Source organism: Nasonia vitripennis, chromosome 5 (genome assembly GCF_009193385.2).
Source record: "Nasonia vitripennis strain AsymCx chromosome 5, Nvit_psr_1.1, whole genome shotgun sequence".
In the NCBI taxonomy this organism is placed as follows: Eukaryota; Metazoa; Arthropoda; class Insecta; order Hymenoptera; family Pteromalidae; genus Nasonia; species Nasonia vitripennis.
In genome coordinates this window covers 28,180,981-28,246,327 of record NC_045761.1, presented here as the reverse complement: position 1 = coordinate 28,246,327, position 65,347 = coordinate 28,180,981, and the positions used below count along the sequence as shown (strand labels likewise).

General features: G+C 48.3%; 10 protein-coding genes across 33 annotated transcripts in view; 2 read left to right on the top strand and 8 right to left on the bottom strand.

The window, feature by feature from the left end:
* LOC100115629 (cation-transporting ATPase 13A2) overlaps window positions 1-5,784 on the bottom strand; it is an 11,389-nt gene extending 5,605 nt beyond the window's left edge. The window contains exons 1-3 of one of the 2 annotated variants that reach the window (XM_008208564.4): window positions 5,669-5,784; window positions 4,852-5,302; window positions 1-81 (exon numbers count right to left, since the gene is read on the bottom strand). The exon at window positions 1-81 is cut by the window's left edge and continues 4 nt beyond it. In XM_008208564.4, coding sequence (XP_008206786.1) covers window positions 1-81; window positions 4,852-4,867 — 97 coding nt within the window. In that variant the 5' untranslated portion in view covers window positions 4,868-5,302; window positions 5,669-5,784. Of the gene's footprint in view, window positions 82-256; window positions 958-1,243; window positions 2,891-4,851; window positions 5,303-5,668 lie in introns of those variants that run through there. The other variant, XM_008208563.4, reaches the window with a different exon arrangement.
* Window positions 5,785-6,112: 328 nt separating this feature from the next.
* LOC100115714 lies at window positions 6,113-14,055 on the bottom strand. Its single transcript, XM_031931392.2, has 10 exons — window positions 13,770-14,055; window positions 13,206-13,426; window positions 12,562-12,988; window positions 12,214-12,421; window positions 11,833-12,003; window positions 9,439-9,911; window positions 8,518-8,626; window positions 8,224-8,448; window positions 7,531-8,158; window positions 6,113-7,468 (listed from the first exon to the last, which is right to left on the bottom strand). The coding sequence occupies exons 1-10, from the start codon at window positions 13,868-13,870 to the stop codon at window positions 7,059-7,061; spliced, it is 2,973 nt and encodes a 990-aa protein (XP_031787252.1). The 5' UTR covers window positions 13,871-14,055; the 3' UTR covers window positions 6,113-7,058.
* Window positions 14,056-15,505: 1,450 nt separating this feature from the next.
* Window positions 15,506-18,965, bottom strand: LOC100115755 (glycylpeptide N-tetradecanoyltransferase 2). The gene is made up of 7 exons (XM_031930970.2): window positions 18,631-18,965; window positions 17,804-18,063; window positions 17,499-17,709; window positions 17,283-17,399; window positions 16,824-17,175; window positions 16,468-16,737; window positions 15,506-16,347 (listed from the first exon to the last, which is right to left on the bottom strand). The coding sequence occupies exons 1-7, from the start codon at window positions 18,741-18,743 to the stop codon at window positions 16,189-16,191; spliced, it is 1,482 nt and encodes a 493-aa protein (XP_031786830.1). The 5' UTR covers window positions 18,744-18,965; the 3' UTR covers window positions 15,506-16,188.
* A 2,305-nt stretch (window positions 18,966-21,270) lies between these two features.
* Window positions 21,271-26,866, bottom strand: LOC100678701. 8 transcript variants are annotated; one of them, XM_008208574.4, is made up of 7 exons: window positions 24,713-25,255; window positions 23,894-24,425; window positions 23,767-23,807; window positions 23,604-23,702; window positions 23,397-23,471; window positions 22,868-23,193; window positions 21,271-22,792 (listed from the first exon to the last, which is right to left on the bottom strand). In XM_008208574.4, the coding sequence occupies exons 2-6, from the start codon at window positions 24,042-24,044 to the stop codon at window positions 22,879-22,881; spliced, it is 681 nt and encodes a 226-aa protein (XP_008206796.1). In that variant the 5' UTR covers window positions 24,045-24,425; window positions 24,713-25,255; the 3' UTR covers window positions 21,271-22,792; window positions 22,868-22,878. The 8 variants fall into 8 exon arrangements, with proteins under 8 accessions (XP_008206796.1, XP_031786841.1, XP_031786838.1 ...); XM_031930981.2 differs by having other exon boundaries at window positions 22,873-23,193; XM_031930978.2 differs by having other exon boundaries at window positions 23,567-23,702; window positions 24,713-24,848.
* Window positions 26,867-27,592: 726 nt separating this feature from the next.
* LOC100115842 (ATP-dependent RNA helicase DHX33) lies at window positions 27,593-30,555 on the bottom strand. The gene is made up of 8 exons (XM_016985912.3): window positions 30,463-30,555; window positions 29,997-30,369; window positions 29,257-29,874; window positions 28,950-29,182; window positions 28,501-28,851; window positions 28,226-28,424; window positions 27,876-28,152; window positions 27,593-27,799 (listed from the first exon to the last, which is right to left on the bottom strand). Exons 2-8 carry the CDS (start codon window positions 30,272-30,274, stop codon window positions 27,623-27,625), a joined length of 2,133 nt encoding a protein of 710 aa, XP_016841401.1. The 5' UTR covers window positions 30,275-30,369; window positions 30,463-30,555; the 3' UTR covers window positions 27,593-27,622.
* Window positions 30,556-30,958: 403 nt separating this feature from the next.
* LOC100115877 (major facilitator superfamily domain-containing protein 1) lies at window positions 30,959-34,801 on the bottom strand. The gene is made up of 7 exons (XM_001600421.6): window positions 34,266-34,801; window positions 33,517-33,793; window positions 33,014-33,436; window positions 32,624-32,935; window positions 32,427-32,539; window positions 32,097-32,341; window positions 30,959-32,014 (listed from the first exon to the last, which is right to left on the bottom strand). Exons 1-7 carry the CDS (start codon window positions 34,402-34,404, stop codon window positions 31,970-31,972), a joined length of 1,554 nt encoding a protein of 517 aa, XP_001600471.1. The 5' UTR covers window positions 34,405-34,801; the 3' UTR covers window positions 30,959-31,969.
* A 216-nt stretch (window positions 34,802-35,017) lies between these two features.
* LOC103315282 (chromatin complexes subunit BAP18) lies at window positions 35,018-46,695 on the bottom strand. Of its 14 annotated transcripts, XM_031930984.2 has the most exons (8): window positions 46,483-46,678; window positions 38,521-38,708; window positions 38,243-38,449; window positions 37,364-38,171; window positions 36,902-37,178; window positions 36,168-36,259; window positions 35,990-36,088; window positions 35,018-35,880 (listed from the first exon to the last, which is right to left on the bottom strand). In XM_031930984.2, the coding sequence occupies exons 5-8, from the start codon at window positions 36,917-36,919 to the stop codon at window positions 35,607-35,609; spliced, it is 483 nt and encodes a 160-aa protein (XP_031786844.1). In that variant the 5' UTR covers window positions 36,920-37,178; window positions 37,364-38,171; window positions 38,243-38,449; window positions 38,521-38,708; window positions 46,483-46,678; the 3' UTR covers window positions 35,018-35,606. The 14 variants fall into 14 exon arrangements, 8 of the variants coding, with proteins under 8 accessions (XP_031786844.1, XP_032456157.1, XP_032456154.1 ...); XM_032600266.1 differs by lacking the exon at window positions 35,990-36,088 and having other exon boundaries at window positions 36,600-37,178; XM_032600263.1 differs by lacking the exon at window positions 36,902-37,178.
* A 33-nt stretch (window positions 46,696-46,728) lies between these two features.
* On the top strand, window positions 46,729-56,936 carry LOC100115993 (tribbles homolog 2). 2 transcript variants are annotated; one of them, XM_031930971.2, is made up of 4 exons: window positions 46,729-47,350; window positions 49,940-50,686; window positions 52,621-52,919; window positions 54,294-56,936. In XM_031930971.2, the coding sequence occupies exons 2-4, from the start codon at window positions 50,306-50,308 to the stop codon at window positions 54,811-54,813; spliced, it is 1,200 nt and encodes a 399-aa protein (XP_031786831.1). In that variant the 5' UTR covers window positions 46,729-47,350; window positions 49,940-50,305; the 3' UTR covers window positions 54,814-56,936. The 2 variants fall into 2 exon arrangements, with proteins under 2 accessions (XP_031786831.1, XP_031786832.1); XM_031930972.2 differs by lacking the exon at window positions 46,729-47,350 and adding an exon at window positions 49,720-49,864.
* A 219-nt stretch (window positions 56,937-57,155) lies between these two features.
* LOC100116028 (rRNA-processing protein UTP23 homolog) lies at window positions 57,156-58,447 on the top strand. The gene is made up of 3 exons (XM_001600541.6): window positions 57,156-57,460; window positions 57,546-57,769; window positions 57,865-58,447. Exons 1-3 carry the CDS (start codon window positions 57,341-57,343, stop codon window positions 58,271-58,273), a joined length of 753 nt encoding a protein of 250 aa, XP_001600591.1. The 5' UTR covers window positions 57,156-57,340; the 3' UTR covers window positions 58,274-58,447.
* Window positions 58,355-64,826, bottom strand: LOC100116066 (enhancer of mRNA-decapping protein 4). Of its 2 annotated transcripts, none has more exons than XM_031930957.2 (12): window positions 63,555-63,890; window positions 63,265-63,337; window positions 62,700-62,905; window positions 62,231-62,613; window positions 61,892-62,157; window positions 61,219-61,799; window positions 60,770-61,153; window positions 60,430-60,656; window positions 59,859-60,312; window positions 59,568-59,775; window positions 59,179-59,469; window positions 58,355-59,098 (listed from the first exon to the last, which is right to left on the bottom strand). In XM_031930957.2, exons 2-12 carry the CDS (start codon window positions 63,312-63,314, stop codon window positions 58,912-58,914), a joined length of 3,237 nt encoding a protein of 1,078 aa, XP_031786817.1. In that variant the 5' UTR covers window positions 63,315-63,337; window positions 63,555-63,890; the 3' UTR covers window positions 58,355-58,911. The 2 variants fall into 2 exon arrangements, with proteins under 2 accessions (XP_031786817.1, XP_031786818.1); XM_031930958.2 differs by having other exon boundaries at window positions 58,364-59,098; window positions 63,562-64,826.
* Window positions 64,827-65,347: the final 521 nt, after the last annotated feature.

Here is a 65,347-nt window from a genome sequence, read left to right as displayed (position 1 = left end):
AAATTTCCATCTGGTCCTCTTCACCAGGATTAACATAATCCACTCCATTCTTCAACTGGAGGAGTCCGTTGCCCCTAGTCCCTGGGAATAATAATGGTAATATTAATAATAATCGTGATAATAAAGAAAAGTCAAGTTACATAATGGCAAATGCAGCATTAATTTTTCTGAATCTCTGTTTGCGCAATATAAAAACTATTACCACACTCGATTCATACATGCAGAAATGAAAAAAATGGTCTTAAAGCATTCTCACCCTCCAGCAGCTCGGTTTTTTGCTCGCTTTGCTGTTCAACATTATCATTGCTGCTTCTTGTACCAAAAACACTGTAGTTGTTTTTGGTAAAGTTGAGTGACAGCTTATTCGGTGTAGCTGGCATTTTTGAGCATTAACTTTGCTCTCTTTTTCAAGAGATACTTTAATCTTAGGCTTTATTGTTTTCTTATGCCCTATATAATTATAATTAAACTAACCTAGTACTGAGATAAATGTACAATCTTTGGTTTAACCCTAATGAAGATAAGTAAGAAAGCCGCAATAGGTCAGTTGTGTCAAATGCTTCAGAGTTGCGAATATGCGAATAGGAACTCAAGTAAAAGTTAACTCATCTGCTACCGATACTGCCACCGATCGAGCGCCATCTTGGAGTCTCTACTTGCGAGTCTTTCAACGATTAGCAACAGCAGCACATAATAATAGCTTTGCATTTGACGAGAGCTACTGCTATCGCTTAGAGTTCTTTAAAGTTATGCTGGTGTCTTGTTGTTGTTGTTGTTGTCAGTCACCAGGATCATTAAGTTTTCTCCACCCAATTCGTGAATCGATGATTGCACGTTCGAATTCGCTCATACCGTGATGTAATCTCAGAGCTAGTACTTCTTCCAATCCAGCAGCGCTCGATAGGAAAAGGTTTGGATTAAGCAGGAAGACACTTGTCGTCAGTGGAAGCGCAGCAGCTGATAAAAGTTTATAAAGATCTCAATAACAAGAATACGGTAGATGGTTTTTATTTTTAAATTAGTCATTAGTCAGGAGAACAATAATAATAATAATGTCTTGTGCAATCTCATGATTCAATATCTTATCTATATGTGTGTGATAAAAGTGGTATTAAACTGATTTTTCAATTTCAGTAAAATAACGAATTAATATGGAAAGGTTTGTCAAGTTTATCAAGTTCTCTGCAAGACTAATGAATAATGAAAAAAATAGGGAGGCGTCAAAGAAGAGCACTGGGCATACCCTGATCGAGGAGCTGCTGTGACTGGAAGCCAAGATGTAGCTTTTTCAGCGCAGTCAATCTCGTGTAGCCTTTCTTCCCAATTTGTTCACTGCTGCTGCTGCTGCTGAGTGGTCTGCTCAAATACATTACGGTTTATGAGATGTATCCCAAATATGCCGCTGACTAATTGAACGGCTTGCGAGAAATGAAATTGAATTGATTCAGACCAGTTGCGCGCGCGCGCGCGCGCTCGATTCAGCAAACACGCACTCTGATGTCTTTTAATTAAGAGAAGTGGAGCAAGTATAATATAGTCCCTACAGCGGCGACACTTTCAACGGCGTTCGCTCCAGCTCAAGTTCGTCTTCTGGGACAGACTGTAGGAAAAAGTCAAACTGAAGAAGAAATGAAAAGACACAGGACTCTCGTAATAGTCTTGTTTCAGCGTGGGGGCACACGCACGAATGCCGAATACACTAGGACGACTCAGACGATTCGCTCGAAGACAGCTAATCCCGCCGCCACGGGACTTCTAAGAACACAAAATTCCATAAGAACGTGGTCGTTCATTTCTTCTAATATTCTGTTCATGACGCCGATGCTCTTGCAAAACGAAGCTGCGGTAACGTTGCTGAACACTTGGAGATTTCGCTTCCTCCTGCTGCTGTACTCTGCAGTCTAAGACATCGAAGGAAACTGGGAAGCGCTGATTGCTGAAGCAGTGTAGTACGCGAGGCCGAATCGATGCGACCTTCGCTGGCGATGGAGATAAAATGCTCTACTATCTCTCAGCAAAGCTGTTGCGGGAAGAAGTTTCACGACGACGTACTTATTCGCGCCGCTGCTCAGCACACCTGTCGAGGATCCACTATCTCCAGTGCACAGAGTGAGATAGCATCGGCACAGCTCTCGAGAGCTTGGCTTCGCTCGAGGTTCGCACTGCTGCTGCTGCTGCTGCTGCTGCTGCTGCGTGATACACCTAGCCTTCGCGCAGAGATTATTGCAACTAAGCGCGCTGGCATATCACGTATCAAGATGGCGAGCGTTAAACAACCGATGTACACGCGCGCGCACACGTTGACGAGACTGCTAACGCTATATGCGAGCTCAAGAGTTCAAGAGTACGGACAGAATCCGCGGAGCACGCGGTCGATAGTTCGTTCGCCTGCAGCTAAGCTCGCGAGAGTCTACCTCTGCGGGCTCTCCGCACTGACGAACAGCGGAGGGGGCGCGAACGCGGATGAATCAGATCAGCATCAGCCCCTCGCCTCCTCGCGGCGCTGTACTTAGGTATAGCCTATATATACACACACACACACACATATATATATATATAATAAGCGGCAGTCATCGGCAGAATCAGCATCAGATACTTTGTAGGTATTGACAGTGTTGGTGTATTCTTAGTAGCAGACGAAACAACTGGTCTCGACTCTCGGCTGCGCCTCTTCGCCGACGACAATGTACACCGCTGACGCAGGTATAGTATGAAGCCTATGCACTTTTGTATGCCTATGTATCCGGCCGTGCGAAACGAGGGTCTATTCTCGGCTGTGTTCTCTCATCACTGAGCCGACTGACTGAGCGTGCGGCGACACGCACTCGCAGGATGACGCGGCGGCGGTGGAAATACCAGCAGCGACGTCGGCGGACATCACAATATAACAGTACCCGGCAGCACTGCTACTCTGGCTTTTTGGCCGTATATTCTTGTAATATACGAGGTGCGGCTGGTCTTGCACTGTGTGACTGTGACCGGTGACGACTATGCTCTGCGCGGGTGGGCGCATGCGCGTAGTTAGCTTGTGCGCGCTGCATAGGAGGTTATATCGGCGGGCACAGTCGTCTGCTACTGCGTACGGGCACGTGTTTTCTCAGTACCCCGTCACGCGCGCAGCTCAAGCTCGTTGCCATGCACAGGAGAAAAACAATTTAAAACAATTTTAAACAATCTTAAACAATTTTAATACAGGCGTAACCGACACGTAATAGCCTTAGCAAAAGTCATTTGCATCCACGTGCATTAGGCGCGCTCCCCCTCCCGAACGATCCATCGAAATTCCACAATGCCTCGTGACGCCGCGCTCAAATGATCTGCCTCGTACGCGAAATCCTATACTTGTATGACTCGAGTATTATAGAATAGATGCGGGTACGCTGACGTATCAGTCGCGTTTGCAGAAAGACGGCAAGAGGAATGGCATCGGAGCATGAGTAAGAGTGAATGTTACTTCGCGCGACTTCATGCTCCGAAGCATTTACACTGTACAGTCTCTCGTCGAGCTCTCGCGCACAGCGAGTTATATAAATAGAGGGGACGATTTATTTTCGGAGCACGTGGGCAAGGTAACAAGGTTGGCCTATTCGCTGCGCTCCTCATCAGGATGTAGTCTATATTATACCCGCGCGGTGGGTATAATATAATCTGCTTGGGTGGGTGTAAAATTTGCTCGAATGTCGAATGAGGTCTGAACTTGTCTGATCTGATCTTGTCCTGATGCTCCCAATATAGTCGCAGCTTTTAATTACATCGATAGACGATATCGTCTCGCTAGTTGAGCCTTAGCACCTGCAACCGGATTGACGTCAGTGAATCTGGGTCATTATTACGCGAAGGCTTGCAGAATACATAGCTAGCATAAGGCGACGTTAACAATTATAATAGCGCAGAAAAAGTCGAGTAGTAGGTATATATAGTTTTCAGAGGCTGCATACCTCGAAATGCCGCTCGTTATACAGCTCTTCTCTTGTTTATTTCTTTGACTCGCGGTAAAACAAAGAATCCGTGCTGAATTTATGTTATCGCGCATCGGCCGATTGTTATTCAAAGTAATATATACTTTGAGTCATGCTGCGGAAAAACACCGATAAAGCGGAAAAATTGCGTTGGTCAACTGGAGGAGTGGAGAGCATAAGTGAATTCGTGCGGACTGCACGCTAACGATGCAAAAAACCGCTCCAGTGCGCATGTTCGTACAGGCCGGAGGCATGGCAGGTTTAGAGCCGCTGGAATCGCTCGTTCAAGCGTATCCCTATACAATAGGATATGCAGCGCACATTTTTACAGCGCCTCGTCAACCGTCATAAACGATCGGCATAGGAAAATTATACGATCTCCGAGATCGAGCGCGGAAAGTAATGAGCGAATAGTCCACTCCCAAGATAAAGCTTGACACACTTGAAGAGGGGATAACAAACTTTCGATAATCTAGTGGAAAAAAGAAGAAAATAGAGGAGCGGGCTGCGCATTCCGATAAGCCGCAGCTCGGTAAAAGCTATATAATATATATATATATATATATATATATATAATATAAGTACGGCTATTATGCCGAATAATTACGCGCGCGCACGTGTACTTTTTTATATTTAGGTGCGCCGAGGAGATAAGCATCGTAATACCCACGCAAATACAATAATCGGCTGATCTGCCGACAAGATAAAGGGGATCGTCCGCATGACGATAACTGGACGGAATCCGGCTATGTTTCAGAGCGACAGACGCCCGGCTCGAGCCAGGGAATCACTATATTCATGAGTGCTCGATGTGAATGACGATAGCGGGTGAAAGCCAATAAACGCGCATCTGCGATAAGCGAGGCGAGGTGCGGGATGAAAAATCACTCACCGTCCATTATGTCCATGTCCGCGACGAGGGGCTGCTGTATGCGTATATCAAACAGTGGCGGCTCTCGAGCTCAGCGGTTCGCCGGCAGGAGTCTCAGCAGCAGCTGATCACGAAAGTGAAAGCACAGCCTCGGCTCACATGGCACCGCCGGGCGACGACGATGCTTTCTGCTCGTTCCGGCCGCCGCGGCTGCAGGCCAGTCCAGTCAGTAGCTGCAGTTGCGCCCACCGTCGTCGAAGCTGCTGCTGCTGATGCCGCTGATGCCGCTGATGCCGCTGATGCCGATGCGCGCCGACGTCCCGACGACAATGCCCTCGGCTACTCGCGTCGTCGGCATTTTGCGTGCGATGATGCCTAAGAGCCAAGACGATCTATGTTTGTCCGCGCAGCTTATCGGCTCGACGCGGCGCGACGCCTTGTTCCTTTCTGCGATAGCAGCCGACTACTTTTCCTGTGTGTCCAGAGATCAAGGTATATTTAGCGTCGCGCCTGCAATTGCAGCGCACACATATCGGCAGCAGCCGCGAGCCGACGAAATTCCTTATCGGCGAGAGATATGAGTATTGCCGAGAGCACGTAGACACACTTGTTGGGCTTATTCCCAGTTAGTGCAGGAGGCGGCGCGGCGCTCAGAAAAATTCAATTATTCAATTACTCGCGTTATCGCGGGCAGGGGACGGGCGCGTGTAGCAGTTACGTAACTGATATGCCGCGAGAACTTTTTATTTTCCAACGACGCAATCCCGGGCGCGCCGGGTCGAATATCGATGCTTTGCCGAAGCTTCGAAGAGAAGGAGAACATTGAACGCACAATTACCTCGTTCTCGCGCGGGCGCAGTCTGCGACGATGGCTGCTCTGTGAAGATCGACGAGTAGGCAGCGGGGCTGTCGGCGGCTAACTGATCGGCCCGCGCTCGAAAGCCGTATAGACCGCCGAGATCCCTCTCTCGTGCGTGCGACAGCCAATCGCTTTTAATACGTGCGCGACTGTAGCTAGTGCCGCCACGGCCCCCCTACCGCTGCGCGACCGAGATAGAGTTCGCTTCGCCGTGTCGACGACGCTGCACGCTACAATTTTCATTAATTTTCCGTCCTCACCGGCCGGACTTGTCTGCGTGCGCGCGTACCTGCCTCTTGCTGGCGCAGCTATGCGAGGTGAAAGTTTTTTGCTCCAGCCGAGCGAATGGGTCGGCGCGCGACTGCCAACATGTTTCCAAGCCTGACGTGCAGATTGACAAAGGGTGCATATGGACAGCTCTTGTTAACGTTTCATCGCTTTTTATTGCGTAAATAATAATCAACAGTGGGTTCATCGCATCAGAAACACATACAATAGCTCGTGTACGTTCTGAGCGGATCGGAGCTTTTGTGACTCGTTCGTTTTATACATTGGCGATATATCGTGAAAGCGTTTTTCCTTGTTACTTTATATATGTATACGTGGTGAATATATTAATTTTTTATCTCTATTTTGTTAGGCGCCCGTGTATAGGTAAAAACTTGAGAGAGAAACAATCTATACAATGGACATTATCGTAGAAAGTACGAAAGCATATTTTAGTGACTCGGCGCGCATACATCCAGTATAGGCCGTCCCCGCTGTACGAGGGGGCTCTTCGTAAGTACACACGGTTGTGGTGACGTAGTTTTACAAATTACCGACATCACCTCAAACGATCTAGAAACGAATTCATATCCAAGCCGCACTGTCGTTGCTTGCCGCCGGTACCAATGACGGCCACCTCCTTCGTTTTCGATGGGAAATTGAATTTCCCTCTCTCACGTGTACAGCGTAAAGTTAGAAAGGTTTATTGTGTGATTTAATATGACTAAATGTGATTGTTTGTGATGGTATTTTTACCAAAGTATTATATTTTAATCTGTGTAGGACAAGCAATTTTACCTTCTAAAATGCTGTAATTATATTTTAATATTCTCTTTGTTAGTTTGTATGAGACACAGTCTTATGTGATCTCAAAACGAATTGTATTGTTCTTTGCTTTGAGCAAAATAAAGATCTATCTATCTATCTCTCTCTCTCTCTCTCTAGAAGGCTACGCGGACACGCGCAGCAGTCTGTTCCGCCGAGTCGCGACGCGCTCGCCCCCGATGCCCCGTGATCCGACGAATGCCGATCGAGCGCACTTATGCCAGTTGCCGTTGGGCCAGATTCTGGTAACTCTCTGCCGCCCGAGCGCGCGCGAGGCTCAAAAGCCCTTCTTCTTGGCCTTGTCCGCGGCGAGCAGGGCGTTGTCGTTGTAGCTGATCTCCTGGCCCGCCAGAGCCGGGTGCAGGTAGTGCGACTCGACGTCGATCTTCTCCTTGACGCCCGAGTCGAGGACGAGCGAGTGGTGGGGCCCGGTGCGGTGGAGCAGCGACGCGGCGACGCGCAGCTGCTGGTCCTGCAGCGAGGGCACCTCCTCGTCGTCCTCGTCCTTGTGGAGCTCGGGCAGCGCCGGCGCCGGGCCCGCCGGCGGGGGCCCCGAGGGCAGCCGCAGCAGGTCCTCCGAGCCGTCCTCGTCGTTGTCCAGCGGCTCGAGCTCGTCCTGGTTGCTGTACTTGTGCAGCAGCTCGCTCAGCTTGGCCAGGAACTCCTTGGCCGTCGGGTTCTCCGTGGCTGCGGGAGCTGCTCGTTAGTGGCCGTGCGCGAGTTACGAAATAGGCAAAAGCGCGACTCACCCAGCTTCTCGAGCTTCTCCAGCTTCTCCAGGCCCTTGAGCTTGCTGAGCCTCTCGAGGCCGGCGGCGCCGGCGAGGCCGGGCTCCTTGAGCTGCTTGAAGAGCTGCATGAGCCGCTCGTTGGCCTTGGGGCCCAGGGCCGGCCTGCCGGCCGCCGAGCCCCGGAGGTTCGGATCGAGCAGCAGGTCGGGCGTCTCGTGCAGTCCCGAGACGGCGGGGCCCGTCGAGCCGTCCGGCGGCGGCGCCTCGCTCGGCTCGCCGGCCGCCGGCGGGACCGGCGCCAGTCTGGCCGGAGCCGCGGCCGCGGCCGAGGCGGGCTCCGGCGCCGGCGAGGCCGGGCCCTCGGACTCCTGCAGCTCCCGCTGCGTCGGCGGGGCCTGCTGCTGGTTCGGCTGCTGGTTCGGCTGCTGGTGGTGGTGGTGGTGGTGGTGCTGCTGCTGCTGCTGCTGCTGCTGCTGCTGGCCGCTCAGGCGGCTCGACTCGAGCTCGAGCGACTGGAGCAGGCTGTTAAAGTCCGGCTTGATGCGCGACGACTCCATGCACGAGCTGCACGAGCAGTTGGTTATTATCTGCACCTTCTTCTGCATCGTCGTCGGGTTGTCGTCCTTGTCCTTGCAGTCGAGCGTGACCTGCGGGAGCGAGCGGCGTTAGTGGAAATCGGGCCGAGTTGATTGGAAGGAGCGAGAGCGCTTACCGTGTGCCATATGCTGTCGAGCGGCTGGCAGGAGTCGCAGTAGGGCCGGATGAGGTCGCCCGGCGCCGAGGGCTCGCTGTGGGGCACCATGTAGGAGAAGCAGGCGCCGACGCAGACGTTGTTGTCGAGCTCCTGGGAGGAGCACTGGGGCCAGGTGACGACCTGCTTGATCGGCGTGGTCTTGCACCAGCTCTCCTTGTCGGGGTACAGGACGATGTTGTGCACCTGCGCTCAACGTGCCGATTCAACCAGAGTGTGCCAGAGTTGGCGTGAGCGTGACAAATAATAACGAACCTTGTGCTCGCGGTGAGCTCGCAGGAGACTCAGGTGCGCCAACAGGAGCGTCAGAGACGTGCCGAAATTGCCGAGTAGTCCCATGTTGGCCGATTCCAGCCTCGTCCCGCTGCAACACACGCGCCGCAGGTATACATCAGAGGGAGAGAGAGAGAGAGAGTGAGGGGGGGGGGGGGGGGGGAGCGCGCCGCGGGGATATAAATTTTCGGACGCCACCTCGTCCGCCTCCGAAAAGGGCCCCTCCACTGCGCGCTCGCCACGCGCGCGCCTATATATACTTAAACACGCATACGCGGGACGATGATGATGATGGAGAAAAAAGGAGAGGCAGAGGCGAAAGAACGTGATAGCTATTAAGTGGCGCCGAACCGACTATTTTTTTTTCGCCCTCGCGCGCCGCCGTTTCTCTGTTTCTCTCGCCCCTTTTTGCCGCGGCCGCCGCCCGCGGCGTTTTGTCCTGCCTAATGCGCGCTGCTCGATTCGTTCTTTTTTCCGATTTGCGGGCAGAGTTGCCTTACCTCCCGATGGGCCGCACGACGTACGTCAGTAGTAAAATGCCGGGCTCCGTCGGACGACTGCATCGAGGAGGAAACTCGCGCTAGCCGCGATAAGCCTGCTCTATAATAACATAGCTATGCTACGCACGCCGTGCAGCGGAGAGGGAGGGCATGTAGCTTGCACGGGCACGTACGCGGGGAGGAGCGATCTCGAGAAATTTTCCCGAGTGCGTGCGCGCGTTCGCTGCCGCGGGCTGCATCGGCTGTTCCTTTGTGCGCGAGCAGCGAGTCCAGCTTTCGCGGCAAAATCGTCCGCTCGGAGCAATCCAACTGCCCCCAACGACGAAAATTTGCAGGGGGTCGCGGGGATCGGCGCCTTTCCCGCTCGGAAAAGACATCAGCCCACTAGGCTGCCTGTACTTACTTGTATAGGTGTGCAGCATGCCGGTTTTTTCCTCGACCTCGGCGCGCGCGACACGCGATTGCCCCGATCAAGTGCGATCGCTGCGCGCGCGCGCGCGCCTGTGTGTGTCTGTGTGTGTCTGTGTGTGTCTGTGTGTGTAGGCCGCGTCCGTAGACAGGGAGAGGACGACGTACGCGACGCGCGGGGAAGAGCTGAAAAACGAGGAGGAGAGCGCTCTCGGCCAACTGGTTCTCCGAGCGCGCGCCAGATGCGCCGCCGTGCTGTGCGGATAGAACACAGCGGAGAGCTGGAACTGCTGGAGAGACGGAGAGAGGGATATGATCGAGCGCGCCGTTGCTATTACAATAAATTTCAAAGGTGCGAGCTGAGCCTTTGGATTTTTTTCTCCTCGACGGCGGCTCCATCGCGCAGCGAGATGTTGGGCAAGCGCGCGCGCGCGCGCGCGCTGGGAGCTGCTCCGGCGAGACATCGCGAGTTCAAGTCGTGGGATTTTTCCAAGACGTGTCGTGTGTCACTTCTAAAATTGGAAGACCGCAGCCGACTCGCGATTCCGCGGGTTTTGGATTTCACGAGCCGCGGTTTTGTTTTCGAAATAGCGGGGCCCAAGGTAGCCGTATGCAAATGTGCTGGCGGCCGCGGCGGCTGACACTCGAGGCGCTAAAAACTGCGTAAAAGCCAGTAACAAGATCGCGAGTGCGAGAGACTCGGTCGCGCGCGCCTTTCTCCGCATCGCGAGCGACATGTAAAACGCGCACGAATATACTGCAGGGCGCAAAAGGCAGCTAATCTCCCGACGAGCGGCGCTGATCGATGCGGATGCCAAATACGGATTACTCCGGAAAAATCCGCTGCGCGGAGCAAGCGGGCCTTTTGCCGATCTCTCGCGCAGTCTCGCGCATATGACAGGCGCGGAGCCAGGGAATGTCCGATCGGTCTGCTGCTGGGATACACACCTGGGCACTTTGGTCGTCGGCGCTCGTCGGAAGCAGACTCGAGGAGGAGCGAAGACGCAGCGGAGGCACAGAGCACGAGGCGCGGCAGCGCCTGATGGGCGCAGAGTCGAGTCGCGCGCAACGTCGTCGACGAAGAAACTGCTCGCCGCGGCGGTGATCTTGTGCAGGCTGCTCCTTCCTTCTCCGGCGCGCGGGGCCTAGCTCCGTCTCGCTTTCTCTGCAGCTGCGGCCTGCCCGCCGCGGTTTCCTTTTCCCCTGCTCCGCGCTCGCTCACCAACACGCAGCCACCTCGGCGCTCAAAGACGCGCGCCTTCTCTGTCCTGCTCGCTCTTTGCTTCGCCTTCTCTCCTGCCGCCTTCTCGCGGCTCCTATATCCCGCCGAGCGCCGAGAGCCGTCGTCGCTGCGCAGGCTCGCGGAGAGTGAGAGAGAGAGGGGGGGGGGGATATCGGTATCGCTGCCAGCTCCGATGCGAAATTTCCCATTTTCGATTCAACGATACCGATTTCCAGTCGACCGCCCCTTGACCGCTCATACTGGCTCCGAGGCGCGCTCTCGGCTTTCGGAACGATCACAGGATCTTCAGCAGAAGGCATCGCCCGCAAGTAGCTCCTCTTCAACGCGCTCGCGGAGAGGCGAACGATCTCCTCTCGCGCAGAACCGCTGATGCGGCACCTCTCCCGACCTCCCCCCCCCCCCGCCACCTCTCCCCAGCATCTCGTACGCGACCCACGTCTGCGTGCACTTACACCGAGAAAAGGAGCACAGAGAGGCGAGAAACAGGAGATACTCGTGTCGCTTGTTTTCTTTCATCTGCCTGCCTCTATACTTATCCGTGTGTGTAACCGCGGATGATAAAGGGAGTCGCGATCGGTGAGTATAATAAGTAGCTCCTCTCTCTCTCTCTCTCTCTCTCTCTCTCTCTCGTCCTTTAATTGCAGCCATCAGCTGTCTAGTGAGCGGATCCCCTTGCAAGTGCTTCTCAAGCGCTAGTCACAAGCGCACTCACTCTAGAATCAACTGGGATATAGTATCGATGCACTTTTGTATTGCAACTTTTGTAAATTCGGTATAAATTTTACAGCTTAGTTTGAACGTGTTTGGATTAAAAATAAACGGACAATGTCTTCTAACAATGCTCGAATAAATAATAAAGTATTTGCACAATTTTCAAAACTACAACACATCTCGTGCTCGTGCTCGTGTTAACGTGCAATAACGTGGAATGTTCAATTAGCACCGATCAACAGGAGCACTGAAATAAGAGCAAACTTGTTTTGTACGCGCTGGGGCAGCGATAACGATTACTTTTCACGCCCATTGCGCATTGTTAATTAAGTACATAGTGATCGCCAAGCCGCATCGTTCAGATAGAAACTTGGATACGCAAAAATACAACGGCTCCGTTTAAAAATAGTTGGGCACTTTTGTTGCGGCATGTCAAGCGCTAAACTGCTGTCTCACACGCTGGACCGACGGACCAAGAGTCTTGTCGAGATACGTCTGGAAAGCCAGGCATTTGCTCTTGGTGTTAAAGTCGTCTGAGCTACCCCAAATGATGATGCCGTCGGCGCCACGCTTGGCTATTTCGTTGAAAGTGTTGACGAGGTCCCGCTGTGGAAAATGGAGTTTTAACGGAAAAAGCTTATTATTCAAGGTGGATCAGTCTCATGATTGTGGCTTGCCGATAATGGAAATCGTTTCGAATAATTTTCGGGCTTCGGCACTGCAGCAGAGGGCCTGCATTATTGCGACGATACGAAATCCATAGTTGGAAGCCACAGGTGTTACGTGCGGGCCGTTTCTAGAAGCGAGGTGGATTACCGATTCGACGAAACTGTCGTGCTGATCTTGGAACTTGAACCAGTAGTAAGCCAAGACCTTGACGTCCTTGGCGGGCGATTTTCTCGCGAGTCTGACGGCCTCCGTGATTCTACCCCGGGCGAGGGCCACCCTTTGCTGTGGAGTGAGCTTGTGCTGAAGATAGAGCGACGGCAGGAGAATCTTCTGGTTCCCAAAGAGCCACGACATTCTGCAGTATGCGATGCGCATCGTCTTGATTAAATTGGATGATAAATTGCTGTTGGGTGCGGTGATAGGCGATCGATCGTGCGTAAGCAGGCGTAAAATGCCGATGAGCGAATGAGCGGGCGGAAAAAAGCGGAAACCTACGCGTCGTTCTCTTCGACGACCTTCGGCGAGCACTGAGATCCCGGCTGGTTCGGCGACATGTTGAAGCAGTACGGGTAGGCGTAGTAGCCCCAGGAGGCCTTGGGCCGGAGCCTCTGCGCTAGTTCCAGCGTCCTCTGCATAAATGATTTCCCGGCCCTCTCGAACCTCTCGCTGGCCTCGAGCTGCAGGGCCTTCTGGCTCCAGGCTGGATGCCGCTGGCGCTCCAAGTCGATCGAGTAGTCGCGGTAGATCTGCAGCGAGGCCCAATTCTGACGGAAGATCGGCCGCCAGCTCTCGAAGTCGATGACGCCGATGCCGGAGAAGCTGGCGTTGGGAATCTGCTCGATCAGGTGGCGATGAAAGTAGTCGAGGTGGAGGCTCAGGTTGCCCTCCTGGGGCACGCCGCCGTTTCTCCGGAGAATCTTGTCTGCCGATTCAAACGGGTAAGCATGAAATTTAAAAGCCAATCGCGTACAATTCGCTCGCATATCCTATCTGCGGCGTGGAATATTTTACCTCTCGCGCAGATAAAAATGCGAATACGTAATTAATTAGGCATACAGCGGAGTGTCTATGACGATAAGCCTAATTCCTCATGTAAAAATGCGAGATAAGTGTTTGGCCCCGCTCTAATTAGCTCTCACCGTCGGTTTTCCCGTCCTTCAGCAGAGCGGGAAAGTCGCCGGGGTCGTAGAGAATGGCGATCTTATCGCCTCTGAATTCGTCCTTCTGGTTCTGCAGGATGCCAAACTTCTTCGACACTTGCTCCAAGTTCATGCCGTACTTGTGGCACATGAAGCTCGGAACATTCCAGTAGACTTGGAAATTCCTCGAAGCGTTGCCGTGCGGGGCCGCTGGGCCGAATCTGCAGTGAAATCATCCTGCGCGTTAGGGGGGATAATTTACAGCGAAAAAAATCACGCAGAAGGCGCCGCATCGATTCATACACTTCAACTATATATATATATATATACAACTTGTCCTTATCGGCCGCCGCCGTATCAGCAATTCAATTGCAATAATAAGTATATAATGGCACTCGAAATAGAGTACCATCGTAATGTGCACTATCTAAAATTCATTGAATATTCTCTTAGGTCGCTAAACTCCGCCAGTTGTAGGCTCGATAAGGAGCGCTGCGGCGCTATTTTTCTCCGCCGCATCGGCACCGCGCGCGCATCGCAATAGATATATGGCCAGTTATATACCCAAACAGCCTGGAATCCGTCCCGTCGGCGAGCAGCAGACAGAGCAGCCCGATCGCGAGGGACCAGTTGCGGCCGCACATGGGAAGCGGCTGCGACGGCATGCCGGACGATGGCAGCTGTGCAGGAGGTCGGGAGAGCACTGAGCACTGGGCACCGCGCGCTGCACGAGACCGCCGCAAGCTCCCGGCGCGAATTCGAAAAGCTGCAGCCCGCGCGTACGCTACGGCTACAACTCGACTTCGGCACTATATTTATTCGAGATCGCAAGCACATTTCGCCTTCTCTCTCTCGGCCGCCTCTCTTATATACGCATTCGCTCTCAGCTGCCGCGCCGGCGAAGAGTCCCCCCCTCGCGGAGCAGTGCGCGCGCCATTTTCGCCCCACATACAAGCCGCGCGCCTCTACGCAGCTTGATAAGTAACAAGTGCAGAGTGCTGTATTGTATATGCGTTGTAGCGAGCGTTATCGCGACGAGCGACGAGTGCAAGCACGCGCATCTCCCATTCCGCGAGCTCAAGTCGCGCTATTGTTGGCTCACGTGCGAGCGGTGCGAGCGCTGCGAGCGAGAGCCGCTCAGTAGGTGCAGCCTTTACTTATGCATTCTCTTTCTATCCGCGGATTTCCTTGTGCGCGCGCGGTTCACGGTTGCGCTTCCCCCCGTGCGCGGCGCTGATAATGTCCGATCTTCATGCTCGCTCTTGCGAGAGCCTCTCGTGCGCGCTTCTGCACCTCCGAGGTTCCAATTTTCATTCGCTCGAAAGCTCCGGGATCTACTTTCGGCTGTACGCGCACAATATCACCTCCCATCATATAGTGATCATCCTCAATTGAGACGATCGTGGCCGGTCTTTCAAAAGTCTACGAGATGATGGTGCTCTCCGAGACAAAGTTTGCGGTCTCGACGCTTTCGTACTCTCGCGCACTCAAATTTAGCAACTGAAGCGAGGCAGAAGGTGCGCATTTGCCTAGCGATGGTTGCGTTGCATCAGCCGCGCACGAGCCAGCGGTGACTAAAACACCCATCAGGCATTGTTGAAACAAAAGCCAAAGTCCCGGCGCCTGATGCATAAGTAAAAGTCAACAACCTCGCATAATGACACTAGCGCCTCTTATCGCTTGCCCAGCTGCCAGTCGAAAGGTTACTCACATCAAGAGCAAAAAGGCCGCGCGAGAAAAACAAACGTTACGCGCCATCCCCCCGTGTGCGCGAGTACGCGCGCTAATTGCCCCCCCCCCCCACCACCCCGCCCCCCATCGCCCCTCTCGCGGTGCGTCATTAATCTCTCTCCGTCACCCCGTCTCCGCTCCCGACGTAGTCTCGTTATATATCATGTGCGCGCGCGATAAAAGTCGCCGCGACTGCGCGACGAGGTCCATCGACGCGGAGCCGTGCGCGCGTGGCCAAGGCTTCGCGCGATGCTTTTCAAGGCTGCCTACTATAGCCTTCGTTATCTGCGGTACGAGTAAACGAGCGCTTCCTTGCTCGCAGCTCCGCGCACTTGCGCACTCTTAAAGGGTTATAGCATGCTACTTGCCGTCTCTCCTTCGTCTTTGCACACAGTACTTAAACGAGCTAAGCCCGCTACTCGAATCTGTTTTTAAAAAAAAGTCATACATATTTCGTACTCTCGTGGATGCATTCTGATCGGTGAAAGATCTTTGGTTTTTTAAGCAAAGTATAAGTTATGTCAAAATTTTATGAAGATTATTGCCAATGAAAATGGTATGAAATAAAGTTTTATGTCTCTAGATGAAACTCGTCCTTTATTTTTTCTTTTACCACAGATTATTTTCTTCCACCCATATGCATTCATATCATCTGATTAGTTACAATTGTTTTTTTTTATTTACTTTGATTTCAAAAACTTGCCAACGAAACACTTTTGTTTGATATAAATATAAATTTCTAAGCAAAAACTGAAGATAACCCATTAAAAGTTCTGGGTTTATGAAGAAAGCCTTTCTCGTTGCGGTACTCCATTTTTCCCTCTATTTACTGTTTCTGTTTGTAAAATTCACCAGGTCTCAATTAAAACTTCATCGCGCAGCAACGCAGTGATGGTAAAGTAGTAGCAACAACAGCAGTGAATGTGTGTATGCGTATGACAACAACAGCAGCAATAACGTCAACGTTTATTCTTCGTTTTGTCTTTTCTCTTATAATCATTCTCTCAGCGGCAGTACTCTGACTGATATTTGAAACTGTGATCACCACTAAGATAAACTTATATGCACGTGTAAATTCCGCTCGTGTTTGTTCTTTTTTCTGCAACCTTTTCTTTTATATATATATATATATATATATATATTTTTTTTTTTCCTTGAGCTAATTTTCAAACGATGCGCTTAAAATCGCTACTTTGTTTTCGTGACTTCTTCGCCTTCTCGTTTGTCAGATGTTTCTTTTATTTTACAATTATTATTGCAAAACAAGGGCAATCTTGTTGGGCGTCATGCTCGGACATCGCCAATTGTACAGGTAGTATTGGAGATTTCCATCGCCGATGCCAAACTTTAGCGGCTCCAGGAATTCCTTGTTGTCCATTAGATCCAGTGCGTTGAACACATCAAAGCCAAGCTGTAATCAAGCAAGATAATAAATTGAGCTTAAAAATGCAAGAGCAAAGCGCCAGGATGTGAAGGAGTTCACATCGTGGTTCGCGTAGGTTTTATTGGACAAATTTCACGAAATCCTTACATTTCTTGCCGATATGAGAGCATCTTGCATGAGTTCCAACCAAGGCGTGGCGGTTGACACGTTGTAGAAGCTGTAAGCCGCGCGTAGGCTCTTATGTGTTTGGTGATGCATGACCGAGCTTGGCAGGGTGTAGTAGCTCACCATGTCCGTAATGGTCTTCGTCTCGGGATTCTCCACCACGAAACTGTCAACTATACCGCTCTGCGGCATAAACCAATGCGTAAACTCCTCCTCCGTAAAGATCGGCGATAGATCGAATTTGCTCAAGTACTGAAGTGGACGGGGAGAAAATCAAATTTTCGTATATAAGAAAATATGGCTTACAAGTTGAAAGGAAAAAAAAGAAAGAAACTTACGTTGTTCAGAAGCTTGAAACCTTGAGCCGCATCCGCTGGGACCATTTTTCTGAAGCCCGGAACTTTCGGATTGTCCGGCAATTTATACAATTTCAAAGTTCTTTGCATTGTCATGTTACGCGACAGATGCGAGAACTTGATCTCGATAAGCTTTTTCGGATTCAACGAACGATGCCAATATCTGCATGTGGCGATGGGCTTAGGAAGCACTACACCGGCAGTATACACTGCCTGAAATATTCCCATTAAATTTACTCTTCGTGTAATCTCGCGGATCAATACGGGAGCGACACGCTTTGAACGCAACTTTTTGTGAACACATAGAAAATTTATTTCTACCATTTTTTGCACTCTGCAAGGAAAAAAATTGATATGAGGAGTTTGAACATTTCAAATGAAATGTCGCCATGTTGCTGATGATAAATAATTATATAATTCTTTAATTACCCAAAAACTTACTTGTCATAAACTCTTAGGGTTGCAGGTATAGCCGATATAAAACCAACAAGGCGACCACTTTTAGTCACTCGTACACCACAGTGCCATTCGTTGCACCAACCTGGAGGCTGTAGAGCCCTAAGAATTGAATCGCGAACAGAATAACATTTGAATGGATAAATAATTGTTATAAATTTGGCACAATGAGCGCAATGATAGAAGGTTTTGAGAACTCACCATTTTAAAAAGGCAGGAGGATAATCAAACCTAAACATTGCATCATCATCTTCAACATAGTTTTCAGATAGCAGCGAGTACAACTCTGCCAGTACCAGTGGATCATCCAGGTTCAAGGTGTCCCAATGAAAGTCAGCTGGAAGCGAGTAGGGATCTGCTCTGACAGAGACTTTGTCAGGCTCAATCGCTTCGTTGCACACTATTTTTTCATCTGCATAGAAAGCAAAATCATCATTCTAATCTCTAGGATAGAGATATGCAAATTTTTTCAAAATATTACGTCAATTACAAAGAAAGTGACATACCCATTTTTGGTACTGGCTGAGTACTCCAAAATTGATAAGGCTTTTGCAGCGCTTCCTCCTGAGTCTTGGCTGGCTTATGTTGCGAGTTCAAGACGTCCATTGCCAATTGTATGTCCTTGATGGAAATATTGGCATAAGTGCTAGGCGCTTGCGCAGGCAGTAGAGGTAAGTTTGTCGAATCCTTGCTGCCCTCGTCATTACTCTCCGTCGCAGTTCCAGAACCAGTTTGAGTCTTTTTCTTGCGACTCCTCTTCTTGGAGCTGGAATTTTGACAGAAATAATAAAAAAATTTGCATAGATTTTATTTTAGATTTACACTTGGAAAAAATCTGATGAACAAGCAAGAGACTGCGCATCATCTTTGTGATATAACGAGACTGAAAAGATAAAGTATGTACGAACGGATCGTCGTCCGGAGAAATGAAGACTATTATAATGATTGCCTAAAAATAACTCGAGTCATCAACTGCTCCGAAATAATCGATTCCCATGAAGCCTTGATTTCTAGGTTATGTGCATCAATAAATATAATGTATATTAGGCCTACACCCTGTAGGATTGCCGCAGCAGAACGCCTAGCCGGTCAGGTGTGTAGAGCTCTATAAACACTGGAGGGCATCGTGCAGCGAGCAAATGCGTACGAAAAACGGAGAGCAAAATAAAACAATGAAGAGAAAGAGTTGAGAATCCGCCACGCCAAAGTGCGGCCTATGCATCGAAGAAGCCGTAATGAGGAGGCTATTCATTCGGTATCGGCACTCGGGCTGATAATGCGAGATACTCTAAAGTAGACGAGTCTCGCGATGATGACGGAGACGATGACCTGCCTTTTGCTTCTGCCATCTTTCTCGTGGATCTCCTCCTCGTGTCTGTCGTCGTCCTCCGACTTCTTGACTGACGCCGACGACGGTTTGGGCTTCTCCAGCACGTTGTTCTCCATGTCGCTCCTGAATATCTTGCTTCCCTCGATCCTCGGCGAGTCAGTAATAACCGATGGCAAGCGAGTATAAATTGCGGTATAAATGCATAAAAATTGCTGTACTAAAACGATCTCATCGTGCGTTCAAGAGCCTAAGCACTCGTTCGACTACTGAACGTCTGAACTCTGAACTCACTGGGCTGCCTGCAGTGTGCGTGTGCGTCGGCTGTCGAGTCGTGCGTTGCGTGTAAGCATTGCGTTGTGCTGCTTTATCGAAGGAGCGGCGCTGGCGGCAGCAGCCTCATTATGCGCGTCAGCCTCAGCGCGTGGGCGCGGCTATAGGATCATTGAACCTGAGAAGTACCAAACTAGCAAAAAGTAAGAAATTGTGAAATCATACGATTTGTCGATTTCTCATAATTTCTCAGATTCTAAGATCGGTCATCTGTCTCCCGACGATTCTGCTCTGCACTGCAGTTGCACAGTTTGCAGTGTTCACTGTTCCGTCGTTTCTGCAGCTGATGGCGCTGATGCCTGATGCAGACTGTATGCTTCGCCGCTGATTCGACAGATGGCAACTCTGGACTAGCTTAAATTAACTAGCTTAAGCTCCAGTTCTGGCTTGGAGCTGATGATAATAATTGCACACATATTTCGATTCATCGATTTTTCGCACGTGGCTATTGGTAGATTTTACAATTAGTTTTTTAGACAGAGGAGCTCGCGGTTCAGCATGCTAAATTATAATTACTCAAGCGCGTGTATATAAGTGCATACGTGTAGGTCAAAATAATACTGAGGTGCGATAATCGAGCATGAGAGCTAGGAAGTGAGAGAAATGAAAAAGTTCACGTGGTTGAGACTTAAAAATTATTCTTATATTTATTAGATTAATATTATGTGATTAGAGCAAGTCTGAAATAAAATGATACACAAACGGATATTTACGTAATGCAATTTTGCATATATATATAAAAAATAGACATGTTTCTCATTCAACTCATGGTAGTATGTATGGTATAATAGTCTAATAAAACATGTATTTCTTCATATATAACTTGTTTCTTGTGTATATTTCAATATACATTTTATAAAGATGAAATTTCATTCATTTTTTGCATTTGTTTATATCTTCATTTTATAAGGCTATGCATAAAAGTATAGGCAGTATTACGACAAGCAACACTTAAAAAAAGGCACAGTCGCCTAATAGACGCGAGAAAGAGAAGAGATAATTTTTCGTGAGTCTGTCTCGTTATTTCATTCTAATGTTTTATACGACTTTTTTCGAAAATTCGTTATATATACCTATATGTACTATATCAGAGACGATAAAACGCGGACATCTACGAGAGGTGCCGGCGATAACTATAGGAGCGTAAATGTAGTTATTAGGTCGTGTTGGCCATTATGGAAACTTGCATTAAAATCAAACCTCTTGGCACTGTTTCTTTATTTTAAAAAAATCATCGATGCGTATACAGGTGGAAAACGCAAATCGTTATATCGTGTGGATTAACTCTTTAAATGTATATATTGCTTGATATGCAAACTACGGAGATGCGCGCGGTGAATAAGTATGGGCTGCTGCGTGTGTGTGTGTATACGCGCGCGCGTCTACATACCTACGAGTGTAAAAAACGTATTACACAGTGGTTCAGGAATTATATATGCAAGTCCCCAGCCGAAAGAAATTGCTTGTTGTAAACTTTGTTGATACATTATAAAATTGCGCTTTCCATGCGAGTGCGTCGCACGTATAGAGCCTAGTGAACATCTACTTTTGACACTTCTGCCTCTTTTGTACGTGTGTGTTATAATTTTAGGTCTGAGTTACAACATATAAATATATTACGTCTTTGCGTGCTCGACCTCTTTATGCTCCTTTCATCCCCTTCGTCTGCCTACACGCGCTTGCGTAATACATCTATATTCATACCCATATACGATGTGTACAATAAATAGTCAATTCCATTAGTTCATTTTTTTACTTAAAAACTCTGTATAGGTCGTATCGCGCGCACAATATATAACAATAATATACGTATACACGATATTTCATATATAATGATGTACATATTGTATATATCCGCGCGTACTTACTTTTTGCTTTGTTTGCCTTTTGTGTTTCATACGTCTCGTTTATATATTATTAGTAACTATAAAATACGCGTTTAATAAGATTAAAACAATTCCTTCATTGTGCAGATCACTACGTCTTCATCGTTATAACATTGTGTATGCATAGTGCCTGCTTCTTCGAATAGTGTTCAATACTTTATATGTACGCATCTCTATACCGTATCTATGTATGTAATAATAATCATCCCGCGCGCTCGCACGATGCGACAATGTATATACTGTATAATTGTATGTATCTATGTGATACGTGTACCTATATATACACACACACGGAAAAATCTAAGTTTCGCTCGCCCTCGCTGCTTCTCGCTTGTTTCCCTTTTCTATACATATCTTTTGTCTTGTTCCGCCGTTATAACTGAACGAGGACTTTATATATATATATATATATATATATATATATATATATATATATATATATAAGTATAGGAGAGACGACGTTTTACTTTTTCTCTATTTGACATATATTTTTACGCATCATCACTCTGAAAAATTGGCACCGTTATGTATGACGCTCTGGTTATTCCTTGTTTATTCTCTACACTAAGTATAACGCACCTTTTTCACTCAAGTTTTATGTTTGTCTGTTTGTTACTTTGCATTTTACGTGTGTGTATGCCGCTCTACTTTTCTGCCGAGCATAGATACCCATATTGATGCGATGCATGCGGTTAATAAGCTAAGAAAAAACTAGCGCTGAAAAAAAGTAGTTTCCACGCACTTCCTTCTTTATGCGTACTTTGAATCGCACTGAAAAATGCACGCACGTATGTTCATACAACAAAGGACATGTGTGTGTGTGTGTGTATATATATATATATATATATATATATATATATGTATATATATATATGTTTAATATGTTTCTGTCCGACGCATAATCGGCCAACTGAACGCAAAAGTTCGAAACTATTATTCTAACGATTTTCCTCTCACTGCATCGATAACCTGAGATCAAAATCTTCAATATAACTGCGGTATAGTTTGGCGCACAGTATTGCGTTCAAAGGCGCGTATACATAATTGTATATAGTACTGCATATCTATATAGCAACAACGGTTGAGTTGATTCGTCTACACCCTACTACTGATATATGAATAAAATTCGCATCTAATAATGAAGAAAACATGCGAGGACGCTGCGATACATGAAAAGAATTTTCAATCAGCGCAATCTATATGCAGCTGAGAGCTAGGGGGGTCAAGGAGCGAACGAAGAACCACCTGTAAACGAATAAAAGCGTTTGAAAAGGTCCGAGTAAAATGCGGCCATTTATCGCATGAAAAAAAAAACAGCTCGCGCGCGCGCGCAAGAGGCCGAAGTGGAGGAAGCCAAACGCGTCCGACGGCCGGGCCGGCTGTAAGCAAATAATAAGGCTCATTCACGGGGCTTGAGTGTTCATTCGCCTGGTTTACCGTCGACGACGGGGGCTTTTCAGCTATCCCGCCCCTCTGAAGATCCGCAGCGTAAAGAGTCAACGAGACTGACCAGCAGCGCAGCCTATTCAGCTTAGAAAAGCGCGGAAAAGAGAGGAGCGAGAGAGCGGGAGAAGCCCATTTGCCCCTTTTCATAGACGCGCGGCCTCGGGTTTGCATTGCGCAGGGAAAAACGTCGGCTTTTTGCCGGAAAAAGCGGCGAGGACGCGGAGTGTGTGGGGGTGTGCGCGTGTGTCGAGTCGCGGTCGAGACGCGGTCGAGACGCGGTCGAGACGCGGAAGATACACATCCTCCGGCACCGCCAAAGGCGCGCGAGTAACCAGCTCAAACAACGTCTTCTACATAATATTGCATTTCTCTCCTTTTGCTTTGTTCACACCTTAATCCTACGATTGGCCTTACTTATATGTATTACAGGTATGTATCTTGATTGTTGCACGTAGGTGCGTAATTAACTCTCCTGCTATTCGTCCGCCGACATCAGAGTGTATCTGCATCATGTATCGTACTATAATGTGTATAGGTGTAGTCAATCGTTTATGTACACGATAATTGCGTTACTATACATTACGATCTATTAATGATATGCTCGATTGAGAAAGACGCTAATTGCAGAGTAGAAGGCGGTGCCGTAGGCGAGGCTGGCCAGTCTCGGGAAGAGTATCGACTGGGACGCGGTTGAGGCCTCGTCCTCGTCCTCCTCCTCGTCCTCGTCCTCGTCCTCCTCCTCGCCCTCGTCCTGGTCCACAGCGCGGTCGCTGCTCTTCTTCTTCTTCTTCTTCTTCTTCTTGAGGCTCTTTGGTTTGGGCCGCTTGCGCGAGAACGTCGCGTTCGTCGCGTTCGTCGGCGACTCGATGTTGCAGTAGCTCGTGTCGCAGCAGCTTATGCATATCTGTGGATGCACACGTCAGATTTGGGATCGCTTGCGGTGAATAAATTCACCGAAATTTGATAAATAAAAATGAATGTTCGATAACGCTTGAAAGGGGACGGTAAAAAGCGAGGACTCGTAAGACGGATTATTGGCTATGAAATGGCCATTGCCGGTGGGCAGCGGTGGGCAGCGCAGTCGGAGAATAGCATTTATATACGAACCTTTTGCGTGTCGATGGGCACGCAGCCGACGGACGCCGGACTGCATTCGATTTTGCTGACGCAGCTCTTGCTCACCTAAAAAATGACACAATTGCTCGTGACATACGACCGGTGTTCATTCGAAGAAGAATGAAATCGCGCCCGGTGTGCCTTGGCAAATTACACATAACGGCTATAGTATATTGTAATAGAGGCGGGTATGCTTGCCAAGACGCTCTGCCCTCGGCTGTCCAGGATGTGCAGGGATCGGCAGAAATCCCGGCCTCCGGCTGGACACGGCGTGTCGATTGCCCATTCGTTGCACATCTGCGAGCATGTTACACGGGTGAGTACACGATTATAAGACCCGCGCATATAATATAATGCTTGCCTTGTTATCGCTGACGTTGACGCACGTGTAGCAGGTTAGACCTGTGGAAGGTGCAAGTTTCCTGAGCTATTCTGCCATTTGTAATTTGTATTAGGAGAAAAGGAGAAAAGGAGAAAATTGTACGCACGATAGATGTTCTCCTCGGCCGTGGTGGCGGTAGCTCTCGTGGCGGCGCTCTCCTTTTCATTCTTGCCATTTTTGCCGGGCAGCGCATTTCTTCCGCTCTCGCAGGCTGACTCCGTAAACAAGAGCAGTCCGACCATCAGCCACCTGATCATTCCTCACATCGCTTCTGCAAAAGTCAACTCGCGTGTATCATCCTGACGCTCGGCGAGCAAGTGCCGCAACTAAAAATAGCGGCGCGCGATCGATCCCGAAGAGCGGCCTTTCAGTATAGGCCTGCACCGCTGGCTATTTTGCTACCTGTTGATTATGGCAGCCGATCGCTCCGAGTGACTCTCCCCGCGCTGCACTCTTGGCGACTTACCGGAACTCTCCCGTGCCCGCGGCTTCGAGTCAGGCTCGGCCTTTGCTTTTCCCTGTGCATCGGCGCTAATACGCACTGCCGATGCCGCTGCGCCCCTCGCCGTCGATCGTCGCTGCAGTGGCGCGGCGGCTTGTCGAGCGCCTCGAGCCGTGCATTCCCCGCATCGGCGTCGCTGAAAAGTCAAAAGTCGAATAGCACAGCGTTCGATCGAGCTCGCGAAAAAGGCTCGAGCCCATCGAGAGCTCGGTGCACGCAATAAACTCGCCCGCCCGCAGTGCACCTGTCGAGCAGGATCGCGTGCACGCAGCGGCCGAGTTATAACGGGATCGGAAAGTCGCGCGCGCTCGCCGAATTTCATCGGGGACTTGGCGGACAAAGAACAACGCCGGCCCGCCAGCGCTCTCGGATCAACGGGGAAACTCATCGTCGGGTGCACCGAAATCGATAGGTCATACTCACAATGCCGGCCGCAGGTGAACTGCAGGAAGCCGCCGCCGAGGCTGCCGAGGGGACGTAGCGCGCTGCACTGCACTCGCGGCGCGACGACGGCCAGCTGCGGGCTGCGGACGCGAGAGAGGCACACTCGATACTGCCCGAGGAGACCCGGGCAGCGCTGCTCTCGGCTCGGCTCGGAAGGGGCGGCTGCGCGCGCGCGAGTCAGTTTCGCTGCGCCTGGGGGGCGGGAGCTGCCGAGAGACCGAGGCATGCCTGGCTGGGCGCAGGGGCTGCTCGCGCAGTAGGCCAGCGGTCCTCTCGACTGCCCGCAGCTCGCGAAAAACCGTGCTCCTACACGGGGCACGCATGGCTGCCCCTTGCGTTATGTGGGTCATGATTTGGCAGCGCGCAAAACTCCCATATGCAAGTAGCCGATAGCCGCGTTCGCCCTTTGACACTGATTCTCACGGCCTTTCAATTCTCTGTGCGCTCGCCTCGTGTTAGTTTAATAGTTCATTACTCGTATTTTGAGGCCCTCCGCCGACGCACAACAGAGAGCGGCGCCAGTCAGCAAAGCGCGCGCATAAAGCAAACGAGACAAAACGGAGACAATTGCCGGCGCTCGCCGCTCGCGTTTGCTTTTCCGCTGCGCGGCCGGGCGCCTTTCAACGCTATGCGGCGATTGTTTTCGCGGAGAAAGTGGAAAAAAATTGCGCTTGCCCGCGCGACCCGGAAAACAGTTGCCGAGCGCCCTGCACGCTGCAGATTAGAGTCGCCTGGGATGCGCCAAGTGGAGCCAAGTCAACGGAGAGCAATTATTAAGGAAATCCAGGAAAAAAGTTGAACCCGCCGGCGGGAGAAAAAGACCGCTCGCTCGGATATAAAACTTTCGCGATTGTCCCGTAGATTCTAACTCGAGCGTTAATTACGGTTATTAATTATTTCGCGCGCACTCGCGAGCTCTCCGCGCCGAGCCCCTTCATATAGGTGGCCCGGGAGTCTGCCAGCCGCTTTTTACTTCGGGAGCAGGTCGCGTGCGCGTGGTCCGGTCGGCGAGGCTTTGGCGCTTGGACGGGCCGGTCCTGCACCGCGGGCTTCTCATCCTCTCCCCCGGCCGGGTCCCATTAGAGCGCAGAAATGGCTGCGATGCGCTCTTCTCCTCGCGCGGCGCCCTGTCGAATCGAACGCGGCGCGGGACGGGACGGGAAATCAATAGGAATATGAGGTAACAATATATAAGGCGGGAGGGATGCGGTGCTCAATGCCCGATCGCCCGAGAAGAAAGCTCGCGCTTATTCAGCAGCTGCCTGTACACGCTACAATCCACAACGAGCAACCCGCATGCACGCGCCCGCGTGTGACGTACGTGTGCAACACGTATGTACACGGAGAGCTCGGCTGTGCCGTGGTCCCGAGCCGGCGACACGTATATTGATTTTAGTCGTCTTCTCTCTCTCTCTCTCTCTCTCTCTCTCTCTCTCTCGCGGCGGGCCGCGCTCTCCCCCAGCCCCATTACGTACACCTATTCCTACATATATACATTGTACATGCTCTCCGAGAGCGCTCCGCTGGCCTACTGTGTTACGAGTATCGCGCCACACAATGCACGTAGCGCCCCGCTGGGCCCGAGAGATTCTCACTAATTCCTCGCGGACAGCAGGTTTTTCGCGTTATGTACGCCGACCCTTCGCGATCCATGTCGACGCAGTTTGTCTCTTTTACAACTGTCCGCCACCGTGTACCTGTCGAGCAAACGCACGGCGCAAACCTTTTTTCACCTCGGTCAACTCCAGATAGTCTTGCGGTTGCAGCAGCAGCAGCAGCAGCAGCAGCAGCAGCTGGATTAATCATAGCTCGTTAAAAACGTGTTACGCGCCCGCTGCACCTCATGCATACGTGCTGCTGCTACTCCAACCGAGTAACTTTTTCTTGTTATACTCGTACTTACCTCACCAGCCCCCAACGTCCGCCGGATTAACTTTTCAGCCGCAGTGTATTTTTCCCTGCGGCCAGCGCTCGATGCACTCTTGTTTGTAGTTCGCGATTTGCATGTTGCGCCGAATGGAAGACGAGTCCACCGTCGACTTTTTCTTGCGCTCTTTGCGTCATTCGTAATGTGGCTCTAGATTTTCTGCATCCTCGGCGCAGTCATTCCAACCCTTTGCCATTCTTGATCCTAGCGTCGTCGTCCATGCGCGTGCAAGTCAAAACATGACTCTATCCCACTTGAAAAAAATCACGAAAGTGGCGGACAATCGTGAATTTTTAAAAGTTCGCCGTTAAAAGAATAACAACAACAGACGTTTGGCTAGGCTAGGTGATGAGTAATGATCTAAAAGAAATACTCGCTCTAGTGATTCTAGAGCTATTTCTTGTTTTATTCGTGTCTTTATATGTCTTTAACGTTTCCTCATATATAATTATACAAAACTGAATATTATCCAGGTCGATAATCTCTTTCTATGTATATATACATATAGATATATTACAAAAGAACGCATCTTTCAAGAATAACAAGTTTGGTTTTTTTTATAACTTTATATAAAACTTTCGTTCAAAATATTCAATATAGAAAACTTCTTGCGTTGCTAGCAATAAAGGTACATTCCAGGTTTACAAAACGTTCAAACGAAAGACGCATTACAGATTCGCCTATTCATCGCGTTTTTCGTTTTTTTATTAATTTGTACTCTATTGAATGGCCGTCAAAGTATAAACAGGATATATTTACATTCCGTGATATTCCATTTGGAGCCGAAACTTTTTATACAGAACTTGCAAGAAAATTAAGAATAGTCTTTAAAAACTTACTTTTCATGGTTTCGATCTCTGCGAATATTCAAATCGTTGTTTTTTCGTCGCAATGCCAAGCCATCGAAATCATTGCTCCAAGTCGATAGTATGAATAAAATAAAAAACATGTCAATGACAATTTCATTCAGCTTTTCCGGAAGACCCTGACTTTTCTTTTAACCATGTGGGATCTATGACTGATAAGCCTCGAATGTAACACCTGCCGGTAAGTACAACTTCGGTAAATAGCACGAGCTGAGGCTTTGTACCATAAAGTATTGAAGACGGATGAATAGCTACGGGATGTCTAGACGATACCTGTGAAATTCAAAACAGTCAAGTTATCGGCCCTAGACAACATAATAATCTTTATGCGATTAAATGATCAATTTACCGCAACGTAATTTTGGTCCCTCTGCAACTCGGCCAAATTTTCGCTTAATCCTTCGAGCAAAGCCCTTCTGAGACATTCTGTATTGCTCTCACAACTAGTTTTTTCAAGCTTAGCTCTTTCAGTAAGCGAAGCCAGTTGTTTTCTAACGTTCACTGCGTAGTCCAAGTTTCTAAAGTGCAGGAAATTCTCATGACACCAGGGCTTTTTCTGCTGAGCATTCATGTAGCTACGATAAACGTTTAAGAGTGTTATGTGATCGCCCTCGTCAGATGCAAACCTAGAAAAAGATCAACTACTTAGTGGAAAATCTTATTCTGCACAACTAAAATGCTGCATAAATGCTTATGCACCTTGATCTGGCAGCCAATGCTTGCTCGCGCTTAGCTGGCGGATCGAGAAAAATGTTTTCCCCCGACAAAAGCGCTATCACAGTCAGAGCTTCTTCCAAGCACTTATGCTCCACAGATGCAAGTATGACTTTGGTAAATCGGGGATCAAGGGGGAACAGTGACATCGTTCTTCCAAGGGTCGTGAGTTGCGGTGGAGATCCTTGACAATGATTGATATTTATCAAGTCAATCGAATTTACATGGCACTTTGACGATTTTGAAATATCAAAGCTTACCCTTCACAGCTCCCAATTTTTCTAAACACGCTACCGCAGTATCTATCGACTCCGCTGGTGGTTTATCCATAAAGTCAAACGTCGTGATATCGATTCCTATGGCTAATAGCTGCAACGCTACTCCGGCAAGGGAGCACCTTTGTATCTCGGGGATCGGCATCTCTTTAAACTTTTCGAATTCTTCGAGCGTGTAAGTTCTGTAGCATTTACCGGGAGCCTCGCGTCCAGCTCGTCCAGTTCTCTGCCAGGCTTGGGCTTTAGAAACCTTTTCTACGCGCAAGACGTCCAGGCCCGTCGTCGGATGGTGCGTTCTTGCTTTCACAACGCCCGTGTCGATCACACTGCGAATTCCTGTTTAAAGAAACCGTCAAAACGTGTTGAGTTTAACGAATCTATGACTACAAACACACCATCACTATTTCGTTTTGAATAATCAAAACATGACAGACCTCCAATAGTAACTGACGTCTCTGCAACGTTTGTAGACAGCACCAACTTTCTCATTCCTGGGGCTGATGGTTTAAATGCTTCCAATTGTTGATGCGTTGGCAAAGCTGAGTAAAGTGGAAATACTTTGAGCTGTGGATATCCTTTTCCTTCCAAGAGCTTGACAACTTGCCGAGCTGCAACAGCAGCAGCTTCGATTTCTTCTTGGCCAGTTAAAAATACCAGTATGTCTTGGCTAAAATAATAACACAATGCTGAAAATTCAGCAAGAGAAGCATTCAGAAAAGATTAAAAGTATGAAACAATTACTTGGGTGGAGATTCTCTGTGAATTTTGAAGGCAGTAACAAGTGCTGAAAAGGCATAATCATCCTGTGGCTTTTTGGTGTGAAACATTTTTACAGGGTGCTGACGACCTTCCAGATAGACAGCTGGAGCATGAAAGTACTTGGCAAACTTGTCAACGTCCATAGTGGCAGACATGACAATCAACTTGAGCGGTGGCATGTTCTTGTGGTTCCTCAATTTCTGAGCTCTTCTCGCCACACCCAGCAGTACGTCAGTCTGCACCGATCTCTCATGAGCCTCGTCCAGAATTATAATAGAATAATCGGACAGAACCTCGTCAGTCATTGCTTCACGGACCATCATGCCGTCGGTGAGGTACTTGATTCTGGTCGTTGAGGAGGTGACATCTTCGAATCTAACGCAATACCCAACAAGTTTTCCAGGTGGCACATTCTGCTCTTGAGCCACTCTTCTGGCCACGCTGACTGCTGCCACTCTTCGAGGCTGCGTTATACCAATGCAGCCACTGGATCCTGCCATGCCAGCCGACAAAAGCAGCTGAGGTATCTGCGTAGTCTTACCACTGCCTGTCTCACCTATTATAATGAGCGTGTTATTCTTCCTGATCTCCTCCAGCAACCTGCAACGAAAATGCATCAACTAGGTATATATCGACGGCCGGCGCACTCCCCGACAAAGACATGAGAAACAACGACAAAGAGGTACGTATGTAGCAAAGACAGCAAAACGCGGAACACGTACTTTTGTTTGAGCCTGTAGACAGGCAGCGACTTCCGCTGCTGCTGAAGGCTGATCTTCATCTTGTCGGTGATCTCTGACTGCTGCTGCTGCTGTGTCCGACCGCTGACGAGTCTCTTGGCATCCTCAAGCTGCTGCTGCTTGAGCAGCTTGTTCCTAGGGCTGCCCTCGCCGAAGACAACGGTGTTGGGTCGCTTGGCAGGTAACTTCGCGAAGCCTGAGCCTCCGCCACCGCTGCCCATCAGGCTGTACTTCGAGTCTGCGTTATCGTGCACTCCCATCCTGGCTGTTTTCTTTCACCAAGCCACTTGTTCTCCGCAGGCCTCGGCAGTCAGCTATCCTGCGACGCAGCGCGCTCTCGCTCTGACAGGGATACCTATATAAGTATAAGTATAATATGGTACGCACGATGCACGTGTTGCTTGCGCCACGGCTCGCGCGTTCTCTACTGCTAAAAATGACGACATACATTTGATATATAGCTCGGGCGCGCTGCAGCTGATTCCGACGCTCCCGCGCACGCGCACCATTTTTAAATACCGTACCGACTACCGCGTAGGTTATACGTTCGCTCGTATATATTTCATATAGAATCGCGCTGTACAATTAGCTCGCGACTTGACCGAGTACTTACTGCGGATCTCGGCAAATAAATTTAAGTATATGCGTCTATAGAGGCTTTAGCGCCGGAGACAGCTTTGACGGTTGCGAAGAATGCGAGTGGGCGGAACCGAGAGGATATTGCTGTTTAGGCTGGGCTGGAATTTGAATTTTCACTTTAAGTTTGATTATGTTCTTGCCCCGCATTCTTTCGGAGCGGAATCCTCTCATATAAATACCAAAGGGTGCGGGAGAATATTTCCAACGGCGGCACCTATAAAGCATATGACGCACACGGCAAATTTGCCATGAATTCGTTATCTAATGGACTTAGGCGAGACAATATGATTTTTGCACAAACAATATCTATGAACAGTGGACAACATTTATTTAATATAATAATGTAAATTCATTTATCTAGTATTATCAATTTAACGATTATTTATCCATCCATTGTTAATTATTCTTCTATATCATTATCATAATTATTATAATTCTTCTTCTCTTTGTCTTTGTGTCTCTGTTAATCAAGCGCAATCCTTTTCTGATATATTGTACATATAATATTGTGTAACACCGTTTGAACACACTGAATTTAGATAACACATTTTATATATATATATATATATATATATTTAATTAAATTGTTGTCAACATAATTATATGCAGATCGTTACAAACATTTTGCTATTAGAATTAGTCGCGATATACACGAAAGACATCGTTTACGTGATTAAATATACATATTAAATATAAAAGATAAAACGCCTTTCTGGACCCAGATCATTGTTATACAACACTTGATTCAACATAATTGTCTATGCATGCTTTGGTTAAAAGCACCTTCGTCAGTAAAACTCATCTTTTCATTTCATACTTTTGTTAAGCTAATGATACATCACAGATACATGCTGTGCGATAGGAAGACACAGTGAGAAAATTCATCATTTTGAATTTATAGACCCATAAGAGGCTTTCAGACCTTATCATCCAATACCTGCATCAGCGCATATTCTTTTGCAACATACCAAAGTAATTATTATTATTATTATCGTTATACTATCTTTCCAAAATCTACAATCGTTCTAAGACCTTTTGCATTTTCGCTATTCATCAACGCGATTATCCTCGTTGTTTGTTTCAGAAATACTAAACAAGTTTTCGCATTTTTTAGAAGGCTAACTTTTATCCTAAAAATCAAACAACGAAAATTACGTAACTTGAAATGTACACTCATGCAGATTCTTTAGTGAAATAATTATTCAGGTACACTGCAAACATATAAGTGCCTGATAAAACAGGTCTCGGCATCCGCTCTTATATAAGATATATCTCCTTCTATCGATCTTTCTTAATATGTAAGAAAATACAATTCATCATCGCAGAGCACGATATGTAGTGCCCTTTACGTGAACTGGAGTCTGAAACATTTCAGATTTCCTATTAGGAATTGAACATTCTAAATCGATACATTCGTCACGCTTGTAATTCATCGTCCGTTACCTCTGCACCGATTCGTGCCAGGTAGCGATTTCTCATCCGTGTATCCGATTGTGGTTGCAGCAGATCATCACCTGATAGGTCCGAGGTGGAACCACCGCCACCTGCTAATAGCTTCTCTCTTTCCGTGATCTCAGGTACGCAAGGATTTTGCTCATAATGCTCGCGCTGTTTAGGAGACATATTGAGAAAACCACCAGTCGTATTTGAATCTGATATCCAAATTACAACTGCAGTAATTAGAGATACTGTGAAAAAAATCACAATCCACAAGTTTAATAATCATATCATTCGTATGATAGTTTTCTGCTTTATTAATGTTGTTGTACTTACTCCAAAGCCATGCAAGGAAAAACATTTCGAGCATAAAGTAGCCGTGGGTATCGACAATGATTCCGCAAACTATAGACGTCACCGCCAGACCCAAATTTTGAAGTGCTTGAGCTCTGAAATTAATGGCCAATATTGCGTAATTTTGTCGATTTGAACTTTGAATAACTATTTTTACGCAAAGAAGAAACTGTACTCACATTCCATATGCTGTGCCAAGCTGATGTTCAGGAATTACCAAAGCAATGAGAGGCCACAGACTACTTGCAAGCATTGAGTAAGACAATCCCAGAATGACCATGCATACATAAGGGCTAACATAGGTGAATGCAAGCAATCCATGAGCAAACAGCGAGCCAATGATACTGATTATAACCCATAGGACGTTCTTTCCAGTTTTGTCAACCAATAATCCAAATAGGGGAGATGCAATAGCAGAAATACTATAAACCAGCGAATTGACAGTATTGGCAACTGCTGGCTCAAACTCGTATTTTCGTATAAAATAAACTCTGAAAAATAATTCATTCATGAATATACAATAGAAAAAATAATTGTCAACAGACTTGATTCAAAGCTACAATACTTACTTTCCCAATGAAATGAAAGGGAAAATGGCTATGTAGTAAGCTACGCATATCCATGCCACTAGCCAAAATACACTCTTGAAATCTTTAACATCTGTGAGCCTGACAATTTCAGGTTCCTGGCCTTCGTTGCGTCTCAATACTTTTTCTGCGTGACTGTCCATGAGTCCCAAAAAGAGAGCACAAAGCATTGAGCCTACACAGGTCAGAGCAGCAAGAAATAAAACAGCTCCTATACATTGGGGACCTGTGTAACCCAGAGTTTTGGAGACATATGCATAAATATTTTCCATTACTAAAAAGTTAACGGTCGACCCCACTCTGGCAAAACTCATTTGCAGTCCAAAGACCATATTCAGCTCTTTACCCTTGAACCAAAGAACTGCATAGCTGTTTTGAGCAACTGCTAATGATTCTGCTCCAATGCTAAATTTATAAAATAAACACAATGTAGAACAAATTTGGATTTCCAAGGTACCTGATGAATCTAGTGTATAGGTACTCACCCAAAAACAAATCTCCCAACCATCATTAGCCAAAAAGTATTTGCGTAGGCTCCCATGGCAAAAATTAATTGACCAACCAATGTTAGTGCCATGTATATGATGGTTCCCCATCTTATTCCAAATACACTATCAAGCAGGAATCCACCAATAAAGCATAGAATTACATTTGGCCAAGAGTAAATTGAATACAGCAGAACAAATTTTTTAGTTGGCATATTTAGATCAGTTTTAAATGTATCTTGGAGCGCTGCAGGATTATCATAGCAGAAATATGAACCTGAAATACATGATAAGATAATTAATTGACAGATATAATTTTGAACTATTGAGAGCTATATTTTTACATTGTTTTATACATAATAATATGATTATTTAACAGAATTTCCAATGAGCATTGGCATCTTGTTTACTGCCTATTCAGCTTTTGTATTATCCAAAAGGTATTAGTCATACTTAATCATGAAATGACGAGATATATCAGCTGACTTCAAAGCTCTTTGTCATTTGATAAATACACAAAAAAACTAATAAATCTAATTTTTCCAGACAGACTTAGCTTTTATAATTGTAAGAGACACGCTACATAAATAAAAATACCCATATCTGAATACCATAGAAACTAGCAAGCAGAAAACTTGCGTCAATATCAAGCATTGTAGCCTTATAGGTCAAACAGATAAGAGTTTATTCGATAATAGTATATAGAATGGGAAGAGGAAAAAAGTTTGCAACAATGAGAGTTTGCTTACCAAATCCCAGCAAGCACATAAGTGCCAGACCAAGGAATCTAAAAGGTGTTTTCTTTGGACTGAAACATCCTTGCAATGCAGGGTCATCCTCGGACCTGCTGTGAGTAGTATCTGGACTATCCATTACGCCACCTTCCATATGTCCTGAGTTGTGTTTGCGCTGGTATTATTTGTACGCCTTTCAATCCTTATGGGCTCTTCTGTTTCTACTCACTACAAGTACTAAACTCCTTTTAATCAGAAACCTTCACATCTGTTTTCGAGAGTCACGACGCTTCGTTTCAGTCTCCAATTGTCGCTAATATATCTACGTTGAACGCGAAATTTGACGTAGCGCGCGTATGTCCTTAGGCTGGAGAGTAGCCATTGTCATCTGTCAATAAATAATGCGAGACTGGAATTGCGGATACCTACTCGGCTCCTCTTTCGGAGACTCGCAGACGCAGAATGAATGGTCACTGACTCACTGGTTAGTGGTTACTGGTCCGAAAAATTTGACGGTGCAGCGCGCAGCAGCAACAATCTGGTAAATATGTGCACCTATATATGTTACAATGAGAATGAGGTGGTTGGTTGGCTCCATGGAAAAGAAGGAGGGATTCATCAGGTTTACCACTACCTATGGAAAATTACTAAATGCTGGCAGCGAAAATCCCTAGAATCTCTAAAACCAAACCTGGCATACAATATTTTTTCATGCACAAACTGGATAATAAAAGAGCAGGCGATTCTTTTTAGATAATAAATTGAAATAAGTCAAATAAAAAATATTTATTTTCAATGCATAGGATGCTTTTTTTAAGCAATATAAAAACAATCGCAAGTATTATATATTTTATGTTGCTACTCTTTTATGAAATTTTTTGCACTTTTATTGCAAATACATGAAGCAATCATTTTCTAAATAATTGCAGATTATAAATTTATTCATCTACAATATTATACACGATGCTAATGGCATTGTTGTGAGAAAATAATTGAATTCACTGTCATTTTGTTTTTTTGATTGTGAAAATAACTGACTGCTACATAAATATAGAATAGGACATACTTACTCTTTTACACTTTTGTATAAAACTTACTTTACTACTTAATTTACAGTTGTGGACACCAAGATACAAATCGTAACGAAAATGCTGACATAACTAAATTTTTTGTACTCTCAATTTTTTTACTTTTGATAATTGTAAGATTTCTAATTAAAAGTATCCCCGATTTGTCGCAAACTTTTTACACAAGTAATTAATGTAAACATCATTTTAGATAGAGGCATATCAAATTTGATGTACATAGCCTTGCAGTCTCTGAAATTTGTTGCATCACTTAAAACAGATTTAATTGTTACGACGTAACCTCTTCCGTTGCTCCATCAAACTCTAATTTAACTTCTTCTGGCAGTCCTTCCACATCGACTTCAGATTCAGGTGCATTCAACATATTCAATGTCACTTCAGCTGACTTGCCCATTAGTCCTGGATTGCTTGCTGGCTGTTTTTGAACCTGCTGGACATTTGTTTGTGGCGTGGCTTGTTGTTGGGTGATAATTTGTTGCTGCCTCATGGGAACACCAGCTTCCTCGAATGCTTTTTTCTTGAGGGTAGATCTGATTTGTGATCTGGAAGGAAAGCAATGGTTTTTGTTTAAAAAAAAATCAAGTACTGACTGAGGAATCGAGTTATGACCGTTGTCTCGGAGCCACATTGATGAATTTCCATTGAACTTACACAGTCCTTCCTTTGATGTGATCGCTAATTTTGTTCAAGTCTTCGCTGAAGGTCTTAACCGAGTGACGGAGCATCTCGATTTCCTCGTCAGTCCATTTACTGTAATGCAAGTGTATGAGCGCCAGTGTTTGGTGTAATGACAACAATTAACAGAATAAAGCACGGCTGTTTGATTTACCCAGTTGGAGAATCAGTTGTTGGATGCAGTTGCATGGTCAATTCTCCTAACTTGTTGAACGCTGCTCCAGCAGCTGTGAAGATCTCACCGACCTGTTGGAAAAAGAGAAGAAAGTCAGTAATACAGTCACACCAGTGTGCGCATTATTTTTTCTACAAGCAAAATGCCAATTTGCCAGTTTGTTAAGTCCAAAGCTTAGCATTATATGTTAGAAAATGTGATTCTCTGCAGCTCCCGTAACCTCTAAACTTCCTCGAGGAAGTAGTGTATGACACACCTCCGCGTGGATTCCAAGTCGCCCATCAGTACTTGTACAGAACGCTCACTCTCCATATATACTTATGTATGTGCATATATATATATATATATATATATATATATACACGTGCAGAAAATGTAAAAAGATAAACAAAAACAAGAGCAAAACATAACCTTATTGTTACCGTTGCTGATCTCCATGGCTTGTTTGAGTATATATGCGTATACCTTTGCACGAGTCAACCGCGAGCCCAACAACAAAAGGGGTGAAATTGTTTTTGGTGCGTGTCGAAGCTAAGTAAGTAAGAGGCGCAGGCGGTTGAGGGGCGAAGGATCAGAGGATGACCGGGTCCAAATATTATATGGGGATGTGTGCGCGGGAGCCCGAAGGTCTAGCGATTGCGGAAGTGCCAGGATACAAAGCAATATGCTTTGGCGGGAAAAGCGTCTCTCGCAGCTTAGATTTTTCGACTTACCTTGCTCGCGGAATTCATCGCTAGGTTTGTCGGTGCGACTAGTGTGCAATGTATATAGATATTAGATATCGGGCTGAGTTCTCCCCACTACCCGGGCGACTGTTTCGTATTGTGTATTGTGCTCAGTGCTGTGTGTGTGCTTGTGTGTGTGCCCGCGTGTGCGGAGCGCGAGCGAATTGCGCTCATTTGACGATCGAGTAGCGACGGATGACCGTTGCCGCGAGGTGCTGCCATCTGCTGGCGATGAAACGAATAGAGCAGGCGTGAAAGTACTTGGCTAAATTGGAATATGGTAAAAATATTTATAATCTCGATTACACAAATCATAGTACCCGAATATCAATGAAATTTCAAGTCGTCGTGGAATGCGTCGGTCAGAGCGGCGGGATTATCGAAACAGAAGTACGCGCCTGCGATGTGTGAATACAGAATTAAAATTGAAGGAAGAATTAATCAACTCACAAGCAAATCCGATTAACCAATTTGAGCAGGAATCCTGTTGGACTGAAATATCCTCCTGGCGCTGGATTATTATTATTTTTCCTTCCTGTTGCATGAGGGTCGGATGCATTCGACAAGCTGCAAGCTATGCGAGAGTACTACGGTTTTTCGCGAAACTGGAATAACAGTACTGCACACACATTGTACAGTTTGTTTGCCGAGGAAAAGAAAGCTGAAAACGCGTGCTGTCGACTGAAGCCGCAGCAGTGAAACGGCAAAGCCAACAAACAATACATCGTGCAATTTTGTTCGTATCATATATTTCGTCAAGGTTGTTTCGCGACAAACCGAAATTGATCAAATGCGCACGATCGACGTCGATCGTATACACTATATACATATATATATATACACACACACACACGATATATATATATATATATATAAGGCTGAATCCCTCAGTGTCGGATCCTCTGGAAGAGCAGGAGTCTCCGCTGCCAGTCGTTCTGCTCCGTGACCTCGAGCACTCCGAAGCCGCACTTCTCCGTGAGTATGTTCTGGATGTGCTGCTGCACGTCGCCGCGCGCCTGCAGCTGCGCGAAGAGCGGGAAGTCGGCGAGGTTGGCGCGACGAAGCCGTCGGGCCGCGTTCCGGTAGCACCGCCAGGGCTGAGGCTCGACCAGCAGCTCCTCACTGCAGGCGCTCAAGTCGAGGAAAAAGCGCTCGAGGCCTGCGTCGCCGTGGTTCAGGTGGATCCACATGGTTATCGAGAAGCAGTAGCTGCAGTCGAACCGCTCCTAGCGCGCAACGTCATACACAGATTGGGCAACTGGGCATTAAAGGCTGCGGACTGAGGGCAAAGGAGGCTAAGGGAGGCTTATTCGCCTTGGGCGCACCTACCACTCGATGCTTGCGCAGGTAGGAGGAGACGACGGACTGGCGCTCGTCGGCGAAGAAATCGAGGCACTCGAAAGTCACCGACTCCGGCCGGTCGTTCTTCTGGCGCGCTCGGCCGATCAGAACCGGGTCGAGGTCAATGCCCAGGATCGAGACCTCGCAGCCCGGCAGTCTCGAGCTCAAGAACTTGTGCAGTTCCAGCGTGAGGTCCTGCGAATATGAGATCTGCGCGTGAGCGGGAAATAGGAGCGATAGCTTTGAGGCAGGCTTTTCGCGCTCACCCCCGCGTTGCAGCCGACGTCCAGGGCGACGTACTTGCGCCGTTGCCGGGGCTGCTGGATGGAGCGCGGAAGCTGCCGCAGCCGCTCCTCCGCCGGGTGGAACTGGTAGTAGTTGATGAAGTTGCCGTGTCGGCTCGCGCCCGGATCGGCCGCTTCCTCCGACATGGCTGCTACACTCGTGTCTGCAACTGTGCACACCTTTCGTCAGCCGCTAACAAACAACAACAGGAACAACGACAACGACAACGCAAGACAGCAGCACCGAGATCAGCGTCAGCTCCCTCGTTAGAGGCTGCACTTGGGTCAGGCTCGTCGGCGGCGCAGCTGTCGTCGGGTCGACGAGAGAGATCCCCGGAAGTAGCAGCACGAAACTGCCGGACAATTAGCTTTCTCTCCCCCCCCCCTCTCTCTCTCTCTCTCTCTCTCTCTCTCTCTCGCATACGTATACTTATATTAGCAGGCAGGCACGCGTCTCTTCCGGGGGCGGATGCGGTGCACGTTCGACTGTTTACAGCTCGAGGAGGACCTCACCGAGGCAAACGCGCAAAGAAAAGCGTCCTTCGATTTGCTCAGTGGCCGAGGCGGCTCCCGTCCCGCAGTGAGGCCAACGACAACAATGCGCCTCTATTCCCTTCCGGCCTTTAAATCTCGCACTCTCTTCCCGTCGCTTTTCTCCGCGGCTTTAAAGACATTTTCATGACCGGATCCCCCTTTCTCTTCGCACTTCCGCCGGCCGATGCCGTTTCGTCGACGCGCGGGGAAACGCCGCGTGATTTATGCTGCTATTATTTATTGTCGAGGCTCGGGATGAGAAAAAAAATGGCAGAATCTGCTGGAATGCGCGGCAGATGACTCGAAGACCGGCCGGCTGTAATTGCTCACGCGCGCTTGAATCAGCGCTGAAACTTTCTACGCGATAGGCGGCTCTGAAAGCGATGCGTGCGCTGCGTCATCCATTTGAATAACATGCAGGCATATAAGAAAGACGAGAACAACAGTGGGGGCGGGCATTCCCTGAATAGACTTTATAAAATGAAATGCTAAAATGAGTGCTCTTTCATCAGCTGATATCGGCGCACTCGCGCGTTTATTCCCATAAATTCTGGCCGAGAGATAAGCGTGTTGAGACAAGAGTCGTTGCGAAACGCCGTGTATGTACGTGCGCAGGTGTGCGTTATCCGTCGATATTGTACAGTAGAACGCGCGCACGATCCGACGACACGTCACGTGCAGCCCGAGAGTCTTGCACTCCTGCTGCGAAGGATTCGCCGCTCAACAGAACAGCTGTCGCTCTCTCACTTGTATACATACATTATAACAGATGCGAGCACGAGGAAGTCCCGCGAGCGCCAAGTTTCGGCTGACGCAACCTCGGCTGATAAGCGAATAATTGCGCGATATACACACATATATATACAGGCGCTCTTCTTTTGTCCAGGCCGCAGCATTTGTTTTCGAGTACTCGAGTGCGCGCCGTGACGCCGCTCACGTACGGCAAAAGACATCCTGATCCCGAGTTTTGTGCCTTCCGGGCAAGGACTCGACCTTGCCAGCGAAATATTCGCTGCGATTGCTCGTGAGAATCGCTCCAAGTACGCGCGATCTCGTCTCGATCTTCGACAGGGATGAGAGAGAGATCTGGCGAGCTCCGGCTGAGTCTCCGATCTTGCGCGGCCACTTATCGGCATCTCTCCGAAATAGAACGCCGTCGTCAACGCTGAGGCATTCGCGGCCTCTGTGTGTGTGTGTGCGCGCGTGTATTTTTAATGTCCATCTTACCTCGCGAGGCTCGAGCGAGCGCCGGCCCGAGTCGACGACCCGAAAATGGTCATCCGAATATTCCGGCAACTTTTACTTTAAGCCTGCGAGCTAGAAACATCATGCACTGTACGAATGCGCGCGGCGTTGGATATCTTTTTCCTTGTTTGCGAAACGTCGCTGTACGTATCATCGACGTGTCATCGAGCAAAAGCGCGCAACCAGTCGTTACAGTACAGCCGCTCGCACGATTTTCCAAACTTTCCGCACAACTGCTTAGATGCCGAGGAATTGCTGAGTTTCGCGCAATGAGCACGACAGCCCCGAAAGCCGGAAAAATCGCTCGTCTTCGCTCGGTCGCGCACTGCATATGCGAATCAAAGAGTGCGCTCGGAAATTCTTGGCAAGTGGTTCAGGAACCTATGACGGAGTCGCGCGGCGCGTCGTCATGCAGCGATGACGCGGTGCCTCACGCAGCAGCGGCGAATCTTCATCGTAGGCGACGATAATCGGCCGAGCGCTATCTCAAGGACGATAACCACGATTCGTACGGAACGCAAATATCCCGACGGCAGCGCGCGCTTGCCCCCATCGCATAAGAGAATTTTCCGCTCGCGCGCTGTGCCCCGCCGCCGCGTTTACGAACTCGCACTGCAGCGAGCCGAATCAATTGCGCGCAACGCACAGTCTAAGAATATACAGGTACATCCTCCGGTCCCCGAGTCTCCGCTCACCGCTCTCGATGTCCTGGATGCGGCCTGTACCCGACGAGCGCACTGGCCCGTCGCCGGCTCTCTCTCTCTTTCTCTCGCACTCGCAAGGATACGCGCGCCAGCGGCTAACCTCGAACCGAGTCAAGTTCGAGACTCTGCTCGCACACGCACGTACTTCCAGACGCGCGCGAGCTCTTTTTCTGCGGCGCTGATCGAGTCGAGGCCGCGCGATGTTGCGCAATCCGCCAGCGGAGAAGCGTTCGCGCGAGTCTCTTTTTCATTCAGCCTTCGATTCGACTTTTTTGCGGCTCGGCGAAATAACTCGCTTTGGAACGAGTATTACAATCGTCGGCTCACGCAACACGAGCCGATAATTGCGGCAAATGACGAATTTTCAAGCAGATTTTTTTCTCCGCTCCGTTACCGCGAGCAAAGCTACTAAGAATGTATGCTCGGATGTACCGGCCGGGTCAACGATTCACGCGCGGCTTGCCGATGTTATATTTGCCAAGACAGGAGAGGAGAGGTCGAAGGTTGCGATTCGGGATTTCGTACATTCTCCCGAGCTCTCGAGGACGCGGGCACTTTCGCAAATGATTCGCGTCATTCGCGATCGAGTCGCCTCCTCCGAGGCCCGCCCGATCGGCGATGAAGGCATCAGCTGCTGCATCAGCGCCGCAGATGACGGAGGCGAGGCAGGCTCCAGCCGAAGCGCACGAAAATAGCGAGGAGGGCTCGGCAGAAGCCGCACGCTCCGGCAGTTGTCGGCACGCGCGCCCGATGCATCGGGATCGCCGCATCGGACACCGATCCCTGAAAAGGATGCTGGACGCGTGCAAGCAAGCGCGCACGGCATAATTTGGGCGCGCAGCTGCCGCGCCGCATCTGCCCCTCCGGCTGTTGCGCGGCTCTCTGGCAGGTGATGCTGCCGATGCGGAGATGAATCGAAAACGCCGGTCCCTCTCTCGAGCCGCTGTAGCGCAGCGAGGATAAGCCTTGCACGTTCCAGGGGCTCGGGATTTTGCAAGCGACTCGCTTGCGCTGCCGCAACCTCGCTCGAGGCCGACACTCACTCCAACGCTCTTGATTCCCTCCTCTCCTCCGCTCGGCCGAACCGCCGATTCTTTGGCAATTACTGCGAGGACGTTTCAAAAGTTCTCGTCCTTATTCGACCTTCTTTACCGAGCATTCGGCATTCGTGGAGGACTTTCACACGCCGCCGAAAGTAATCCTCGTAATCTTCGAGCCCCGGAGAAGGATTATAAGCAGCTCTGGGCCTCGGAAAGCCCCTTAAGCGATAAACCAAACAGCCTCGCCAGTCGCCTGTAGGGTGCTGATCCCCTGCCCTGCCGTGCGCGACCTGTGCGCCTCAACTCGGGAAAGTCAAACATACTCGCGACTGAACGCTCGGACATAGCTATCGATTGAGTGCGGCGCGCACTTCCGGCCTCGCCGTCAGCGCGCCGCATCCACAATCTACATTCGGCAGAGCGATAGAGGGGCCGTCGCGTCATTGATCAACTTTTTTCTCGAGAAATTAGGCGGCGCTCGAGCTCGATTTCCGGCAAGAAAAAGACTCCGCGGCGGTTTTCGGGATACGCCTTCACAGCGCAGAGTCGAGGAGACAAAGAAAAATGAACGCGCGCGCAGGCTAACATTTTTTAATTGCCATCCGCGCGCGCGCGCTCACGGTGATGGAGGTCGGCGCTGCTGCGGCTTGTATTTTAGGTCACGGTGTCATCATCGACGATGTGTGTGTGTGTGTGTGTGTGTGTGTGCGCGCGTATATATATCGTTATGAAACGCGCGCTAATCGCATGTACATAATACTTATTGCGCCGGGCGTATTTAAAATGCTTCGAAGAGTCTATTTTCGGAACAAGGCATAACTTTGAAATCGACGGAACAATGTATATAGGTTCTACCTGCGCGGCCGTGTCCGCAGTCGTAAAGCCCGGGAATAACTTGCCGCGGAGCGTGCCCAGTCATAATGCAAAAAGTGTACAGAAGAAGAAGAAGAAGAAGAAGAGATGCGCCCGCCTAGATCCGGAAGTTCGGGGCCCTAGGCTCTACCGCCCGTACTCTATCCTGCACAGCACAATGCGCGCGCTCGGCGAGGCTCTGGGAAAGCTGTGAAATACAGAAGGACGAGGCTATTGTCGTGCGTCGTAAAGGCCTCATTACTGTGCGCGATTTTCACGAAGGCTGAGCACGAAGTGCCCGTTGAAAAATCGAGAACCGACCAACTGATGGACGTGTAACAAGCGTCGCATCATTCATACGCGCGTATCCGTTTCGCAATGAAAATTTGACCTTTCGAGCTACCTCACCACCGCACATTCAGACCAGCGTATCATTATCATTATGATATATCTCTCCGGCCGGACTTTTTGCAAAAGCCGCGAGGCGAGCGAAGGAGCCTTCAAACGCGCGGCATTTCGCAATGTTATACGCTGTACATCTATTATACGTGTACAGCTGGAGGCGGAACGACATTGGCGCCGAGCGTTTCTCAAGCGATGCAAATTCAACGGCGGCCGCGGCCTTGAAAAGCCGCCGGCCGCCGCCGCTGGAGATACGCGCGAGAGCAAGGTTTCTGCACCTACCAGCCACACCATGCGTAATCCACTCCGAAGCTCGCGTTATTGGAACATGACATCCCCGCTCGCAAAGCAAACGCGACGCAGCTCTCAGCGGGCTGAGTTTCTCATTTGGAAAAGAAAAACGATGCCTCACGCGCGCGACTGACTCACTCGCGCCGCATGAGATCGTGGATTCGCATTGTGTTACAATCATTATCAGTTGGCGCGATTTCCATCCGAGCGGCGCGTGCGAGTCGTCGTCTTTCCCCTCGCAAGAATAAGGACATGGCGCCACGGACAGTTTGATAATGGAAAAGTTTATGGAAAATGCTTGCGAAATCTCGCGAGAACTCCACCGAGGGACATAATATTTTGCCGGAATTATTATTCGACAGAGAATTACTTCCAATAACTTTCAGCGGCTGACCGAGGCGAGGCATACTCGCAAAAATAGTACGTCGGCCCTGATCGCCGCGTCCGCGAATGCGTGTCTGCTTCGTCACGCGTCCGGCCGTTGGCTTTGTTCAGCATTCGATCGTGCGGTTTCGTCGCGTTCCTCAAGACAGCTGAATTCCGTTTCATTCCCTGACCTCTAGATACAGGATGACGAAATAGCTGGAATCATTTCCTTCCCGACTTCTCCGTCGCGGATAATCAGTGTAAATTTAGTCGCGCCACAACGTAAACACACTCGTCGTCGTTCGAAGCAACGAATAATTCGATTATTATTATTCATTTGTCGCGATGATCATTCCAGCATCGGAAAGGCCTGACAGGTATCACGTAGGCTCCGCTTTTTACGACTCCCAAGAGAATCGCGCCAGAATTTCCTTCTCTCGTGCGATAAGGCAATAAGCGGAACGATCGCGTCCGATGAGGCAAGGAAGCCAAGAGATGATGAGCTCGTGTTCGGCGCCGGCGTCGAGGCATCACTCTCCACCGTGCAGTATATGTAAAAACTGTATAGGCATGTGCGACTACGTGCAATGCCCAGGCGGTCATTGCACGTAGTCTCGCGCGCGCGCGCGCGCGCTATCGATAAGCATGATGATGCTACAACATAACTTATTCGAGCGAGGTGATTCATCGCTGGTCACGCTCGCGACGAATCCCATTGTCGATGTTGTTTTTGTGCTCCCCAGCGCAGTCTCTATACTGGGTATTTTTATTTCCCGGAACAACGCCTGTGAATACCTCTCCCCCGCCGGAACGAGTGCGTTAGTGCGTGTGTCGATCGACATCCGGCCTCTCCGACTAGACAGATTCTCGAAGGAGCCGCATAGCCGCCGCGCGCGCGCAGCTGCAGCCGTTCTAATTTTACGAACTGCCGCTCCGGCCCGTAGGCGAGCAGTTTTCCGAAGGAAGAGGGAAATTGTACCTGAGTGGATCACTGTTGCCGCACGGCCGCACTTCCGAACGCTGAGTATTCGAGTACCTATAGCTAATCTCTATAGCGCGTCGCGTCCATTGCCTGCATCGATCATAGCTGAGATGATGCCTCGCTGCTCTGCCCGGACATTATTGCGTCATATACGCAGCAAGTTCGCGTTCGACTCTTACGCAATAATGCTGCGCGAATGTTTACAATGTATTGGCCGTCGGTTCAACGCGGATCTTTTTCTCCGTTCCTCGAGAGAAGAACAAACGTATACAGCGAAATATTGATTTGCCCGCCTCGAGCCGAGTCAGGGAGAGAGCTCTTTGTCGGGGCATCAGACGGCATGCGGGATCGGAGGCCGTTCTCCGAGCGGAGTGATTGCGTGAAATTTCGCGACGACCTCAGCTCGACATGAGCAACATTATGCAACGTTTCATATCAACCGATCGGACAACACAGCTTTCCTTCGAGTCGTGACAATCGCAATGTAATTCTCGGGAAAGCCCATAAGAAGCGGCCAACGGCTGGCGGCCCGGGACTGTATTCGCCGGACAATGTCCGAAAATACTTATACTCTACGGGTGGACGGAGTAAACAAACGCTGCAAAACATTCCGCATCCGAAGAAGGCTGCACAAGCGCACATACGTCCAAATAAAATGCGCTGCAAGTTGCGCAACTGCGCGAAACAAGTATCAATGAACCGCGCAGGCTCTGGTAGCGTGCACGTATGCACGACGCTCCGTGTCTCGCGAGGAAAGACCCACGTACGTCAACGTACGATGTGTACGTTTCGCTAAGAGCTAGCGCGAGCGCATGCGCGACGTCTCTGTGTTGATGCTCGATATACACAATATATATATATATAGGATACATATTATTATACGTGGCTGGATCTCGGCGAATATACAGCACTACAGTGTTATATACAGCGCGCACGGGAGCCTGTCCTCGCTGCTGAATTTTCGAGGTGAGTTGCCGCTTTTTCTCGTCTTCTCTGTCATAAGTTATAACGATTTGGAGCTACTTATCGATTGCACAAACCAACCTCCCCGCCGTCTTTCAAATACAAAAGGAAATAAAGGGACAACGCTCTACGCTGACGGGGGCAGTGTGTACTGTAATGTAATCATTCAAAGTAACGAGCGCGCGCGTATAAGTGCCGTAACGTTCGAACGACGTTTGCAGCGCAGCAAATTATTATTTTCCCTTTAAAAACGATATCACGGGCCATTGCCCGCCGTTGCAACAGAGTCTCTTTTCACACATATAGCTATAGCTGATAGTAAGGAAACATCTGTTGTCTATCTAACTTCTGCCTCTCTCTAGCCCGTAGATCGCTATATCTAGATAGTTCTCCTCGTATGGGAGAATTCGATGGCGATTGCGAATCAAGCCAATCGGGTTATTACGATTTCCTCACACACCAATGCGGCGGTGGCGGCTCATTCTAACCTCAAACGTAAGCAATACGCGCTACCTCGATAAAATCATCAACATACTTACGACGTGTGTCGTGAAGAGTACGTTACCTCAAAGACGCCAGCTCAAGGTAACGGCAGCAGCAGGCATCCTCGTCGGCAATGTAAACTCGCTGCAGAGGGGATCGTGGTGAATAAGTACACAGCGCGCAGTCGCACGCGACTACACGAGTCAGGGTCTCAGGGCACACACGCAGTACGCACACATACGCTCAGTGCTCACGCGGACGGGACGGCGCAAAGAGCGGCAACAGCGCCAAGAATCCAGCGCTGGCGGGGCGGAAGCTCGAATGCCGCGAATCGCGCTGGTGGGGATAGGCGGAGAGCGGAGAGGAGAGCAGACACAGACACCGGCTCTGCAGCGCCGACGGGCGACGAGCCACCGACAGTTCAGTCGTCGCTTGCACAATGGCGCGCACGCTCGGTCCCTCGTCTCTCTACTGCCGCCGTCGTTTCTGAGCGGAGGTACGGCCCAAAGCGTTGGACCGTCCGTAGCGCGGGATACAATCTCTGTCTCCTCCTCATCGTCATCTGCTCCGATATATTTGTTTGTGCACACACACACACACACGCGAGTATATCTAGCTATTTCTCTCTTTGTGCAAGCGACACGCTCTCTTTGTGCATCGATTTTCTCCGATCGCGGCGCGAGCGGAGTTCTTCGAGCAAAGTTTATCTGCAGGCATCCACGTATAGGCGTGTGCGGCCGCAGTGTTGCAAAAGAAGAGATCGGCGCAGGAGATAGCGAGGATCCAGCGCGCGAAAAAAAACCCATTTCGCCCGGAGGAAGCAGCCGCCGCCGGGGAAATTCGTCTTTTTTTCGAGCGGACGACGGTCGCTAACAACGTTCTTGGAGCGCCGAGCCTACCCCCGCTCAGGAACGCATTCGGCACGCATACTACACGCAGATATTCACGAGGTAAGCTGTCTTCCGAGTTCTCATATAAGCGTGTCGCAACTGTGTCGTGAGAGTCGGAGCGTCCAGAAGTGCTCTTCCGCCATCAAACTATATTAAAGTCTTTCTCGAACGAGGTAAATTGGCCAACGAGGCTCTTCGAGGTTAGCTCCGTTTTCAACACACGCGGCTGACGGCACGGCTCGCCGCTTTCCCAACCGCGCAGCGGATCAGGCTCCGCGCGCAAGTGGCAGTGCCGAGTACCGACTTATCGGCGATAAGTATCTCGCGCGCGAGTGTGTGCGTGACGCCTAAAAACAAATTGAACACCGCGTTGGTCGAATCGAGTTATTGATCCGGCCGAGTTCTGTGCAGCGGGCGACGTGTGCGTGCGGCGCTCGTCGTCGGGCCGAGCGAGTAGAGATATATATATATATATATATATAGAGAGAGAGAGAGAGAGAGAGAGGATTTAAGTATACTGGAAAAGCTCGAGGCTTCTTGAGAAATCGGCTGTGATAACGTGACGTTGGTGCAAAGTGCAGCGCGATAGTGCAGTAGACTCGCGCGCTCGTATCCCGTCTTTTCGCGTTTCCGCTTACGCTCGTCCCGGAAGCTGGCGTGCACCGCCTGTTTCGAATCGGCGAGTTGCCGATCTCCACGCGTGTTTATCAACCGCCGCTACGTATTGTTTGTCAACTGGGGCCCGCGAGTTTGCAAAACACGGCTCCGAGCCCGAAGAATCTCCGGTTTCCGCAACGGCACATAACGCGCAGCCTCGATGCGGAAACCGTTCTCTGTGCTCGGGGCCGCGGAGGAGGGAGGGCGCAACTTCCGGCTCGCTGCAGCGAATAAAGCCGCGTCACAGAAGCGCGCAATAATAATCGATGAGCCGAGAGCGGCTCGCGCGCGCAGGCCGCCTTTTAAAAGGCCTTCGCAGCTCCGAGCACACAAGTGGCTTTTTTCCGCTTCGCGAGAATCGCGAGGGGAGTCGGATGAGTTTTGCAATCGCGCTTATCTGAGTAGCTGATAGCGTCTGCCGTGCGACAAAGAGAGCGACATAATACGCGCGAGCATGCGAACGCCGCGCATGTATTTGCCAGTTTTATTTAGTAAAGCGTTGCGTCAGTGGCGCTGCTGGCAATGACGCCGCGTTTTCCTCCTTCGCGGCGGCGGACGATTCCGATTTCCGGCAATGAGGCGGTCCTCGATCAAAAATACGATCAGCATACCCACGCGCGAACGGCGGAGATCGCGGCGCGCCGCCGCCGCCGCCGCCGCCGCCTGCCGCGGAACTCCGCCATTTTGACCTTAACGAAGGATATCAGCTATCTCGGCGACTGTACAGCTCGAAGGCGATCGCGACGAGGCGTTTCGTCATGCTTGCGCTCTGCGTGCGCGTGTGTGTGAACGCCGGCCATCACGTTGTATATACCTATATAGCGTATCGTTCCGCTTGCCCAATTTCGTCATGTTCCTCGCTCGCGTGTTGCGCGTATGCTCGGCCTCTCCCAGTCGATACTGGATTCTGATTCTGGCCCGACGAATCGGGGATTCAAGGTTTGCGGCTTTCGAGTTGGCGCGGAGCGTGATTTTTCCGCCGCGCGAACGCACGGACGACTCGCCGCGGAGCCCGCATAGCCGTACTTACGGCCCTGAGCGCCGCGCGAGCTTTGCGCAAGGCAAGTGCGCTGCAGAGCGGCGGCGGCGGGGCGGCCGACGCGCTCGCAGAGTCGGAGGGGAATCACGCGATAAGGTCGCGAGCGGGGATTTCGTCTTCTGTCTCTCGCAGCTCGCTCCAACCCGGGGCTTTTTCTCTTCTCCATACACGTTAAGTGTAACGCATCGGTAATGTGACGTAGTCGCGAAAGCGTCATCTGTAAAAATAGTGATGACGAGAGCGAGGCGCGAAGGCTGAAACGGCAGGTCTCTCCCAGCACCTGCGCACGCTTCTTTCCTATTTTCGTTCGGCCCGTAATAGAATGCAGCGTGCACAGGCCGCAGCGAGGAGAGAACAATAAATGATCGTGCCAGACGCGAATGCTAAGTGCTCGACGCTCAAGTCACTCTCTCGTGTATAGTTGGCTAATAAATGATGAAGAATACATTCTTGAAAAAGATGCCACAGCCGACGCAATCGGCGGCGATTCAGAAAACCAGCATCGCATCCTCGCTCGTTAAGTGGGTAGTAGCGCATGCGGCGGCTTCGTTGCGAAAAGTCGCGGCGGCCCGGGCCGTGCGGGTGGGGAGGGAAAGGAGGGACGACGGTCAGAGTCGGTACGTCGTCTGCAGCTCGAGATCACCGGCCCTCGTTTCTCGCGTATACAGCCACTTGCACACCTTCCAGCGCGCGCACGGCGTATACCCCTGACCTTATAGCGAGTCTTCGCGGCGGCGGCGGCGGCGGCGGCGGCGGCGGCGGCGGCACGTTGCATAAGAGGCAGCGGCAACAGCGGACGATGTCGAAACGCGCGCGCATTTGCTTGTGAAATAAAGTGAATCACTATAGGCTCGCCGACCAGTGCAAGCGGATCTTAAGTAGTTTACCGTATTCCGTGCTGCGCTGATTATCGAAAATGTTCGTTAACGAGACTTCCTCCTGCATTTTTCCAGGACCTTTCGACGAAGCCAGGCAGCTCAGCTCTTCAGCGTGGTCCAGACCAAGAGATCTCTCTCCGTCCACGCACGTGCTGTAGCCTCTGTGCAGCTCCGCAAACTGCACCGAGAACGGAAGCGCAACAAGCCAAGCAGTTATAAGGATCATCTCCCAGCCCTCTTTTCTGCGATTGCCTCTTCATGTACGAGTACTCGCGACTTGTTACTTGTGCCGGTGCGGCAGTTGCTAGTGTGCGTACGGATAAGTTCAGTGAGGCCAGCTCGTGAGAGTGTTGACAGTGTGCGAGTGTGAGATAGAGTGCAGGAATAGTCAAGTCGATAGTTGGAGCAAGCCAGCGAGCTACGAGTGCATAGTTCAGTCCAATGGTCAACATGCGAGTGGCCACGCGGCACCAGCAGCCGATGCACCTGCAGGTGACCCGCACGAACAACGGCAAGTTCCTGGTCAGCCCGAATTCCAGCCCCGATCATCATCACCAGCACCAACAGCCCCACCACCACCGCCAGCACCACCAGCACCACCAGCACCACCAGCACCGGCACCACCATCACAGTCAGCCGGTCGCGGCGCAGCAGCCGCAAGGAGCCGAGGATGCGACGCCGGCCCAGCAGGTCAACGCCACCGCCGGCGAGTCGCACGGACCCACGATCCTGGGCGACAGGTTTCTCCTCGTGGCCCCGGCCGAGGGCAGCACGCTCTTCAGGTGCGTCGACGTGCACACCGGTCAGCAGCTCGTCGCCAAGGTGAGTCGTTGCTTCTCCTGCACGTGTCGCTTGATTTCGCATCTCCTCGATCACAAAGAAAGGTTCGAGCGCGGTCGAATTTTCCAGCGATGATGCGACGCGCGCTCGTGATTCATCCCGTGGCGCGCAAGGGCCGGTGCGCGCGGCGCATACGGGATGCGTCAGCAATCACCATCGTCGCGCGCACGGTGGCCTCTGGGCGCTCGTTAATTTTTCATTTATACCACTCTAACCTCAAAATCACAACTTTAAGCTGAATTTTCGGCTCTCGTGGTATAAAATATCGTATGTAACTTGTACATAAAGACTGGATTTTCAAAACTCCTTGTAAGGTGCTCGTGCTGTAAACTCTCGTTTTGAAATTGCAGACTTTCTGTACCCGTTGCATAATACACTATTTCGTTCCTCGTCGCGCGCGCGATCTCAAAGGTCAGCGCGTTTCCGGCCGCGATAAGCGCGATAATCAGAGGCGCGCAAATAACTCGCCGCCGCGGCTTATCGCGTCGTCGACCTGTCGCTTCTTCTCCGAGTCGCCGGCGAAGCTGGCTTTATGCGCGCCTTACACCTACAGCCCCGGGGCAAGCGCGAAATCCTTGCGCCATGCAAATTCTTTCGCCAGACGCAGCTGCTGGGCTTACGTTATGTAGCGCTCGAGTTGCGAAACTCTCTCGTCGTCGTCGTCCCTGAAGCGGCGGCGTTGGCCGAAAAGCGAGCCGAAAAGTCGAAACGTCTGCGCGGCGCCTTAATCGTGCCTCCTAGCGCAGTCCGCCTGACAGAAGCGGCGGAGAGATCGAGTTGTGCTCCGAGCCGGAAATCGCTCGCACGCGCTCGGCCGACTTCCTCCGGCGCTAACTATAGCAGCAGCAGCAGAGCAGCGGTACGGCGGAGAGGAAAAGGCGCGTCGAGGGAGATGTTTCTTTCGCGGCGGCGCTTCCGCCGTCTGTCGGCGCATATGTTGCGGCGGCTTGTCGTGCCGCTGCGCCGCGGAAAACGCGCGCGGCTCCCGAGTGCAAGCAGCACATATCGCCCGCCTTTCTAAAGGTCCGGGAGCGCAGCGGCGGCGCGTATACGCGGCAAGTATCCGGGTCGAGTCGGGGCGCGCCTCGCGATAATCGATGCGCGCTCGTTCTCATTGAGCGGCTAATTCGGCTGTTCGGTTGCCAAAACAAGAGCGGCCCCCGAAATAGCCGCGTCGAGCGTACAATAAGCCTCTATGAATAGCCACTCGGAGTTTTTATTAGAGGGCGTGACCGGCGCTACTTTTAACCGCGCACGAGTCCTTATCTTCGGATTATCGCCGCGATAGCGAGGAGCCCGAGTCGCTCCTACGCTGCGCGTCTATAAAGTTGAACAGACCGCGCTCTCTCGCGAGCTCGGCGTTCTATTTTCGCCGCCGCACCGGCTATATTCGCGCGTTTCCGACGATTGTCAGCCGCCTTGTTAGAATCGAAGAAGCGAAAAGGCTCCGGAAGAGAGCCTGTGAATCACCAAGGGCGTCAGGCTCTCCGTTTTCTCGCTTGCCTTGCAACTTCTCTCATTAGAATACACGCCGCAGCGTGCTTTCCAATCGGGGAAAGTGCTGCTGCACTCTCTACTCTCCGGTCTCTTCCTAGCAGTAGGTAAAAATGCGGCTTGTGCGTCAGGCGCTAGTGCGCGCAGCGATCTGTCATCGCGCCGCATCCAAAGCGTACGATAGAGCGGGTCGCGGAAAGAAGCCCGTTCTGCATTTATTTTCGTCCGAAGTTGCTTTCCGCGATACGCCGAGATCGGGATTTTGCAAGGTGCCGGGCTGCCTTCATATCGAATCGGAGCCGAGCGCGCGGCGGCCGTTGCGAAAGCCGCAGCTCTCCCGTGTGCGCCTGTGCGTTTCGACAGAGGCGCGCGAATTTTGAAATCATACAGAAATAGCTGAAATTCTTGTTCCCTGATTGCAGGCGCTGACGCTGGGAGACAGGGGCGCGGAGGCCCTGCTGCAGGCCCACCTGCGTCTGGAGGGCACGGGCGCCGTGAGCGCCGTCGCCGGGCTCGTCGACGCCGGCAAGAAGCGCTACCTTCTGCTGGAGGGCCACCACGGCGATCTGCACGCCTACGTGAGGGCGCGCAGGAGGCTGAGGGAGCCCGAGGCGAGGCGGCTCTTCAGACAGGCCGCCAGGGCCGTAGCCACGTGCCACGAGAACGGCGTCGTCCTCAGGGACCTCAAGCTCAGGAAGTTCGTCTTTGCCGACGAGGCGAGGTGAGTACGCCCTTTGCACGTGACAGCCCATCGTGAGCAGCCTCTCTGTCTCGGTTGGCCCGGTTGGCCAATAGTTCGCGTCGCGCTCGCATTCCGGCCGGAGAAAGAAAAGCGGCGTGAGAGGCTGCAGACGCCGACGCTGCAACCGCGCTATTCGCGATTCGAGGACCTTCCCGCTTTCCGAGTCTCCCTGACGAACCCTTCTCGGGAGATAGATAAAGATGCGGATAGACGGAGCGGGAGAAAGACAAAGATGTTGCAAGCTGCGCAGTGCGCAGGATAGCTGTACGCGAGAGCACACCTTTCGCGCTCGGGCGCGCAGAAAAGCATATTGGTTCATCGACTCGAGCGCGGGCGCTTTTGAAACGCTCGCCCGACTCCGCACAACCTCTCTCCCGCTCGCATAATTAGGAAACGTGTGGCCGGCAATCTTTCTCGCCTTTCGCCACATGCTCGCTTATGCTCGCTCCGCCGAAACGCCGCGAGTGCGTTTGAGCAATCGCTTCCATAGTCGGCCGTCCGCGTCGCCGCGAGGGAAGGGAATCAGCCGGAGTCCAGGAAGCAAACAGTTGTGGCGGGCGAGCTCAGAAAATTGCCGGATACCTGCCTACTTATCGCGTTTCCTCCTTCGCCGCTCTCGGCTATACTTAATCCCTCGAGGACCGACGAGCTTCTGTTTGGCCGCGATGGAGAGTCAGAGTTGCTGGAGTCTTGAAATCCTCCCGGAACAGCTCGCGAGTGGTTCGATGCCCTCGAGAGCCCAGCACGATACATACTCGGCGTTGCGAAAGAGCGAGGACAGCATAGCGATGGAATTTTTTCAATGGCTCTCTACCACTCGATCCAACCTTGATCGTTTAAAGTCCGAGCCGCTGCGCGGATTCGTGCGTAAAGAAAGTCCTTTCGCCGCGGCGCACGTTTCGAAACGTAAGCCGTCGCCCCGGCGCGGTTCAAGGAACCCGCGGCCCGTGCGGGTGAAAGTTTGCGAAGAAAGCAGCGCCAGAGGTCTTTCCCCACCGAGAGGCCATTGACACATCTGCGCCCGCCGGAGTCCGGGCTCTGCACTCTTTCCGATCCATAGGTATCCTATATAGGTACGCCAGCGTGTACCGTACCGCGACTCGCTCCTTTCTCTCGCGCGTAAGACGAAACGTCGGCCGCGGCGAAGCAGCGCGAAAACTCTGCGCAGTCGTATTTTTAGCGACGAGCTGCGCCGGTGCAGTGCGCTCGACGCGCGATATGTGCGACCCACACGCGCACTGGATACGCTTGACTCGCCTGGCTCAATGAAATATCGATTACGGCGCGGGCCCCCATTCCCTCGACCTATTGAAAGGCAAAGAATGAAAACTAAAAGCGTTCGGCCTGTTTCAGAACGAAGCTGCGGCTGGAGAGCCTGGAGGACGCCGTGCTGGTCGAGGAGGACGACGACAAGCTCTCGGACCGGCGGGGCTGCCCGGCCTACGTGGCGCCCGAGGTCCTCCGCTCCGGGCGCGCCTACTCCGGCAAGGCCGCCGACATCTGGTCCCTGGGCGTGCTGCTCTACACGATGCTGGTGGGCCGCTACCCGTTCAACGACGCTGAGCACGCCTCGCTCTTCGCCAAGATCTCGCGCGGCCAGTTCGCCGTCCCGGAGGCCCTCACCCCCCGGGCGCGCTGCCTCGTCAAGGCCCTGCTCAGGCGGGAGCCCTCCGAGCGACCCCTCGCCGAGGACGTGCTCAGGCACCCCTGGCTCAGCAAGCCCCTCAGGCAGCCCAGCTCCGGAACGAGCCTCGCCGGCTGCCACGCCAGCGCCAGGAGCCACTCCAGCCCCGCCGCCCCCGGCAGCGACCAGCTCGTGCCCGAGCTCCGCAACGTCAATTCGAGTAGTCATAACCGCGTGAGCCAAGACTGAGAGAGCGCGACCACGTGCGCGCCGTAGAGCCGGGCCGAGAATCCGACGGTTCCGTTGTGAGTGTGCGCGTGCGAATGCGAGTGCGACGAGAAGAGAGAGAGAGAGAGAGAGAGAGAGAGAGAGAGAGAGAGAGAGAGAGAGAGAGAGAAAAAGAGAGGTGGCCACGAGTAGTCGCCCTGATTCTGAATGCGCTTGAAAATTGCTGACGATCCTTTCGAGACTTTCAAAATCTATCCGAGTCTGCTTTATCTGGCTTTCCAACAGGTCTCCAGCTTTATTTCGAGAACGCGCCAGCGACAACGAAGATTCACGTGGTTAACTTCAATCTTTTTCTCATAACGCGAATATTTATTTGAATGGCCGTCAGAACATTAAGATAATTTAAGATTCTCTTGTAAATAGTATTAACTAACTTCGAAAACGTTCAAACAAATATTTTCCAACTGATCTTTCTCTCTCTATCTCGAGATATAGTCAATTAAAATTGCGAATAAAATTTGTCTCCGATTTTCACCACTCGTTTACAATTGTTAATCTTCGTTGTGGAGCAAATCGGGAGGTAAAGATGCATTTAGAGGCAGTTTTCGATATCGAGCATCCCCCCTCCCACCACGAAAATCACTTTCGACCAACAAAAAGCTATGTGTATTACCATCGAAACTTCTCAAAATGTTTTAACGATAGAAAAACAATTCGTCGAGAGCTTTTTTTCGTCCAACAAACGTGAAGCATTTAAAGGGCCACCGCGCGGGCTTTCGATTTTTGTAAAACTGTACACCAACAAAGCTGCAAGTGAGTTTATAAGAAAATTTCCGGCGTTCCATGAACTTTGTAAATTATAATTCGGTATCATAGTCGAGCGATCAAGTGTCGCTCGATGTCGATAAGCATATCTCTGCGTGATATATACAATTACTTCGGTATTCCTCATCGAAACTTGTAAAACTCGCCTTGTGCGATGATTGTTGCTTTTTGACGCTCTGCGTACTTACTCCCGAGAAAAAATACAAACAAATTTTTAATGAACGAATTTTAAAAAAGCATCAAAGAACCACTGATAACGTACATTTGCCAAAGCAATTTTGGCCATTTTTCAATAATAAATAGTTGTTTGTAATAATAAATAATATTTCTCTGTACTGCTGTGGAAATTTTCTTGTGAGTATTTTATTACAATGTGAATCACCAGCAGTGTGAGAATCATCTCTAACTATACTTACAAGAACTTTTCCACAGTAATGCGTTTCAATACGATGAATCTACAAAGAAGCAAGGACTTGAACAGAAGAAAAATCAAAATATTACGTATAGGATCGAACAGTCATTTCAAACACATTGGGCCTGAAAGCGACTTTGCAGATAAAAAAACAAATTTCAACGATTATTTCTAGTGGAGAATAATTCGATGCCTTAATCAGCGAATCAATCTTACACGATCCTAGGGTGCAGTTTTTCAGTTTCACTTAGTCATTTGGAATCGTAAGAGCCAACATACGAGTTTCCTTTCCTATCCTGTATATGTGTAAATGCGTACCCCGAAAATGATATGTGTATATAAGTATATACATCTGGTTCAACGATGCCACGTTGTGTACCTATATGTATAGGCGATGTACGGCTTGCGGCTTGTAAATTAGAATTTTTTAGTATCGCCGACAAATATGCAGCGTATTTGCTTAGTGTAATCATAAATAGTGCAACTGATTCTCTCAATACTTTTATTTGTCAACCAACATATTTTGTCTATCATATATCTCAAATATTAATTCTCCGGACAAAGTATAATTGAAAAGAGATAAAAGCAGCTTATATGTTAAGTTTCTAAAAAGCTAGAATTGTCCGCATCGGTGATTATATTATGTAAAACGAAAACGTAATTTTGAAAAGAAAATATATATAAATATATAACTTCAAAGAGCACGCATAAAAGGGTCCTATAGATTCAAGTCTTTTTGTGCGTTTAACCTGTTATAGGGTGCCAACACTGAAACGCGTAATTTTAATGTGAGATGTACATAAAATGACGATTACCTAAGTCCTATGTATGTATAAAATAAGTCAGGTTAATTAAAAAATGACTGTATATATAGAGAACAAAATAAAATGATGTTTGTGAATTAAAATATGATCTTATAATTTTCTATAAATAATACAATCCTTTTTCAAACCTTGAAATTTTACAAATTAAAACTCCTTCACAATAAAAATTGCTTGAATTTATATGAACAAAAAATCATATTTATAAATGCATCAGTTAAAGAAACTTGGTTTTAATATATATACACACACATATATCACGGAGCCCTCCCACTTCCTAATGTACATACGCATGCAAACATACATACATTACAACCGTTTACCCGTTTAAAAATAATTTTGGCGCCATCTATCAGTCGTTGCAGACACTAATAAAAACCATAACACCGGCCACTGCTGCAGTCCTGCAGACCGTCGGTCTTGACTCTGTGTCACTCTGTCACATGATGAAACATGCTTGTCTAAAGTTTATTATTTCAAGTAATTCACAATGAAGATACAACGTCATAAAAAGGTTCAAAAGAACCTTGGTTTTTTTATCAATAACTACAAATTTCGCCAACCTTACCAAATTTTGATAGATGGAACTTTTTCGTTTGCCGCTCTTGAGGTGTGTTACTAACCTATAAACTGTTTGATCTCTAGTTACTTATACCTATATATGTTTAATTCGACCAAATTTTTTATATTCCCAGAATAAATTCAACATTAATGAGCAATTTCCCAAGTACTTTCAAGCCGAGGTAAAATTGTTAACAACGCAATGTGTTATTTTGGAAACTGAAAAATTGGGGCCCAAACTGTATGGAGCCATGCTTATTGTTAAAAAGTTTGCTGTACACAAATGTGGCCATGAAAAACAACCTGTATCAGGATCCAAATGCTTACGTTCAATGGTTGGATCAAATAATCCATCTAGGTAAATTTTATTTGCAACTTTTTATATAGAAAATTAATTATATTTAATTATAATTATCAACCTATATGTTATAATTTAAAACACTATTTTCATAGGTATTTGGTTGCAACACAAGATAGACTTCTTCAAGATCAGTTAAGAAAAGTACCAGGAGCACCAATAATTTATCTGCATGGAAAAGCACCTACACTGGAACCTCCCTCACAAATAAGTCGTGAATTTGCTGAACAAATCCGCAATAATACCATAATGACAGATGTGCAGGAAGAAACAATCAAGACAATGATGAAGCAATCTGGCTTAGAAACAGAGAATTCGTTTAAACCCAAGAAAAAACGCAGCAAAGGAGGTCCTAATCCTTTAAGTTGTAAAAAAAGAAAAAAGAAAGATGATACTAATTCTAATACAAGTGGTAAAAAAGTTAATGAGACTGGTAAAGTACGAAAAAGAAAAAGAATTAAATTGCCAGCCCATGTAAAAGAAGTACTTAAAGCCAATGTATAGATTTTGCAGTTGTAGAAACATAGTGTACCTGTACACATATAATAAATTATTAATGTTATTATAAATTTATACATGAACATGTATGGAAAATTTTTTACTTTTTTATTATAATACATTTGTTCAATTAATAAGAATAAAGTATTTATTTAACTTTGACTTTTCGCGTTATGCAAATAGAAAGTGTTATTATTATTCTAATTTTTATTATCACCTTCTTAGACGAAACTTTATCTAGCAAACAAAAGAAACGCAACTAAACAGTAAAAAAGTTCACAAACTGTATAATAAAATAAACTAGACCTGTTTAAAACGAAATATTTTGTAAAATAATAAAAAATTGTTATAGAAGGGGAGATTTTTTAATGTACATTTTCCATCAAATTTCGGTATAAAAGTTCCATAGGCAAGACTTTACTTTCAACTAAAATGTTTCTTAAACCAACTTTATATATTTTTAAATAAATTTTTAGATAAAATAATAAATTCAACACCATTCATTCATTGATGATAATGTACGTTAAATAAAACTTATCTCCAGTCTTATATGCGACGAATACGCAGAAACTATTTTATACTTTAAAAAGTTATCGCAAAATGAAAAATCTCTATATCGTTATTGTTTATAACATTAAGAAAGCTTATGAAGGTTTCAAAAGAGCGTGGGCAGCCATCGCAACCATTTTCAATCGCCTTACTGATCGGTGATTCGGGTTCGCAGTTATAAAAGCAGCCACTTGATTTTGCAATGTCAACAATACCGTTAACATATGTTCACGCGTCACTGGATCGCTTGGGTCCAAACTAATTACAGCTTCTTCCAGCCATCTGCCAACAAAATATTTTATTTTTATTGAATTCGTTCTTACGTAAATAGGGATTTTAATTTCATAAACGTTAAGACCAACCTGTGTTTTAATTCAGTTCTGTGGCCCAAATTCGCAGATAGTTGCTGGACGAGCGACAACAAAACGGGTTGCTGCAGCACACACCTTGAGCCCTGACCTGGACCCATAGATGCTGAGAACACTCTAGCAGGATCTGTGTTATCGCAAACCAGCACCACCAGACCAAGATCGCTGGCGCTCAGTGCCTGTTGGAATGCCGCATTCAATTGTCCTCGCTGTAGTAGCGACATGACTCGTGCTTGTGCATCGGCCACCGTTGGACCAGGCAGACCAGGAGTTGTCGCTCTTGAGCTATGATTTCACAGATTTATATGCATATATATGTATTTATTTCAAATTCATTTATGGAAATATTTAACTTTCGAGATAATAATGTTTCGATTGCTCACCGTATACCGGAAATGTCTGACATATGTTGAGTAAAGTTTTCTCTCACTGAGTCGCGTACACTTCGAATAGTGTTCTCCTGCATCATTGACAAACCTCTAGAAAATTCGTTTTGCATCTCTTCGCGCACTGCATTAGCCAAAGCCTCGCTTTGTTGTTTATTTTGCCGCTGATATTGTTTATCCATGATGGAGTCAACGTTTTGAAGATCTACACGAAAGTTAAAAATTCTTGTTCATAAAAGTAGGAAAAATCTTTTTTCTAGAACATTATTTCTAGAAGATATAACTTACATTCTCGAGTACCGATAAGAAAAGCGTCCTGAACTTGCTTAAACATATTTTGACAAGCCTTCTCCATGCCGGGCATCAGAATGCCCGTAAAGGCTTCTCTAAAAGCGTGTTCCAGCGCTGGTCTTGCAGCATTCGCTGCTGCTACTGAAACTGCTTCTCGAACCTGTGGCCCACCCAGCATTTTCGTCATATTGTCTTTCACAATCCCATCGATTTGTGAAGCGTCTATCCTCAACTGTCTTTTCAACGGCTCTACAATATCCTGAACAACCATTGGTATAGTTTTCTCGATGTTTTCCTTCACAGCGACTTCAAGACTGTTAAGGAATTCGCGCTGTTGCGTTACTTGATTAGATAACGTCTGCTCGATGTTTGCATTTTGTTGCTGAGTAGCTTTCGCGAGCGCAGATTCCACTCGGTTCGTCAAAGGAGTTTCTTGACGAAGTCTTGTCACCTATATTAAAAGACAAATATTTTTATCTTTCGATGGTTCAACACGTTTGAGAGATTAATCGCTATAAAAATTATAGTAACTTTATTTTGAAGCATAAAATGAAAGTAGATATATTACCTCAATTCTAAGTTCACTGATTTCCTGTTGCTGATCCTGAATAAGCTCAAGAACGGAGTCAAGTTTGTTCGTGATTGCATAGATATCGTTAGTAAAGTTCCACTTGCTTTGTGTGTCCTCTGGTACTACTAGCACTGGCGAAGGTTCTTTTTTTATGTTTAGTTGGCCGTCAGCCACGTCTTCCTTTCCTTGCTCCTGCATCGCATGAATTGCATCTTTTATCAGGCCTACACAATAAATATGTAAATTAATTATACATTGAGATACCATTATTGCTTGACTGTAAAATGGCATTTCAAAATTTTTTGTTTCATTTTAGAGTTAACATTAGAAGACTTACACATAGGAATTTGCGACCAGTTTTCATTATTTGCGGTAGTCGGCTCTGGCTTAGCATCAGTTTCACTTTCTTCGGGTTCAGCAAGTGACAAGATTTCACAAACTTCTCTTGAAGGGCTGCTCCCACCGCTAGGTGGTGCTTGTTCTTCAAGTTTACTAGTGGCAAGCGGTTGATCTGCTGCATTAAGTGCTTGTACGGTTTGCGCTATAGAAGGACTAGCCGATTCAATATTTCCTAACTGTGGACTAGAAGATTTCGAATCCAATGCACTTTCTTTTTTGGCAGGTGAGCTGAAGGCATCGGGTGTCATTAAGTTCAATTGAGCCGTGTGATTGGTCAGTTCAACCGCTTCGGTTATGTTTGCGTCTTCTTCTCCGTTTTCCCCTGAAATAACTTTATCGTGTCACAGCCTACATTTGATATCAAAACAATGAGGTGTTTTAAATTACCTTCGTCATCATCATTCACTCCAACAATAATACTATTGTAACTGATTGCTCCAATATCAAGCGGATCTTCGGAATATACTAATGAATCATGCGTCAATGTATCCATCAGACAGTTTCCACTCATTTGCATGGGAGGCCTAAAAGCAATATGACACTCTTGCAGAGATTTTGGCTGAACAAGGTACATTCTTATTACAAGTTGATCTTCGTTTTCATCGTCGCATGGACATAAATCTTCCAACGATTCGCTAGTGGGCTTCAATCGCCTTTGACCTGCATCCACTATTGCAAAGCTCAAAATGGGATATGGCAACAGGAACTCGGACACCGTGGTTATACAAGCCACTGCCTCCTCGCTGTCTTTTGAAATACTTAGTATGTACAGTACTTTGTTATAGATATCCGAGAGCAGGAGATAACTGGCAGCAAGATCCAACCTGGCCTTTAACACTGGTGTCTTTTGCGTATTGGGCATAGGTGAAAATTTGATGGTTTGCAAACAAGTCCACAATTCACAAGACCAGACTTTAAGTTCTGAATTATTATCGCATCCTGTGACAGCAAACCTCCAGAACTGCGCACTATAAAGCGCAAGTCAATATTATATTTACGTTTTAATAATTTTTAACAAACGAAAAGGTATGGCTTTAGTTAATTTCAAGTAAATACATACTCAGGATGATAGTTTTTGTGATCATCTAAGAAAAAGAGGGAAGATATGGGTTTTCCATCATGAGGTCTCCACTGATGTAAACATCTAGGTGGCTGCTGTCCACATGTTGCCCCATGTAAGTAAACCTGGAAAAATTTGACTTCACCATCGGAGCTGGCTGTTGCAAGCGCAGTACCATCTGGGCTAAATGTTGCCTCAACGATAGTTCCAGAGTGTTGATAGATTTCCAGCATTACACTATTTTCTTTTATCTCTGGATCCGTGGCCTGCATGATTAAATAAATAAACATTTTAATTTTTTGCTCTTTCGAAAAGCGAACCATTGAATTGTTTTCTTGCCTTGATTGCAGTATTAAAAAGTCGAGATGCAGCTGCTATGGACCACAACTCCGCCTTTGAACCTCTAGTGAGTGCTAGTAATTTTGAAACTTCATCTCCATCTGTTGCCTCCTCTTCAGGAATATATGGGCACCATATAACTCTGTGACTCATAGGTGAAGGATCATCTGCATCAACTTGTAAAACTCGACTGCATATTAACTCGCTACTTGTAGCTTCAATAGAATAGACAAATAAACTTCCTGTATAGTCAACACATGCTAAAATAGGATTTGAAACATGTGCAAAAGCAAGATCCTGAATGAGGCCTCGCATGCCTCTGATGAGCGTTCTCTGTTCCAGTTCTTTATTTACAACCCGCACTACTCCATTGCCATTTCCAGCTAAAAGAATGAAGCTCACATTAATAAATTAGCAAAATTTACTTATCTTGTTCATTGATGAGAGACTTTTTGCTGCAAAAATGTACCTTTTATACCGTAGGCAAGATATTTTCCAGACATATGAACTGCCAACAGCTGACCAACATAGTACCTGTGTTCCCAAGTGAAGTCAACGATATTTTTTAATTTCACTTTTGAACTTCCATGGTTGTGACCGCCAGGCGATGGTATTACATCGACTTTAGTGCTCACAATTTCAACTGTTTGATGATCCTCTCGGCCAGTAAACTCCCTAAATTCAAAAAGGTACTTCATTAACTGTGTTCAATTTGCAGAAGCACCAAAAATTATTACGAAAATCCGAATGAAGTATTGTGTAAAGAAAGAACAAAGATGCACGCGATAAGCGACTGGATAGTTCAGTTGCCAAGTCGAACTTGTGACTAATTATGTGTGAAGAAAGAAAGCAAGTGAGGCCAGGGCGATCGCGAGAGAGTCTAATGAGTAAATATCTACACTCTGCGGGCGTGAACAGAGGGCGAGATAGCCCGAGGTAGCAGTCTCGAAGGTGAAAAGTTGAAAAACAATGCGAGTAAAAAATTCGTGGAAAAGCGCGTATGCACACAGGCAGCTAGGTAGGGAGATACTCACACTGTCTGGACGTACTGCTGCCGAAGATTATCTTCGCCGCTCTTGATCATGTTGTCGGTGCTTGTCTCAGAACCTGAAAGAACGTTATCGTGAATTCTCTTTGTTGGCAACTCAACTCCCAAGAGCTGCCCGATGATTTGAAAAGTTAACGAGCGGAGGTACGACATAACCTCTCCGCGACCGGTCCTGCACAGGAGGTGTACACATACACCTCGGTAGGGACTGGGCCCATCGCCACTTTGGCCTCCGATGCCAAAGAGCACAATTTAAAAGATATAGAACATTATTACCTCGTACATATATCGTATTTTACGGCCCGCGCACTCTGTGTCGAGTCTGGCTGCTGCAGCTGCCTGTCTGCGTCGTCGTCGTCGGCACTCGGCAGCGTCGGCGGCGGATCGTCCGTTACTCCCCTCTATATTTTTATTGCCTCCTGCCCCGGCTTCACTGCGATTTTGCTATCGCTTCTTCCTATCGCTGCATTATCGACGCCGTATTTCGGTGTATGTGCCTTATGTGCCTTCAAGTAATTTTTCTGTTTCAGAGCAACGAATGTCCAGCAGAGCGACAGAGGAGAGCACCAATATAAATAATGAGTTTGCAAACGTTTGAGAAAAAGGTAAAAGTCTGACGGTGTGCGTGCGTGTATGCGATATATATCCTATACATACAGCCGCTCTCCAGGGTAGAAGGTTTAAGGTTAGGTTGCGCCTGCCAAGTGTCACCGAAAGATGACGACGCGATCGAGCAACCGCGACAAGGTGAATAGACCAACCAGTTCTCGCGCGCTGATTGGGTTTCACCGCACAGGTGTATACATACATATATGCGTAAGTAATTTAGGATTGTTTTCAATTTTGCAGGGGTTTCAAATGTAACACCGGGATTAGATTTGCGTCGCAAAAAAATCAAATAATCAACTTTGAAAGCTTTTTATTATTAGATTTCGATAAAGTAAATTTACACTTTCTGACATTCAAGTTGAATCGCTAATCAGAAACAAACGTACGTTCGTAGCCGTCAAAAAAAGTACACAGTGAATTATATAACACTAGTATGTATGTATACATATATATATATATGCACTCACATAGTGTATATGTATATAATATAATATTACATTTATAGCTACATTTATTGTATTATATGTATATATCTCTACAGTAAATTTACAGTTTACGCTTCTTGATTAATTTACACTATAAACAGGGTTTTCATTGTATCAGTGTACATATACATGTCTAAACTTTAAAAAATGGCAGTAGTGCTCAATCAAATAAATGCAGATTCAAAGTAAATCATGGCAGTATTACATTTATAATTTCTTTATGCAAGTAAGATACATGTGCAATTAATACTTAATGTCTATTTTTAATAAACGCTTTGCTAAAGTATACTTTTTTTTTAAATTTCATGATAAACATTTGTTGAGCTAACATTTTAAAATATCATATGATAATATACATACATGAAACTAAACACGACGTTTATAGTATTATTAAGATAATATTATATTAATTAAAATTACAGACTTCTTGCATGCCTGCATTTTCCCTTATAACCCGCAACGAGATTCTAAAATCACTTGAGTTTCATATCTTCATTTTAACTATACTTATTATGACATGGTCCCGACAGGATACAATAATTTTGAGCTGTATTGTACGCTATTAGAATTCTTGAATTCTTTTTTTAACGTTTCATCCTTCGAGGTATAGAAGCTATAAGCTCGGACCTCGCCGTCTCCGCGCAACTAAAAAAGAAGATCAAACCAACGGTCCAGCTCAGTCGGCTCTGGAGCTCGGTAGTGGGAGAAACTCCCCCCACTCCCCCACCCTAGCCCAGCCATCACCGAGGGTATAAAAGGAGCGCAGAGCCGGTGGTCTGGCTCAGTCGGCTCTGGGGCTCGGCAGTGGGAAGAGCTCCCCACTCCCGAACCCCGCCAAGCCATCACCGAGGGTATATAAGGAGCCCTCGGCTGGCAGTCTGGCTCAGTCGGAACCGGGGCTCGGGACTGGAAGGAGCTCCCCACTCCCGAGCCCCGTCCCCCCCGACTCAGTCTGCGACTTCGCGAGGTTGCAGA

Bases quoted from the DNA above. Each gene is read 5' to 3' on its own strand.
- LOC100115714 (XM_031931392.2), bottom strand. From the start codon at position 13,870: ATGCCGTCGCAGCCGCTTCCCATGTGCGGCCGCAACTGGTCCCTCGCG. The intron at 12,422-12,561 runs GTAGGTTTCCGC...CGCATACTGCAG, and splicing joins GTCGTCGAAGAGAACGACGC to AATGTCGTGGCTCTTTGGGA. The intron at 7,469-7,530 runs GTGAGTCGCGCT...CAGCTCCCGCAG, and splicing joins GGAGAAGCTCGAGAAGCTGG to CCACGGAGAACCCGACGGCC.
- LOC100115755 (XM_031930970.2), bottom strand. From the start codon at position 18,743: ATGGAGAACAACGTGCTGGAGAAGCCCAAACCGTCGTCGGCGTCAGTC. The intron at 17,710-17,803 runs GTATGTCACTTT...CTTTCTATGCAG, and splicing joins TCAGCCAGTACCAAAAATGG to ATGAAAAAATAGTGTGCAAC. The intron at 16,738-16,823 runs GTAAGTTTCTTT...CGTCCACTTCAG, and splicing joins GTTTCAAGCTTCTGAACAAC to TACTTGAGCAAATTCGATCT.
- LOC100678701 (XM_031930978.2), bottom strand. From the start codon at position 24,044: ATGATCAGGTGGCTGATGGTCGGACTGCTCTTGTTTACGGAGTCAGCC. The intron at 23,808-23,893 runs GTGCGTACAATT...CACCTTCCACAG, and splicing joins GGCCGAGGAGAACATCTATC to GTCTAACCTGCTACACGTGC. The intron at 23,472-23,566 runs GTTATGTGTAAT...GTCATTTTTTAG, and splicing joins TATTACAATATACTATAGCC to GTGAGCAAGAGCTGCGTCAG.
- LOC100115842 (XM_016985912.3), bottom strand. From the start codon at position 30,274: ATGGGAGTGCACGATAACGCAGACTCGAAGTACAGCCTGATGGGCAGC. The intron at 29,875-29,996 runs GTACGTGTTCCG...TTTTCGTTGCAG, and splicing joins GTCTACAGGCTCAAACAAAA to GTTGCTGGAGGAGATCAGGA. The intron at 28,852-28,949 runs GTCTGTCATGTT...TTCTTTAAACAG, and splicing joins GACGTCAGTTACTATTGGAG to GAATTCGCAGTGTGATCGAC.
- LOC100115877 (XM_001600421.6), bottom strand. From the start codon at position 34,404: ATGGAAGGTGGCGTAATGGATAGTCCAGATACTACTCACAGCAGGTCC. The intron at 33,437-33,516 runs GTGAGTACCTAT...TTATAAATTTAG, and splicing joins GTTGGGAGATTTGTTTTTGG to CATTGGAGCAGAATCATTAG. The intron at 32,015-32,096 runs GTAACGGACGAT...GAAATGTTTCAG, and splicing joins TGGCACGAATCGGTGCAGAG to ACTCCAGTTCACGTAAAGGG.
- LOC103315282 (XM_031930982.2), bottom strand. From the start codon at position 36,626: ATGGAGATCAGCAACGGTAACAATAAG. The intron at 36,260-36,599 runs GTTATGTTTTGC...TTTTTCCAACAG, and splicing joins TCAGCAACGGTAACAATAAG to GTCGGTGAGATCTTCACAGC. The intron at 36,089-36,167 runs GTAAATCAAACA...CTTGCATTACAG, and splicing joins ACAACTGATTCTCCAACTGG to TAAATGGACTGACGAGGAAA.
- LOC100115993 (XM_031930971.2), top strand. From the start codon at position 50,306: ATGGTCAACATGCGAGTGGCCACGCGGCACCAGCAGCCGATGCACCTG. The intron at 50,687-52,620 runs GTGAGTCGTTGC...CCCTGATTGCAG, and splicing joins GTCAGCAGCTCGTCGCCAAG to GCGCTGACGCTGGGAGACAG. The intron at 52,920-54,293 runs GTGAGTACGCCC...GGCCTGTTTCAG, and splicing joins GTCTTTGCCGACGAGGCGAG to AACGAAGCTGCGGCTGGAGA.
- LOC100116028 (XM_001600541.6), top strand. From the start codon at position 57,341: ATGAAGATACAACGTCATAAAAAGGTTCAAAAGAACCTTGGTTTTTTT. The intron at 57,461-57,545 runs GTGTGTTACTAA...TTATATTCCCAG, and splicing joins TTTCGTTTGCCGCTCTTGAG to AATAAATTCAACATTAATGA. The intron at 57,770-57,864 runs GTAAATTTTATT...CTATTTTCATAG, and splicing joins GGATCAAATAATCCATCTAG to GTATTTGGTTGCAACACAAG.
- LOC100116066 (XM_031930958.2), bottom strand. From the start codon at position 63,314: ATGATCAAGAGCGGCGAAGATAATCTTCGGCAGCAGTACGTCCAGACA. The intron at 61,800-61,891 runs GTATGTATTTAC...TGCGCTTTATAG, and splicing joins CACAAAAACTATCATCCTGA to TGCGCAGTTCTGGAGGTTTG. The intron at 59,776-59,858 runs GTAAGTTATATC...ACTTTCGTGTAG, and splicing joins TCTTATCGGTACTCGAGAAT to ATCTTCAAAACGTTGACTCC.